Below are 69,628 nucleotides of genomic sequence, written 5' to 3'. Positions count from 1 at the left end.
TTGGGAACGCATGGGAAAAATAAACTGAAATGACCTATGTATGGACTGTGGTTAGCAGTAATAATATAATATTCTTGCATCTATGCCAAAGATGTACTGTGTTGATAATGAGGCAGTATGGAAAATGTGAGCCAAATGTATACTATGGACATGGTAACAAGCAGTTGATCTTATCTCATCTGTAACAAGTGTTCCACCACAGTGTGGTGTGTTGATGGAGGGGTGCTGTTTGGGAATTCTGCACATGTGCATGATTATTTTATAAGTTTACAACTTCTGTCATAAAAAATATATTTTAAAAAATAATAATAGGGTGGGTTGGGGGGAAAATACACCAAAATTAAAATAAGGACTACGATTAGTAGTAAGATTTTGACAATAGTCTTTCATAATTTGTAACAAACGTCTCACAACAATGCAAGATATTGGTGGAGGGTTGATGTATGGGACCCCTGTATGCTTTGTAAGTTCATAACTTTTACTATGCACTTAATTGTTTATGTATGTTTATTTATAAATGATATAAAGATAATAATAGGGAGGGTTGGGGCAAAATACTTTGGGTAGTAGTAATGTTTTGACGCTGCTCTTTAATCATTAGTTAAAAAGGTTTAACAACAATGTAAGGAGTTGGTGGTAGGGTGAGTTATGAGAGTCCTATATGATGTTATATGTTTGTTTTGTAAGTTCACAACTATTACTATACACTTATTGTTTATGTATGTCTGTGTGTGGGTTATATATTTCAATAAATTAATTTTTAAAAAATGTAACATGGACTGTATAGTATAGCAAAACCTCACGTGAAATGTGGGTATGGGTAATATTGCGTATATAAGACAGTTTTTCTTAGAAACTGAACAAATGTATGTTAATGTTATAAAATGTTAATATCAGGCAAAAAATACAACCTAAGCAAAATATGGACAGTGGTGTATAGTAATATATTAATAAACTTCCATTAAAGGTAAAAAAAAAAAAAGGAAATAGATTAAATAAAAGAAACTAGACAAAAGGTACTACATACTGTTTGACTCCATCTATACAAAATATAAATATAAATAAATTAGAAGGACAGTAACAGAATAGCCGCCCTATATGGCAAGGGAAGCATGGAGAGAGTTAGGTCATTATTAAGGGTTAGAGCTTTTTTCGTTTGTCTGTTTATTTCAGTAGATACCAGGGATTGAACACATGACCTCATACATGCAAAGCAGGTGCTCAACCACTGAGCTATACCCTTCTGCACGTTTTTAAGCTTTTTATTATTAATATTATTGGAATAATGAAAATGCTCTAATAATGATTGAAGTGATGAACGCACAACTATGAGATTATACCAAATACCACTGATTGTACACTTTGGATGAATTGCATGCTTTATTAACATGTATCAATAAAATTGATTTTAAAATGTGAACCTAAATACCTTGTATAGGTATTTATTATATTTATTTTTTTATTTATTATTTTTTTATTTATTTCTCTTCCTTCCCCTTTCCCCCCCAGTTGTCTGCTCTCTGTGTCCATTTGCTGTGTGTTTTTCTTCTGTGACTGCTTCTATCCTTAGCAGCAGCACTGGGAATCTGTGTTTCTTTTTGTTGCCTCATCTTGCTGTGTCAGCTCTCCGTGTGTGTGGCGCCACTCCTGGGCAGGCTGCACTTTTTTCGTGCTGGGCAGCTCTCCTTGAGGGGCACACTCCTTGCGCATGGGGCTCCCCTACACAGGGGACACCCCTGCGTCGCATGGAACTCCTTGCGTGCATCAGCACTGCGCGTGGGCCAGCTCCACACAGGTCAAGGAGGCCCGGGGTTTGAACCCTGGCCCTCCCATGTGGTAGGCGGACGCTCTATCCGTTGAGCCAAATCGACTTCCCTGTGTTTAACTTTTGAGGACCCGCCAAACTGTTTTCCACAGCTGCTGCACCATTTTACATTTCCACCGACAATGGACGAGTGTTCCAATTTCTCCACATCCTTGCCAACACTTGTTATTTTCTGGGTTTTATTTTTGTTCTTGTCTCGTATTATTAAGGCCATCCTAGTTGGTGGAAGGGGAGTCTCGTGGTTTTGCTCTCCCACTGCCTGATGACGTGGAGCCTCTTTGCAGGCATCTATTTGCATGTCTTCTTGGGAGGAGTGTCTTTTCAGGTCTCCGGCCCGTGTTTACGTGGGTTGTTTGTCTCTTGGTTGTTGAGCTGTAGGAGCTTGGCCATCTATCTCTGAAGACTCAGGGCAGGCGTCACCTCCACCCAGCAGCCTTCCCTGGCTCTGCTGGCTGGGTCAGCTGCCACCGCAGCCTCCCCGGGGTGGGGCTCGTCTTTCTCCTCGGCCTCAGCTGGCGGAGGGCAGGGGTGCGGCCCTGTTCTGTCGGCATCACCGAGGTGTCTGAAACAGGTCCCCAGAGGGAGGGCCCCCGTGGCAGGCGTGCGCTCGGGGCGCCGCCCTCCTGCCCTCGCTTCACCCCACCTCAGACCAGGGCTCGGGGTTCAGGGAGGGCAACTGGCCCGCGCAAGTGTGCAGCAGAGCCTGAACGTGCAGCCCGCGCCGGGCTCCGGCCTCGCCGTCCCGTGCTCCGTTCAGGGCTAGTTTATTACTTTTAAAACTTTTGTATTGGGATAGCTACCTGACCCACATGGGAAACCCTTCAGGATGTAGGAAAGTGGGTAAAGCTGACCCCAGCCTTCCAGTGCCCTCCCCGAGGCAGCCAATGTTTGCAGGCCCTTGTGTGTCCAGGGCCCCTCCACACCGGGTTCCCTCACTCCGGGTGTGGGAATGTGTGTGAGTGCATGTGCATCCTTCCAGAACATTCTAAGCATATATATGCACACATGCAAGCCCCGTTCTCTTCCTTCTCTCACATAAACGGCTGCAAGGCCCGCGGGGTCTGCGCCCTGACTTCTTTACCTCGCTGCATGACTCGGGCTTTCTCCATGTTAACATACAGAGCTTCCCCGCTGCTCTTCATTACTGCTTGGCAGGCGAGGTACAGAATCTATTTCCCTACATCCAGTGCTGCAACGAATGGATGCTCATGAACAGACACAGACCTTCACTGAATGAGTGAATGGGTGAATGAGTGAATGAGGAGTGACGCGGCGAGAGGTCGGAGCCTGGGTCATGGTGGGACCCTGGAAATGCTCACCAGGGGCCCCGAGACACTTATAAATCTGTCTTCCACAAGAAATGGGAGTACATGGAAACCTGCTGGGGTCCAGGTGGGTCCTGTGATAGTCCCCCAGGAAGTTCTCCCGGCAGCACCCCTTGCACCTGCTCACTGATGCCATGACCTCGCATTAGTCACCTTCCAGGACGCGTTTGACCAGTGCAGCCAGCCGCCCGCGTCCTAGGGGAGGACACAGCCCGGTGGGGGTGGCCGGGACCTCACTCTGCAGATGCCTCAGCCAAGGTCACGGGGCAGGAGGTGACCAGCAGGACGCAGGCCTGGACGCAGACTCCTTCCCCTGCACCGATATGGGAGGTGGGGACGCAAGAGGTCACCAGCCAGATTGCACCAGGGCCTCGAGGAGATGCATGGGGGCCCCAACAGGGTCCAGGGGTGCCTGGAGCTGGAGACAATCTGGCCTGGGTGGGGAGACGGAGTGCCAGGCAGGGGGGACACGTGCAAGAGCTTGTGGGAGCAAAAAGTGCACGTGGTGAGGCTGGAGCTGAGGGGTGGTGAGGGGGCAAGGCCAGCCAATGACACAGGTACCCCTGGAGCTACCCGCTGCCCTGCCTAGGGGCCTCTGGCCTTCCCAGCCTCTTTGGGAAGAAGCTCTTACTCTGCTAGGGAAACTGAGGCAGGAGGGTGGAGGTGGTTCATCCATGTCAGCCAGGCCTGGGCTCCAGGCGGTCCTCAGGAAGGAGGCCCTTAGCAGGCCCAAGAGCCACCTGCGTCCCCAGCCCAGGAGACCCGGCTCCAGCTCTCTGGGTGACTCACGGCTCCGTGGCCGGGACCCTCACCTGTGCAGCGGGATAATTGGGCCACCTCCCCATGGGGCCTCCTGAGGATTAAAGGAGAGAAGGAACGTGAAATGCGTATCACGGGCCTGGCACCCAGAAAGCGCTCGACGAGAGGCAGAGGGCGTGACCGCCGGGGCGTGGCCTGAGCACGGAGACACTGGGACGTGAGTCACTGAATTAGTGAGCTTGGGCGAGTCATGCCCTCCCTCTGAGCCTCAGTTTCCTCCTCTGTAAAAGGGGACAGTAATAGGCACTTCAAAGGTGGCCGTGAGTCTATGAAGTTCTCTGCTCATCGCAGAAGCACCTTCAAAGTAAGCGCCTCCCTCCGTGGACCTCAGAGCTCCCAGGGAGGACGCTGTCCAGCTGGGACACGGGGACGACAGGGAGGACTCGGTTACCGCCCAGCCCTTTCATGTACTGGAAAGCGCCGTTGGCCCGAGCCCCTTGGGCTGGCCACTGGACCTCCCAGCCAGTTTATAGGAAGGCCGAGTCCCTGGCCCTTGGCGTGGGGCTGGGCAGTGTCTGGCTGCACCTGATCTGGAAGGGTGCCCTAGTTGTCATTCCCTCCCAGTCAGTCAACAAACACAAAAAATACCTGCAACTACGTATGCCCTGTGCTGGGTGCTGGGGACACAGAAATGAATCAGAGCTGGTCCCTGGCCTTGGGGAGCTCATGGTCTAGGGGAACCATGGGGAAACAGCATGTCAAGTGGAAGGGCAGTGGGAGCCCAGGGGATTTGGGGGATCCGGGAGGGCTTCCTGGAGGCAGCAGATGATACCTGATCTGGGTCCTGAAGGATCACGGGTCTCTAAGGGAGAGGGGAGAGGGGATGGGTGCAGCTTAGAGGACAGCAATGGGGACAGCTGAGTGGGAACCTGAGTCCGGGGAGGTGGGGGGGTGGTACAAGGAGAGAAGAGGCTGGGGAGGGCTGCTGGTGTGTGGAGGGTGGTGGGAGGGGACAACCAGAGGCCGGGGCCCGGGAGGAGGCGGCAGCCGGCCACGGTCCTGGGGCAAGGACAACAGCTGGATCCAAGAGGGGAGGGGCGGCTGGCGGGGTAGGAGGAGCCGGCAGGGATCAGGGGCCAGGCCGGCCTCCTCCCCGACTGCAGGTGCACCCCTGCCTGCAGGGTGGGGCTCCCCCGCGCCCCCCTGGCAATGCCTTTCTTCTCCAAGCACCCCTCGCTCTGGCTGCTCTCAACCCCGTCTTCGGGTTCCCCCTTCCTCTCCGCCTACAGCTCTGGGTTGCTCCGTGGCCTTCTGCTCTCACTCGGGGCTCTGACCTCGCTTCTCTCCCCTTCTACACGCCACCCGTGGGCCAACTCGGGGCCTTCAATCACCTCCTGGGGCTGAGGATGCCCCAGTACCTCTCTTCACCAGAACTCTGTCCTGAGCCAGGGTGCTGCCCCCCAAAAATTCCCCACGGCTCCCCCCTGGGCTGGAACGGAGCTGGAGCCTGGACACATGGCCCCACTGTCCTCGCAGGGTCAGATACCAGCTGCCCCCCCCCCACGAGCCTGGCCTCCTCTCAGAGCCTTCGCCCCACTCCAAGCTGGTCAAACCCAGCTGCTCCAAGTCCCTGAATGGGCCTTACCTTCCCATCGTAGGGCCTTGGAACATGATGGGATTCTCTCTCTCCATGCTCCTAACCCAGCAGCTCTGGCACCCCCTCCTCCAAGAAGCCTCCCCAGACTTCCCAAGCTGGCCCGGCTGCATCCTCTGTTCTGAGAGTGGTTTCCTGGTAATCCCGATTCCAATTTCACCTCCCTGCAGACCGAGACAACCTGAGGACAAGAATGGTACTTGGCTCCATGTTGTGTCCCCAGAGGCCAGCTCACGGGTGACCGCGCATGAAGGAGGAGCAGGTTGGAGGGAAGAGGCCCTGACTGTGGCCTTGAGTCTGGAGGTGCCCCTGGGATAGCCAGGAGGCAGTTGGCTCCTGTCCAGTTCTGGGGACAGATGTGGGTGGACAGCAGAGATGGTCACAGAAGCCGAGGACAAGGGGTCAAGTTCATGGAAGGACAACATGTAGAGCGAGAAGACGGGAGAACTGAGGACAGACTCTGGGGAACCCCGACATTGGAGGGCTGTGCAGCAGAAGAAGATTCCCCAAGGGAGACTGAGAAGGAGCCGCTGGAGAGGTTGCTGGAGAAGCAGAGTCCCGGTAGCCAGAGAAGAAAGTGGTCCTCCACGAGCCACACCTGCTGTCCTCGTGCCCTGGCGTCGTCCCCTCCCCTGGTGTCTGGGCTGGCTCTGTGACCTGCTTTTGGCTAATGTGGCCAGAGCACTGGTAGCTTCCATCAGGGCCTCCCGAAACTCGTTCTGAGGGAAGCCGGCCTCCATGCAGGAAGCCAGCCCGCAGCCCACCCTGAGCCCACCACGCCGCGAGGAAGTCCAAGCTAGCCACGCGAAGGGCCGTGGAGAAAGAGCGAGAGCGTCCAGCAGCCCCCAGCTGTTCTGGTCGTCGCGCTGAGGACCAGACAGATGAGGAGAGAAGCCTGCCTGGGCGGCCAGCCCCGGGCAGCCCTGGCTGCCATCTGACTGCAACTGCCACAGAAGACACCACAGGAGAACTGCCCACGTAGCCAGTCAACCCATGGGACCGCGAACGATAACCAAAAGCTGTCGTTCTAAGCCATTAAGACTGTGGCGGTGAGCCCCACTGCAACAGCCCATCACAACAGCTGGTAATTTAATACCTAAAAGGAACGGATGAGGAAACAGAGTCCAGAGAGCAGATGCGGTTCGGCCAGGTTCCCGGGGGCAGCTGGAGGCAACGGCTGGCGCTTGAAACTGGACAGCTTGTCCGATGCCCTAGTCTTCCGCGGCACACACCTGGCCTCCTGAGGCTGTCGGCCAGACCTTGTCGGCCAAACCACGTGGCTTTGGCCACATTCCCTGTGTGACTGAGGAGCCGGGGTTTTCCCCAGTCGGGCACCTGCTGGAACCCCGGCTTTTTTTTTTCAAAGCAGATTTTCTTATATTGAGCTAGAGCTTGCACACAGTAAAAAGTACAAATCATTAAGTATATTTTCACAGTGTGAATACTGTGTGACCTGATGTACAGTTCAATGTATTTTTTTAAAGATTTTCTTTCTTTCTTCCCCTCCCCGCTTCGTTGTTTACACTCACTGTCTGCTCTCCATTTGTTTTCTTTTTAGTAGGCACTGGGAACCCAACCTGGGACCTCCTACGTGGGAGGAAGGCGACCAATCACTCGAGCCACCTCCGCTCCCTTGATGTATTTCTACAGTATGAATACTGTGTGACCACCATCCAGATCAAAATCTAGAACATTCCTGCCATCTCAGAAAATTCCCTCATGCCCATATCCCTCCCCACCACAGAGGTACCCACCATTTTGACAACTGTCACCATAGGCCAGTTTTGCCTGTTTTGTTTTTTTTTTTAAAGATTTATTTTTATTTATTTAATTCCCCTCCCCCGGTTGTCTGTTTTCTGTGTCTTTTTGCTGCGTCTTGTTTCTTTGTCTGCTTCTGTTGTCGTCAGCGGCACGGGAAGTGTGGGCGGCGCCATTCCTCGGCAGGCTGCTCCCTCCTTCGCGCTGGGCGGCTCTCCTTATGGGTGCACTCCTTGCGCGTGGGGCTCCCCTACGCGGGGGACACCCCTGCGTGGCAGGGCACTCTTTGCGCGCATCAGCACGGCGCATGGGCCAGCTCCACACGGGTCAAGGAGGCCCGGGGCTTGAACCGCGGACCTCCCATGTGGTAGACGGACGCCCTAACCACTGGGCCAAAGTCTGTTTCCCCAGTTTTGCCTGTTTTGAACTTCATATAAATGGAATTATATAGCAGGTGCTCTTATTTTTTTTCAAGTTGTAAGTCGTTCATGACTGCTCATAGAAGCTTTATTTGTAACAGCCAAAAACTAGAAAACAACCACACATCCCTCAACAGATGAGTGACTAAACAAATGGTGGCATCTTCAGACCACGGAATACTACCCTGCAAGAAGAAGGAACAAAACGAAGACAAATAATCATCATCATCATATGTTTAAAAAGAAGGAACAAATTATTGATATACACAACAACCTGGATGAACTGCAGAGAATTATGCTGAGTGAAAAAAGCCAGTCCTCAAAGCTTAGATACTCTGTGATTCCACTTACAGAACATTCTTGAAATAGCAGACTTTTAAAGATGGAGGAATAACCCATGGTTGCTAGGGGTTAGGGGAGAGAGGTGAATGTGGCTATAAAATGGCAACACAAAGGCTCTCATGGCAATGAAAATCTTCTGTATCTTTTTTATTTTATCGTGATAACATATATACAACATAACATTTCCCATTTTAACCACTTTCAAGTACATAAATCAGTGGAATTAATTTACACCCACACTGTTGTGCTACCATCCATTACCATAACTTTTCCATCAATCCCCTCGTCACAGTAGGTGCTGTCCTGTGGCTGACTCCTTTCACTTAGCATGATATCCGAGAGATTCAGCTGTGTTTTCACAAGTGGCGTAATTGTTTTAGTGCCATATGGTATTCTATTGTGTGGATAGCATACCATCTATTCATTCTACTGTCTATGGACATCTGAATTATTTCCTGCTCTGAGTAGGGCTGATATGAATATTAGTGTCCTCATCTTTTTGTGGGCTTACACACATTTCTTTTGGGTGTACACTCAGGAGGGGCAATGGTAGGTCACAGGGAGATGTGTGTCTAACTTTCTAAGGAACTGACAGTTCCCTGCAGTGGTTGTACAACTTACACTCCTACTAGCAGGAATGAGGGTTGCAGGCCCCCGTGCTGGCCCATACCTGCTAGTGTCAGTCTTTTCCATTGGAGCTATTCTGTGGTGGTGGGGAGTGGTGTCTCATGGACTGTTGTCTCTCCATTGCAAAAATAACATAACATTTCCTATTTTAACCACTTTCAAGTACCAATTCAGTGGAGTTCATTACATTCACAATGTTGTGCTACCATCACCACTATCCATTACCAAACTTTTCCCTCTCCCAGAACAGAAATTCTGTTCCCATTAAGCAACAACTCCCCACTCCTCGCTCCCCTGCCCCCCACCCCCTGGCCCCTCTCCATCTCTATGGATTTGCTTGTTCTAGGTATTTCGAGCTCGTGGAATCAGACAGCATTTGTGCTTTTGGGTCTGGCTTATTTCACATAACACGATGTTTTGTAGGTCCATCCGTATTGCTGTATGTATCAGAATTTCATTCCCTTTTATGCCTGAATAATATGCCATTTTATGGATTATTGTTTTGTGTTCCCTGCTGATGCATGAGATTGAGTTCCATGTCATATGTTGGCTTCATTTTTTGGCTCATCCTGACAGCCCTGAGGAGGGGTGTGGGGGGAGCCCCAAGGTGGGCTGAGGCAGCAATAGAAGCAGAGAATAGACTCAGGCGTGCGCACAGGGTCCCGTGGGAGGCAACAGTGCACGGTGGCTAAGGGCTCTGGCCTCACTGCCTGGGCATGTGGTGACAGGTGCGGACATTTCAACTCCAAGTGGCTCAAGGATGCATGCTAACTCATTAGACAAGAAGCACCAAGGCTGTGCCTCGGGGGTCCTAGTTCCTTCTTCCTTTAGCTCTGCCATTTTGAGCACGTTGGGGCATCTCCCTTCAGGTTTGCAATATGGTGGCAGTATGGGGCTGTCACCCAACACTGATCAAAGGCCAAGAGAGGCCTCCCCTTCCTCGTACCGCCTTTTTAAAATGAAGGAAGGCCTTTCCAGATAAGCACCCCCTCCACCCATCCAAGACTTCCCTTTGCATCTCATTGGCTGGAATTGCATCTCATGCCCATTTGTAAACCAATCACTGGCAAGGAACACCCAATCCCCCCCTCAAAAAAAAGGCCTTTCCCTGAGTACACTGGGGGTGGTCGCAGGGCATTCGCTCGTGCTGCTCCCTCTGCCCTTCCTGATTTTTCCATCTGGAAAAAAATTTCAAAGCTGCCTGCAGAAACCCTCTGACCTGCAGACTGGGCTGGGTTCTTTATGCAAAGGCTTGAAATGGGGCCTCTTCCTAGCCCCACGTGTGGCTATCATCAGCACAGCCAGCTGTGACCAGGCCTCCCAGCCTGGGGCACCCAGGGTGGCCACGTCCACGCCCCCATTCCCAAGCCCATCCAAGGCTGGACACGAGCTCTGGGACACAGCCTCAAAACAGGTCTGAGCAGAAGATGCCCGTCTGATGAAGGAGCAAATCGAGGCACAGAGTGGAAGGGGCTTGCCCAGGTCACAGTCAGGGACAAAGACTTGACTCCAATCCTTTTTCCAAGGCCTGGGCCCAGGGCCCCACCCCAGGGCTCCTCAGAGGACTCTGAGGTACACATGGACGGGGCGGGCATGTTAAGATGCATCTTCTGATTTGGTAGGTCAGGGTGGGGCCTGGACCCGGCTTTCTGACCAGCACCCCAGGGGTGCTGCTGCTGGCCTACAAACCACACTCAGGCCGCGAGGCCCTCAGCCACGGAGGAACGGACACGCAGCTCCTCCCACCCGCCGCCCTTCAGGAAGTGCAGGGAGCCATTTTAAAGCGCCCTGGTCTCCGTATCCCGCCCTGCCCAGCCATCCAAGACATCAGAACTATTGGAATATTTTATTAAGTTAGGAAGGTTTACGGAGCAGGAGAGAAACGCCTTCGTGGGATGCTCCAGCAGTTCCACGCCCAGCACCCCTCAGAAGAGAAGGTGGGGCCATGGGGACAGCTGCTAGACCCCTCAATCCATCCGTCCCTCCATCTCGAGCCCCAGGACATGGGTCCACCCAGGGCAAGAAGCAGTTAGTAGGAGGTGGGGGAGAGGGAGCTGGCTCCCTGCCTCTTCCCCCGAGGCAGCCCCGCGTGGCCTTGGCTAGACCCTCGGTGCAGGGCCACGGGCCCGAGCGGGGAGTGAGTGGAGACAGAAGAGGGGCCCGTGCCATAGGCGCATGCCGCCAGGAACTGCCTTTTTAAAAAGTATCAAGTGTTTGGGGGGGGAAAGGGTGAAAAATTCTATATAAAAATCTCTTCACATATAAAATCCTGAAGAAGGTGCAAGGTAGACCCAGTGCAAGGGGCGCGCTCAGATATGCAGAGTGTGTGTGCGTGCGTGTGTGTGTGAGGGGTGGGTGTGAGTACACATGCGGCCCACAGAGGGTGGGCTGAAAGCTTGGCTTCTGGCTTCCATCAGCGTGGGAGGAGGCGACTGGTCCCCTGGGGCTGCAGGGTGTCCAGCCGGACTGGACCTCGAGGACCTGGAAGACAAGGGCGGGGCGGGGGGTTGTGAGCTGAGTGTGGGGAAAGCTCCCAGGCTTGGCCCTGGGTCCAGGAGGGCCTTCCACTGCCTCCTGGGGGCCTCTTCCCCCGGCTTCTCCCAGAACTGCCCGGCCTACACATGCCTTAGGAAGTCCACAAGGACTTGTCAGAAAGAGGAAGCTCCAGGTAGACATGCCATTGGGACAGGCATAATACAAATGTTTCAAACCCTGCTAAAGCAAGGGGGGATGTGAGACGGAATGAACAGTAATGGTGATTAGTGATGTCTGAGGCGGGAGGGCTGGAACTGATGAGCTAGGGCTGAGGCGGGAGGCTAGAGGTGGTGGGAGGGGCTGGGATCCATTAGCGATGCCTGCGGCCGAAGCTCGGGGATTGATTAGCGGTGCCTGCCAGGCAGCAGGGCCGGAGCTGGGGCAGACCCTGGAACTGCCAGCCCACGTGACAAAGCAGCAACCTGACCAGATGGCCACGCCCTCAGGAGTGACGCTCCAGCCCCAGGCTGGCTGGATCCCCCCCACCAGCCCGGGGCACCCCGAGGCACCCACCGCTACTCCGCCAGGCTGTTGCGCAGGGCCTCCTTCTCCTGCAGGGCAGCCATGGCCAGGCGGAGGTGCTCCTTCAGCTGCTCGATCTCCCGCTCCGACCGCGTCTTGAGGTGGTTCAGCTCCACAGACACGTCCTGGTATTTGCCCGGGGCGAAGGGCTTGTCCTGGGGGCGGGAGGGAGCCGTGAGGGCGCACCGCCCTCCCTCCCTGGCAGGCAGGCCCCTGCGCAGCCCGCCTGGCCTCTGGTCCTCCCCCGCCTCGCCCTGGGCCTCCCCCTTGGGCACCCCTTTGAGCTGAGGCTCAGAGAGGTGACGTGCTTGCCGGAGGCCACGCCAGCCTGGCCTCCTCGTCCCCAGTGCGCTGCCTGTTCTCAACGTGCAGTGAACACAGCTCCCGCTCAGGGCCCACCTCCCACCCACACTGGCCTAGGGCCTCAGAGGCACACGGTGGTGGTAAACGCCCGGCGGCGGCGGCCCCGAGCTGCAGGATCCTTGACCTGGGCTGGAATGCCAGCCCTCCCACCAGCAGCAATGCAGTTCATCCTTCACTGGAGGATGCTCCACACAGGCAGGCTTATCCCCACCCAGCACGGTGCCTGGCATACAATGGGTGCTCAATAATTACTTGCTGAATAAATAAAGCAAGTGTGACCTTGGCAAGCACTTAACTCTCTCAGCCTCAGTGTCTTTGTCAGTGGGGTTAAGGACACCCACTTGGAAGGGCCACCCGATGACATGAGGCGAGGAGGAAGGCCTGACCCAGAGCAGGTGCTCACAGGTGGCTGGAGCCCTGAGGTGCCTGCCCCAATGCACCTGGTTGGGACCTACCTTTTGCATCACTTGGAGCTCATCCCGGAGACACTGCACCTCTTTCTTCAGGTACTGAAGTTCGTTCTCCTTCACTCGCAGCAGCACCTGGGGTCACAGGCACCAGGCTGACCTAGGGCCAGGGTCCCCCCGCCCCACAGGGCTCTGCTGCCTGGTTTCTTCCCACCTTGGGCCCCCAGAATATAGCCTCCAGTATGCACCTAGACCTATTACCTTCAGGGGCAGACTCCTCCAGGAAGCCCTCCCTGGTTTCCCCATGCTTTCTCAACCTTGCTCTACCTCTCTCATCCCTGTCCATATCATATGAGTGGGTATCCCTCTGTCACATGTGCCGTGGTCCCAACACAGGGTCAGGACCTCAACCGCACAGCAAAGGGGACACAAGGAAGCCATACTGTGGCCCTACCGTGCCTCCCAGTGCACTCTCACTCAGCGCTCCCCAAACCGAGGGGGAAAGGAGAGTGAGGTGCAGCCAGGAGTGGGGAGGCTTTAGAGCCTGGCTCTGGGGCCAAACTGGCTGCTTCAAATCCCAGCTCTGGCCATGACCAGCTGGGCAGCCTTGGGCAGGTTGCTGACCTCCTTGTGACATGGTTCCGTCATATGTAACATGGGAAGGGGGAGGAATAGCATCTTCCTGATGGGACTGTCCTGAGGACTAGATGAGCTCACAGGTATAAAGGCTCAGGAGTTCCAGGCTAGAGGAATCCTGGGTCACACAGACGCTTCCTCACTCCAACACGCTCCAGAAAGGGAGGTGCTGGCTCCACTTAACATTTGAGCTGCCGGGGCTCAGAGAGGTGAGGTGACTTGCTACAGTCACATAGAAGGGGGTGGGTGGTGCTCTGTCCTAGCTGGGCCCACCTCTCCTGGCTGGGGCCTGGCTGGGGCCTGGCTGCAGGTCATCCCAGCCTGACAGGGAGCTCTCCGGCACGCCCCAGGCCCGGACAGCCAGGTGGGCTGCTGCCCCAGGGGTGGCCGCTCACCTCCAGCTCGCAGGAGCTCCGTTCGTTGCTGCGCCCACAGCCATTGCCTGTGCCCTGTGAGGAAATGAAGCTGCGCAGCCGGTCAATCTCCTCCGACAAGCGGGTGTGCAGCTCCTGGCAGGGGCAGGCTGGTCAGCGCTGGGTGCTGGGGACCCCTGCCACCCACCCTGACCCGGGCCAGGCCCACCTGGTTGTGGCGCAGCAGCTCCTGGCCCTCCTGCTGGCAGCGCCGCAGGGTGTGTTCCCGCTCCGCAGCCTGCCGCGTCAGGGCCCCGATCTCCAGGCACTTCTGCGAGTACTGCTCTGACAGCACCTGCAGCTCTCGCTTCAGCGCCTCCACGTCTGACCTGCCCCAGAGGAGGAGGGGAAGGATGGCACGGGCTTGCCCGTCCTCTGCCAGGCTGGGAGCTAGTCACGGAGACTCCAAGTGGCTCAGAACTCCTGGGCTCCCTTCCCAGTGTTGCCTTCAGCCCACTCGGGGGCTATGAACGGGTGACTGGAGAGGGTGCGCTGGAAGATCCTATCTCTGAAACCCCAGGAGCAAGGGTTCTTAACCTTTTTTGTTCCACAGCCCCCCTTTCCAGGCAGGTGAAATGAATACTACTGTAATTTATTTATTGCGTATAGTCATAAGTGAAGGAGATGCTAGATTTCAGAGGCCAGAGAAAATAAAGATAATAAGTAGACTTTCTTCAATACAAGCTTACAGACTCCCTGAAATCTTTCCACGGACCCCTGGTTAAAAATCCCTGCCTGAGAGCCTGTGTCAGGGAGAGACACGTACTGGCTGAGGGCAATACCGCAGCTGGGTGGAAAGAAGAGGGCAGAGTCTAAGACTGGCCAAGACAAGAAGAGGCCTGAAGAAAGAACTGTCTATGTGGACCGCATGGAGGCCAGCGGGAGCCCCGCTGTTTCTCTTACCGGTGTCCCCGTGACTGCAGCTGGGGACAAGCTGACGTGTTCTCGGCCTAGAGCCTCTGCAAAGTTCCCTGACTTAACCACCCAGTCAGGCACCTGAGCCCCTGGCTCGGGAGGGAGGCCCAGCTGACAGACCCCAGGGCCCAGACAGCGTCTTACTGGTGCTGCTTCCGAAGACCGTCGGGGCCCTGCTGGAGACTCCGTGTCTTGCTCAACTCCCGGGTCAGCTCCTCTTGGTAGGCCTTCTTCATGGCTTCAATGGCTGGAAGCAGGGAAGAGAGGTGGAGGGGAGATTGGAGAGGAATGGGGAAAAGTGTGCAGCGAGCACTGGACCAGGAGTCCAGAGCAGTGTGGGCTGCCTCACAAACTGAGGAGCCGTGGGCAAGATGTTCACCCTCTTTGAGCCTGTCTGTCAAGGGAGGATAATAATCCCTGCTGGGGAGACAGCTCAGTGTCTGGAGGGCGAGCTTCAGGTAAGAGCCCACAGCCTGCTGGCCCTGCACAGCCTGGAGGGCTCTTGCACAAGGCCCCACGGCCTTGTCGAGGAGTCAAGAGCTCAAGCCCTGCGGTCAGCATGAGTCAAAGCTCCCTCACTCACACCTGTGAGTTGACCCCTTTTGCTGATAACGCTAGCACCATCCCTTCATGGGGTCATTAGAAGATGCGTCTGAAGCATTTAGAACCGTGCAGAGCACAGAGCAAGTGCCCAGATGTTCGCTCCTGCTGTTGTATTTTTCAGACTAAGCCGTTTTTCACGTCCACACAGGGTCTCTGTCAGGCTAAAGCAAATCCTCAGCCTCCCGTAATTCCCAAATGCCTGAAGCGCTGAACACTGAACGTTTTTCATCACTCTTCTGGTGGTAGCGATTCCCGACCTGAACAGATGCAAGGCTGTTTAGGGTCCTGCTGTTGCACTTGAGTGGGACGTGGAATGTTGGGTTACAGGATGAAGGCAGGACCCATACCTAACATGGACTATCACTGAAAATGCACAACCCACCTGGCCCAAGGGCTCAAGATGAGGATGGTGGGCTGTGGGAGAGAAACCCTTGGCCGCTTTTTATCATTCCTTTCATTCTGCAAACCCCACGGAGGTGCCCAGGAGGTGCCAGGCACATGGGCTGGCATGCAGAGGACAGAGAGGACAGGGTATCTCCTGTGTCTGAGCTGGGACTGTTCATCTCCCTAGGGAGGGCAGAGGGGGGGTTCAGAGTATGGTTTTGCAGTTGGGAGTTCCCTGGGCACCAACCCTGGTTCTGCCACTACCACCCTCTCTGAGCCTCAGCTTCCTCATCTGTGAAATGGGGTCTATCCCTGAGCCCTATGAAGATGCAGGGGATTGACAGGGGTAATGCATGGGGCACAGAGGCTGACCTGCAGCAGGGCTTGGGAAATGCTCGCACCTTCCTTGCTTTTCCCTGCCCAGACGCCCAGTGAGATCACACTCCCGTGAGAGCAGGGGCTGTGGCTGATCGGTCTCACCCGCAGCACAGGGCACAGGCCTGGGCGTGGAGAAGGGCCCCTCGATGGCAGGCCCCTAAGGCAAAGGACTTACAACCCATGGGGTCTTTACTGCCTCAGTTTCCCCTTTCCCAAGTTAGGTCAGAGGCTGGTTCTAGGGCCTTCTGACCCTCCAGACCCCCTGCCCCTGTTATTTAAAGGTCTCCCTGATTAAGCTTGGAGGTTCATGGGGCCTGACCTGCTGTGCTGGCCCCAGTCAGGCCCTTACCGGAGGCAGTAGCTGCCGTCTCCTCAGCCAGGAGCCACTCCTTCTCCTGCTGCAGCCGCTGCAGCTCCCGCTCGTGGTGCCGCTGCAACTGCTCCATCACCTGCTGGTGGGAAGACTCCATCTCCGCCAGGCTGCGCTCGCATGCCTCCTGTGGGCAGGAGAATGGATCAGAAGGGCAAGAGGGTCGTGGAGCTGCCCCTCTACCCAGGACAGTGCTCCTTCCCCACGTTAAAGCAGGGGGCCTCAGGGGCGGCCCTGTCGTGGTCCCAGCTTCACTTCTCCTCCCTGGACCCCAACGCCACCAGCCTGGCACCTGGCACCATTCCCACGCCTCCATTCCACCCCCTCATCCATACACCTCCGCTGTCCCTCCCCGCTTCGAGCCCTTCCAAGGCTCTCCACTCTGCGGGATCAACCCCCCTGCTCCTGCGTCCGATCCGAGGCTTCATCCCCTGCTCTTTCCCCGCCAAGCTGCCTCACAGCCATGAAGGGCAGCTCACAGCTTGTTCATACCTCTGTTTAGCTCAGGCTGCTCCTGCTGCCTGGAACACTCTTCCACAACTTCTCCCCCTGAGTAATTCCCTCCCAGGAGCCGCTCCAGCGTGCCCCCGCCCCCTTGTCCCCACCTCTGGGCAGCCCCTGCCCCGGCTCCACAAGCTCCCTGAGGACAGGGAGTGTCTGGCCCATCTGGGTGCCCCTGTTGTCCAGCCCAGGGCCTGCTCGTGGCAGGTGCTCACTACCTGGGCTGAAAATTGAAGCCTGAATGCAAAATGGGGCTTTGCAGACGAGTCCGACAAATATTTAAGGCTGATAATCCTCGCTGGTGGCAAGGATGTGGCAAAACAGGAACTGCTGATGGAGTACTAAGCGCGGCGAGGTTGTGGAGGGCGGTTTGGCGGTAGCACATTTTTAACGACCCCATAGAAAGTCACGCGCACAGACTCTTAGACAAGGTACTCCCTACGGCCAGGCGGTAACAGAGCCTGGGAACGCCCTACAGGCCTAACGGGAGAGCCTTAATAAATCATGAGGCAAGCTGCACAAAGGACCCCAGGTGGCTGTTAAAAGGCACAGCCAGAGCTGCCTGTGTGGGCTGCCAGTCACGGGTCTGGAAAGTTAGGTCTGGTTTCTGACGGTACGTGTGGTGCAATCCCCTTCTTGGAAACAAAACACAGGCTCTCTCTGGGTACATGTATGTAGAAACCTAGAAAAAGGTATGGAGGGACGCTGTGGGAGGCAGACGAACGGCGCCCCAAGGAGGCCCACGGCCTAATCCCTGGAATCCAGGAATATGGCAAAGGGGAAATCATGATGCAGACAGAATTGGGGTTGTGAGATGGCTGGTCTTAAACAGGGAGACGACCCTGGCATAACCAGCAGCTTAAAAATGCAAGAGGGAGGCAGAAGAGGCAGAGGGCGACGGGAGTGTGAAGGAAGTGTGAAAGAATGGCCGAGTGTGTGGGCCAGCGCTCCGTTCTCCCTCGAAGACTCCGCTCTCCTTCGGGAGCTCTGAAGACGGAGGAGGGGCCCCGAGCCCAGGCTGCGGCCGCTCCAAGCCGGCAGACAAGGGAACGGACCCTACAGCACCGACAGTTCCTGATTTTAACCCAGTGAGACCATGTCAGATTTCTGTCCTACAGAACGTAAGACAATAAATTTGTGCTATTTAAGCTGCTCTGTCTGGGGAAATTTGATAGAGCAGCCACGGGAAACCAAGTGGATCATGCTGAAAGGACAACCAAGGTGGCTCCTGGGGTGCAAGCCAGTAGGAGAGAGAGCGGCACCTGTTAATTTCTATCCTTTTGATTGGTTTGAATTTTTGAAAATGCAAACATGTTTCTTATGTAATAAGAACTATTTAAGGTAATTGAAAAGGGAGGGGAGAGCCAGGGAAGAAACTGAGGCACAGAAGGCCCATCGGAAGAGGCTGTATTTTCCCTCTATGCCACAGGCACACGCCTACCCCTGCACCTAAATGGGGTAGGGGCTGACTCCTCTCTTCCACTTTCTCAGCAGCCCCACCTTCCAGGAGAGACCCCCTGTGGGCTGCAGCAGGCCAGTGCAGGGGAGGGGAAGAGGCCAGGCCTCCCGGGGCCAGGTGTTCTGGGTGTGCCCTGGCATGTCGGCCCACTTCTGGGTCCTAACCTTGACTCCACTGCAAAGTGAGCATGAATAAGCCCCTTGCCTCTCTGAGCCTCAGACTTCTCATCTGGAAAACAGGGCTAAGTCCAGCCCGCAAGGGTCTCCATGGAAGGGGAAGGAAAGCCAGGGCCACCTGGCCAACACAGCCCTTATCACGGACACCTGAAGTGTCCTGACACTGGCTGCCACTATGAGCTACAGCAAAGAGACAGCCGTGGCCCCCACTGCGAAAAGTGGCCAGCCTCAGGGGGTGACCCCCCCAGGTCCCCAAATGCTGCTCTGTGGTGACAAGCCCCGGCCCAGAGACAGGGACACCCACACAGCCTAAGGCAGGCAGGCTTGGGGCCTGTTGCCAGGGAAGGGAATCCCCTCCCAGCTGTCACCTCTCCAGTGCCCGGGAATTTCCAGCCGCCTCCTCTTGTGCCCGAGGCAGGCACAGATGACTCAGCTCCTCTTCTGGCACCGTTCACATCTCGGGCCACTCCTTCACCCCCAGCTTCTGCTATCTGCTTCCTGATTCCCTTCTCACCTCCACCTCCCCAATCCCACCTGCTCCCTCTGCCCATCCCAGCCTAACAGGATGAAATGCCAGCAGCCCACAGAGTAGCCATGGGGGCCCCTGGCAAGCAGGGAGCCTGGATCCCAGACATGGGTTTGCCTCCAGCTCAAAGGCCACATCCCTTTCTCTAGGCCTCAGTTTCCCCACATGTAAGCTAAGAGACCAGAGCAGTGCTTTTCAAACTTCATTTTTCCAAATGAAATTGAATAGTAGCAAAATGGACAGACAAAGCTGCTCTGATTACAGATGAGTGTGATGGACGCCCCCAGCCCCAGCCCCCAGAAAGGCAGATCCCATTTGGCTTCTAAGGGTTCCAAAGAGCAGTCTGAAGCCCTTGGTGGGGGGGGGGGGAGGGGGAGGGGGAGGGAGGGAGGTCCTCTGAGGTCTCCCCAGTTGTCTCGAGTTTGTCTTGATTTAACTGGGAGGTGCCTGCCCAATCCTTCCCTGCCCAGGAAGCCATGGACAATTCTGGCCCCTCCCTCTCCTCCCCTCGCTGATGTCCTGTGACCCCCAGGCCTGCCCTCCACGCCAAGACCCTGCCCTGCCCCTGGTCTGCCTTCAGCTGAACGTTCTGCAGCAGGGCCCAGCTCATGGACAGCTCAGGGCCTCTGCGGGCTCAGCCACCAAGCCCCCAACTCTCCGTGCTCCAGGTACCCTCCTACATCTCTCCTGCCCTCAGCCATTGCCCCAGCTCCTCCCACCTGGCCTTTCCCCTTCCCAAGCCCCCCTCCACTCCAACGCCACTTTCCCAGCCCCAAACCTCTTCAGGTGTGCAGAATGAGTTTCTCACTCCTTAGCTTGGTGATGGAGGCCCAGGGGTGAGCACCTATCAAGCGTCCAGCCATGTCCCACCCGACCCCCCCCAGAGCTCAGCACAGCACGCGCCCTCAGGAAGCTTCCCGAAGGTCCCCTGGTGGCAACCGGCCCCTGGAAACCTCTGGAAGGTTCCTCCTGTCCGGGGCCTGGGGTCCCAGCATTCTTTTCTCCTGCAGGCACCAGCATGCTGGAACCAGCTTGTCCTGACTGGAGACAGCTTGTTATGAAATTTTTAGGAATTCCATAAGCCAGCTATTCATCAGAGCCATTATTGAAAGTTAAATGACATAAACTTACAATTAACTGTCTTAAAAACAAAGGCCATACTCAAAACTCATGATGTCCTAATAATCTCACTCTATTTTATGATACTCTGCTCCTGGCGGCCTGGTGGAAACAATGCGTGGAGGAGGAGTCCTTTCCCTCTCTGCATTTGGGGATTTCACCCCAGTGGCCCGACGTCAGCCGAGTGGGGACATTTACACCTCAGACATGGGCAAACGTTACAATCAGGGCTCGGTTTCTTGTTTTGCTGATTATCTAGACTTAAGTGATGAGAAAATGCCAATAATGCCCATTAAACTTAAAAGTGTATCAGGTATAGGTGTTACATGGTAAACAGAACCAAAAACTACGGGAACATTCTCAATAGAAAATATCCGATTCAGCAAAGAAGTTGCTCATTGCATGGGCCAAATAGAGTTTTGACAAATCTTCTCATTTTACTCATTAACAAAAAGAAAAACTCAACTAACATTCATATTAAAACTATACTTGTTTGTAAATTAGATGCAAGTATAGAGTTCAGCAAAAATCAATGAAAACATTCTACAAAAAATCAGTTTTCTATATGGGATTTGCAGTGGAAAGTATTGCATACTTTTTATTTATAAATTTGTACTGAACATCCTTTATATCAGTAAAATGCAGAATAAGCCTACATATCAGGGTGTATGTGTACACACCCATTATTCTTCTGGAGGGCCAGTTAAGCGTTTGCCAGCACACCAAGGGCCTCAGGCCTAGCCCCCAGGCCACGGCTTCTCAGCCTCGGCACTTGAAGCCAGGTGATTCTTTGCTGGGGCTTGTGCTGTGCACTGCACGCTGTTCAGCAGCAGCACTGGACTCTACGCACTAGAACCAGGAGAACCTGCCCATGCCTCCCCAAGTTGTGACAACAAAAATGTCTCAAAATATATTTGGCAATCACATATTCAATAAGGGTTTAATATCTGTGATATATGAAGAGATCATCCAACTCAAAAATAAAAAGACAAATGCCCAATTAAAAAGTGGGTAAAAATCTTGAAAAGCCTATTGTCCAAAGAAGAAACACAAATGGCAAAGAAAAAACACATGAAAAAATTGTCAACATCACTAGTGATTAGGGAAATGCAAATCAAAACTACAATGAAATATCATTGCATACCTATTAGACTGGCTGCTATTAAAAAGACAGAAAACTGTAAACGTTGGAGACGATGTGGAGATAGGAATGCTTATTCACTGTTGGTAGGAACGTAGATGGTACAGCCACTGTGGAGGACTGTTTGGCAGTTCCTAAAGAAGCTGAATATAGATTTGCCATGTGACTTGGCAATAACATTACTAGGTATATACCCAGAAAAGCTGAGAGCAGAGACACAAACAGACATCTGTACGCCTAGGTTCATAATGGTGTTATTAACAACTGCCAAAAGTTGGAAACAACCCAGAAGTCCAACAACTGATGAATGGATAAACAAATTACAATGTATATACACAATGGAATATTATGCAGCTGTAAGAAGAAATGAAGTCATGAGCATATGACAACATGGATGAACCTGGAGGACATTATTTTGAGTGAAGCAAGCCAGACACAAAGGACAAATACTGTATGACTGCAATATTGTAAACTAAATATATTGTATAAATTCATGGAGTTAATAACTAGAATATAGTTCACAAGAAAACAGAAAGAGGGTAGAGGTTAATCTGTGCAGAACTGGTAAAAAGGTCTTCAGAAATGAATAGAAATGGTGAAAGCATATCATGTTGTTTGTAACTAGCAGTGCTATTGTTTGGGTATGACAGTGGTTGAAAGGGAAAGTCTAAGGTCATGTATATTACTAGAAGGAAAGCTAAAAACTATAACATGGGACCGTGTAAGACAGTAAAACCTCATGTAAAACGCGAATATGGGTGCTATTGCCTATGTAAGACTGTTTTTACAAAATATAAATACGAATACACTAGAGAGAAGAAAACAGAATAGCACCTATGTACGACAGGACGCATAGAGATTGAGAGGTGATGCTTTGTTTATTTTTTGTTTATTATTATTATCACTGGAATAATGAAAGTGCTCTAAGAATGACTGAAGTAATGAGTACACAAATATGTGATTACACCAAATGCCACTGCTTTTACACTTTGGATGGATTTATGCTTTATTAAAGGCATCAATAAAATTGATTTGTTTAAAAAAAAATACGTCTCCTGACATGATCAAATGTTCCCAGGGGGCAAAATCGCCCTTGTTGAGAACCACCATCCCAGGCAGCCCACGCACTCCGCAAGGGTCCCTGCAGGACCCCCAGACCACCTCACACAGGGTGTCAGCTGGCAGGTATGGGCAGGATTTCCATATGTCAACAAAGTGACCCCCACGGGCCCGCCTCTTGGGGCTCCCACCCTCCACTGGCCCCCCACTGGCCCAGGTGGTCAGGAGAAGGGGAGGGATTCACCAAGTGCAGAGTGCCAGGCAGGGGTCACACAGGCGCTGCCGTCAGCCGGACCCGCGCTGAGATCCCACTTCCGACACCTGCAGGCTGGGCGACCTCAGGTAGGCCACAGAACCTCTGGGCTCAGTGGCCTGGTCTGTAAAATGGACTCAGTGATCATTCCCACCCTCTGTGGGGAGATTAAATGAGACGATGCATGTCAAATGCCTCACTGAGGCCCCATACACAGGAAGTACTCCAGAAATATTAGCTGTTTTCTGATAACATGGCACCCAGAAGCGTGCCTTCTCTGTCCCCAAAGAGCCCTCAAGACTCACCTGTGAAATGTAGCCTGGGGGGGTATGACCATCCTCCTGGGATCCCGGTGTGTCCCGGGGAGCCTCCCCTCGCAGCCGCCATGCCTCCAGCTGGGCGCGGAGAGACTGGACCTGTGAAAGGAGGAGGTGGGGTTGGCTGGGGCCCAGAGGCAGGGAGGGAGCTGGCGGGAGGCAGTGGTGAGCCTGCAGGCTTCCAGCTCCACAAGGACACAAGCCTGGCTTCCCTGGGATGCTTAAAAACAGCTTTGAGGGAAGCGGACTTGGCCCAATGGATAGGGCATCCCGCCTACCACACGGGAGGTCCGCGGTTCAAACCTGGGCCTCCTGACCCGTGTGGAGCTGGCCCATGCGCAGTGCTGATGCACGCAAGGAGTGCTGTGCCACACAGGGGTGACCCCACGTGGGGGAGTCCCACACACAAAGAGTACACCCCATAAGGAGAGCCACCCAGCATGAAAGAAAGTGCAGCCTGCCCAGGAATAACGCTGCACACACAGAGAGCTGACACAACAAGATGATGCAACAAAAAGAAATACAGATTCCTGGTGCTGCTGATAAGGATAGAAGTGGTCACAGAAGAACACACAGCGAATGCACACAGAGAGCAGACAACTTGGCAGCGGGGGGAAGGGGAGAGAAATAAATAAAAAATAAATCTTATTTAAAAAAAAAAACAAACCAGCTTTGATTTTGAGAAAAGGAAGCTGCCCTGGAGTGGAGCTGTAGGCAAGGGGGACATTCTGGCTCTTCCCTGATGGCCAGATCAATGACTTGGGAAAACGTTGGCCCAAAGACCCCAGGGTTGTGAGCAGGACACTGTTTACTGGGGTATGGGGGAAACATCCTCGAGCCTCAGTTTCCCCGTCAGTAAACAGTAATAAGCCTTACTGTGTAAGATCAAGAGACTGTTGTGAGGATTATGTGAACGAATGTAGAGAGGCCTAGGGCAAGCTTGGTAGGAAGGAAAGACTCGACAAGTGGCCTCTCTCTTCCCCATCATTCTGTTATTGCTGAGGGCAGAATAAGGATAAAAAAATTCAAGGTGCAGGGAAGAAGATTCCAATTCACAAGGAGTCTGCACCAGCTATGGATCAGGGGTGAGGTCCCCGTCATGTAGTTATGTGATACCAATGTCATCATGTGAATGCAAGGATTGGAGGGGGCAGGTGGGGTGAGGGGCTCCCAAAGGGGCTGGTCGTGATGCCTACCTCCTTTTCCAGGGCCTCCTGACTGTCACTCATGGGCCCCCGGCGCTCCCTGTGGCTTTGGTTGAGCAGGGCAGCGAGTGGCACCCGCTTGTTCTCCCGCAGCGGGAGCTTCTCCAGCTCCTGCCACTTCTTCTCGATCTCCTCGCTAAGTCTGCTCTGCTGGTCTTCAGTCAGGGGGGCACCCAGGCCCCGGCGCGGCCCCTCACCAGCCGCCGTCTCTGTGGCCCTGCCGTCCGTGGCCTCGAACCACTTCCTTCGCTCCTCAGAGCGCTGGGCCAGGTCCCGCTCCAGCTCCTCCTGCTTGGCCAGGCGGTCAGGGGCCCGGGCAGGGGTGCGGGCCCGCTGCTGGGAGCCCTGAGTCAGCGGGGAGAGCTCCACGTAATCCAGGGACTGCCGCTGCCCGTCCACCTTCCGCGGGCCGCCCCGGCTGATGACCTCCGAGCCCGCCCGCTGCTCGCCCGCCTTCAGGGAGCCCTTTGGGTGGCTGTGCAGAGTGTTCTCCTTGTTGCGGTCCAAGAGCCTAGAGCACCAGCACAGCCTCGTCAGGAGGGACCTGGCCCGCCTGGTCCCTCAACAGCACTTCTGGGATGGCACCTGTGTGCCCGGGGCTGAGGACAGACACCAGTGGGGGAAGTAACCTAACCGAGAGTGGAGACCTCAAGCTTTGCTGCTCACAGGCCCTGGGAACCATCCTGGCCCCATCACCTACCAGCAGCGGGCCTGGGTCAGCGGGCTTCCGCTCTTCGAGCCTCAGTCACCTCATCTCTAGGATGGCACAAGGCCTCTCTCAGAAAGGGTGTGGGCACCAGATGGGCGAGTGAGGGTAAAGCAACCAGGAGCCCCTTTGCAAACGGTGATCAATGTGTTACTATTACAAGTGTGGAATAAACAAAATAAAGCCACGACATCAGGGTCTGGGTTTAGTCACTGCTGAGGAGGTGAAAATAGAGACCTTTGAGTGCACAGAGCACCCAGTTGAGACTTTTAACAACTGCAGGTGGCTCTCTCCTGCTTCCATGATAATAGCATGCACATGGCCACCCAGCCAAAGACTACACTGCCCAGCATCCCTTGAGGCTGTGTATGGCCATATGGTGAACGTTAGGTGGGGTGTGAGAGGTGGCACCCTTTAAAGGGCTGGATATTGGGGAGTAGCCCAGTGGTTGAGCACCTGCTTCCCATGTTCAAGGTCCTGGGTTCAATCCCTGGTACCTCCTAAAAAAAAAGAAGGCCCTGGCTGGGACTCCTGCTGCAGAGGCAGGAGCCCTGAGGAAAGGGCCTCAGAGCTGCCCCACTGTGCCTGGACGGCACAACCCTGGACTGTGGAGAAAGAAAGATTATCTTATTTAAGCTGCTGTAGTTGGGCCTCTCTACAGCAGCTGAGCCTGTTCCCACTGCACAGCACTGGTCAGTTTACAAAGAGTCTCAGGGCACTTCCTCACATGGCACAGACCCGACACCCCAGCAGGACCGATGAGGAATTGGACACTTAGTCAGGAGAGCCGCTGCCCTAGGGTCAAACTGCCAGGGTATGGCCAGGCGGAGCCCTTGTGCCCAGCCCCCTGCAATCCCAGGCTCTGCTCCTGCAGCCCGGCAGCCCCAAGCCCAGCCCCCAGTCTGGGGTTTGCACTGTGAGGCGGCTCAGCCCCCAGGTAACTAGGCTCCTGCCCCTCTATGCAAAACAGCCTCTGGAGGGAGTGAGCTCCCCGCCCCCGGTGGGGTGTGCAGAGGCAACAGGCTTAGACATAGCTCCCATGGCCCAGGGACGGGCAATCAGCCAGTTAGTGGGCACCTTTGGCTCACTGGCATCTTCCTCCAGGGGCTGAGGCCCCTTCCCACTCTTTGGGATCGGGGGTGGAGAGTGAAAAGGGATGGAAGCTCACACCTTGTATCCTTATGTCCAGAAATACACTGCTGGACAGGTGACTGCCAAGCATGCCCATCGCCCTCTACCGGCTCTTTCGACAGTACAATTGAGACCAGGAAGGCACAGCCACACCCTGGGTGCAGGTAAGTGCTCGGGGGGTAGGAGTAAGGGGTAAGTGCCTCCCCCGCCACCCAGCTCAGCCCAGCACGTACTTGGTAACATCTGGAGCTGATGGCCGCACAGTCTTCCTCAGAGCCTCGATCCAGTTCCGCCGGATGCCTGATGTCATGGCCGACAAGGTGTGGACGGTGTCCTTGGTCTGCAAGACCAGCCAGGGGGGAGCTGATGCGTGGCTAGCCCAATCGCGTCCTCCCCGCTGGGCACCCCGGGGAGGGCCGCCTCCCCTCCCAGGAGGACAACTAGGGGTGGTCAGCGTGGAGGCAAGCAGAGGGTGCTAAACTTCCCCTCTACACCCAGAGGGCAGGGCTAGCCAGGGAGGAGCCCCAATGTCTCCCCAACCTTCTAAGCCCTAGGCCGATGATACCCAACGTCTCCCCACAAGTGCTAAGTTTTGGCTCAGAGCTTCCAACTGGCTGAGGACGGGGTGTCTGGGTGAGTGTATGACAGGCACGGCTACCAGCCCCACCTCCACAGGGGGGCAGGCCCATGCTCCCCACCCCCGCCCAGTGCCCGCAACCTCACATGGATCTGGAAGCCATAGTTGCGCTGCACCGCATACTCCGTGACGTCCGTGCAGGAGCGCAGGTCGATCTCGCCGTCCAGCTCATCTGCCTGGAGGAGGAAGGGCCACAATGGTAGGCGTGCGGGAACCCTAGGCAGCCCACTCTCTGCTGACCCCACCTGGGCCCCCCAAGCCCCTGCCAGGGGTCCATCAGCTCTGGATGGGGAGAGGGAGCCCCCCACTGTGCTGTCTCACCTCCTCAGCGGTAGAGTCCCTGTAATACTTGAGGCTCGAGTCCGTCAGCACAAACCAGTGTTTCTTCCACTATGGAGAGACGGTGGTGAGCAAGGGCGCAGGGAGGCTGAGGGGAGGGTGGAAGGGACTAGGAAGAGTGTGCGTGCAGGTGTGAGATTCTGCAGGTGGTGGGGGCTGGGGCCCCAGGCCAGCCCCTCTGCTCACAGTAGGGGCTGCAGCATCCCCCATCCCGCTGAGGGGTGGGGAGCAGGCAGCTCAGTGTGAAAAACCCAGACTTGACGGCCGGCCCTCTGTCTCCTCACTCCCGACAGGCCACCTCTCTGGGCCTCAGAACCAGCATCTGTGGCACGAGTGGGCATCTCCTCGGGAGACCCCTCCTCCCTTTCCCTCCTGGGAGCCGTTCTCTGACCTGTTGAGCCTCCCATTCTCCCGAGCCTTTCCACAGTGACCCGAGGCTCTGACAAGCAAATCCCCTGCAGTACAGCCCTGGGAGGGTGTGACCTGTGTAAGGGCACTCGTCCAGCAAGCCAGGGGCAAGTGGGCCCAGAACTGTGCAAGTCTTTTCCAATATGTCCCCATGCATCGCTTCAGTGGCCAAGGACAGAAGTCTCCCAGCGAGTTGGCCTGGAAGGAGACGGGCGTGGCTGGCCCCGTCTCATGACTGGGGAACCAGACCGGTTACGTGTGCGTTCAGCTTGTCAGAACGCATGATCTGCTCTTTTTGGCCTGACACCTCTCTGTGCGCATATCACACTTCCATCAAGTGTAAACGCGCACACACGAAAAGTCTTCAGAGGGCCACGGGCTCCCATCCCAGGCCAGGGCAGCTGGGGGGCACTCCTGGGACACGCCGCGGTGCATGAAAGGCATGAGGGGAATTAAAGCTAAGGGGCCGAGCTTCTCTGGGCTGATTTCAGAGGACCCCTCAAAGGGCCCCTCTGCTCCAGGGCAGGTTGGCAGGAGGACACTCCGGAGAGGGGTGGAGCAGAGAGCAACCCACGCTAAACACGGTGAGCTCCACCCCCCTCTCGGCCTGCCAGTCTAGGTCCACCCCGGGCAGATGCTGCACAGGTCACCCAGTCTCCAGCCCTTAGGCCTCCTGGGGCCCACATCACCAAGCCTACCCACAGTTAGCTGTTGTGAGAAGATGGAAAGTTTCAAGGATGTGCAAATGTGACATTTTCTACTTCTCTCCACACTGCCTTCCCTAAGAACCAGGATTTTGGCATCTGAGAGACTAGGCTTCTTTTTATCTTTTGCTAGCTGTGTGCCTCTGAACGAGTGCCTCGACCCCTCTGAGCCTCAGTCTCCTGACCTGGAAAGTGGGGCTAAGAAGTCCCCATGCCATCCTGTGAGGTTAGCAGTCTCTAACCCTCCCTTGCATGTCTCCCGGGGCACAAGGCTACTGGGGATTGTTCTAGGAGGCCAGCCCTAGTGCTGCTCTCACTGAGCAGCCTGAGTGGACCTCTGAGAAGCAGACAGGGGACCCGGACCCAGTCTCCTTGGCCCTTCCAGGCCTGGCCTATGACTGCCTGAGACAGGAGCTGGAGGTGCTCCAGAGCAACTCAGGAGTCCCAAGTTCTAGACCTGGGTCAGCCCAGGTGCTGCTAGGCTTGGGACAGATCAACAAGCCGCCAGGGGCCTGTCCCCTGTCGGTGAACAAGGGGTTGGGCTGGTGGAACTCCCAGGGCCCTTCCAGATTGGACATTCCAAAACTCGGCGAAAGAGGATGAGTAGCAACCAGTTCTGGGTGGGGCCCAGACTCCCTCTGCCCTCCGGGGACCCTGGGTGGGGAGGCTGGGAGGAGGTCACTGGTGGGGCGCCAGGCCTTCTGTGAGCCTGGCGGGCAGCCAGCAGGGGACGGGCGGGCAGGCGGCAGGGACGGGAGGCTGTGGGCTGGAGGGAAGAAAGCACGTGGGCAGGAAGCACAATGAGGTTCCCTTTGGCTCCAAGCCCTCCCCGGCATGCGGGCTGCACGCAGACCCAGAGCCGTGGGCACACGCTGGGCAGGGGTGGGAGACACCTCCCCCCCTGGCTGGGTGGCAGGAAGCCAGCTCCAGCTCCCAGGCTCCAGCCTGGCAGCTGACGGGGCAGAGCTGGCGAAATGGCCACTGTCCTTCAAGTTCAAGGAAGGCCGGGTCATTAACTGAGCCCCTAAAATGCACCAGGGGCCCTGCCTAGCCCTTCATAAGCTTTGTCTTTTGTGACAGGCTCATCCGCCCAGGAAAGAATCGCCCTTTCCCACTATGCCCATTTCACAGACACAACGGCGGCAGCCCAGAGGGGGCTTCAGACTAACAGGGAAAAGGAGGGCAAGCTGGGGAGGCCTTGGCCGCAGGAGGCTGAGGCTGCCAGACGGCAAGTCCACCTCCCTGCCTGTTTCAGCCAGGAGAGAAGCAATCTTCAGCAGAGGTCAGATCAGGGAGGGGCTGCAGCCTGGGAGGGGGAGCCTGGGTCCTCCCAGCCCTGCTTGGGGGCCTCAGCTTCCTCCACTTTAAACTCGGGAGGGGGTCAGACCCGATCACCTCCTTGAGCCCTTCTGTCCTGGAACCTTGATTCCCAACCCATCAGGAGGAGGGAGGGCCAAGGGGCTCTTGGTGTAACGAGCAGATGGGACCCAGTGGGGAGTGGGGCAGGAGGCCTCCAGCCAGGAAGCAGAGGGAGGGGCAGCCTCTGGCCCTCCTGCCCCCACAGCCCAGGCTCTCATCCCCAGGGGAAAAGTAATTCCCTGTCCAGACCCTGGAGTCCTGGGCTGCCCTTTCAGGGCCCTGCGGCAGCAGAAGCCAACTCCTGCCCTCCCGCCTCTGCCCTCCTACCTCTCCAGGCTCGTCCAGGATTGACATCCATCCCTTCTTGAAGTTGAGGAGATCGGGCTGCAGGGAGATGAGGCAGATGTGTCAGGCCTGGGGAGACCTGTCCCCCAAAGCCTGCGAGACTGAGGTCCTGGAAAGCCAGCAGAGAGGCCAGCGGAGAGGGGTTCAGGTAACCCCCGAATCCAGGTAGGACCCCCAGCCACTGAGGCAGCCTCTGCGCCTTCCCCAGCACCCAGCATTCTCCAAGAGGGTGGGCCGGTGGCTGGCACATACGCAATGGGTGTCCAAGCTCCCTCCCACCAGCCTACGTCCTTACCCAGGAAGGGGAGGGGGCCAGGAGAAGCACCTGTCCCCGGGGAGCTCAGAGAACAGCCTGACGAGCAGGGCTGAGCAAGCTGTCCGAGAGCCAGGCAGCCCGCCAAGGAAGTGCCCTAATCGTCCTGCCGCCCCCACACTGGCCCTCCTGTCTTGCCCTGCCCTCCCCACCTGGAGCCCCTCAACAGTGGAGCCAGGCTCAGGTTGGGGTGTCAGAGCCCTTCTGGTGCCCCCCCAGGATCTCTTTGTGGGGCCACAGTGATGGCACCTTGTTCCTGGCAAAGCCCTACCTTCGAGGTGCTGCCCAGGGGTACACAGCCCGAGGTCTGGGGACTCCCAGCTGCAGCAGGTGCCACGGGTACCCATGAGCTCAACACCCCTCCCCAGGAGAGAGGTGGGCAGGGCTCCTCAGTGAGGGAGCTGCTCATTCTGGCCTCTCTCTGACCATGCCCATCTGGGTGAGTGCCAGGCACCAGACCCCTCAGCCTGCTGGGGAAACCTTTCTCGTCCAGGTCCGGGTTGCTCTGCAGAGTCTCACCTAGTGCCCATGGGTAAGGAGAGGGCAGGGCGGGCCAGGCTGGCGGGCAGGGAGGAGGTGGCCACCTGTTGCCATGGCTTTGAGCCCACCTATCAGCACCGCATCGCAGCCTCACCAGGCCAAGGTGTCTGGTTGCGTGGAGGGAGCCGAGGCACAGCTTGGTGAGGTGGGCGGCAGCTGGAAACCAGAGCCACCTGACCTGGCCGCCTCCCCCAGCCTGCCCTCCTCCCGGGAAGCCCCACTCTCCTCCTTGGGTGGAGGAAGTGGCCTGAGAGGGCTCGGACTAGCAGCCTGGGCATCCAGAGCCATCCACAGCCATGGGAGGACGAGGGCCTCTGGACCTCAGCCCACCCCTGCAGCCTATGTCCCAGCCACTCCACTCCCTGCATACCTGTCTCAGGGAGGGCACAGGGGCTCTGCTCAGAGCTAGGGAACGCTGGGGCAGGGTCTGCCCTGCCTGCTCTCTTCCCACCCCCACCTATGAAGAAAGCTGCCCTAGGGGTCCCAAACTAAGACTGCAGGATGGCAGCAGCCACACTCAGGGCCACCGCCCAACTCCAGAGCCTGCTCACTGGGTCACCTGGTCCCCTCCCTGGCCATGGCAGGCCTCAGAAAAAAACTGGCTAAATAGACATCCACCCTTCTCTACCTCTCTGGTCTAAATTCCTGCCCTTTCCCAGCAGCCCCCAGGCCCCAGGAACCAGGCTTCCTGGGATGGGCCCATGGAACTGGCATCACCAGGCTGACCCAGGAGAGCTTCTGGCAAGTCTAAGCAGATAGCCCAGACAACGGACTGGGCCAGGGCTGGGAGAAAGGCTGAGGAAGGGACCCCCCGCCACCACGGTGGGTGGGGACCCCAACAGTAGCCTTCCTATGGCGTCACCTCCCCGAGTCCCAGGTGCCTAATGTGGCAAATGAAGGGGGGCCCAGCTCTGCGAAAGGGCTGAATGGGCTGCACGTGGAGAAGCCCCTCATCCGCATGACAGCCACAGGATGGCCCCACAGTCTTGGGGAAAGGGGGTACCAAGAAGCGCTTTGAAACCCACCAGCAGGAGAGAGCCTGCCGTCCCGGCACCACCACCGCGAGGTCTGCTACCTAAACCTCCTGCGCCGCCGCTCTCGCTCCGCAGGCCCGGGCACCCTCCTGCTCCTCCACCTGCAGGAAGCTCCCTGTCTCTCCTTTTTCCTTCCAGGAGCACACAGCCCGCCCTCCTCCCCTGGGCCAGGGTCACAGGTCAGCACCACCTCCCACTGGACCACAGCCACAGCTTCCTCTGCTCCCACTCTGGCCTGGGGACCTTCCTCGAAAAGGCCAGGTGTCCCAAGCCTGCCGAACACCTCCAGAGCTTCCAAGCGATGTCCAGCTGCCTCAGGACAGAACAGAAGCCGCCCACCCTTCCAGCTTGGCCTCCCCTTGCTTAGGGCCCCAAGTTTATATCACAACCTCCTCTGAGCCCCCGACACATCAAGACTCTGGGTCCTTCACACACGCCTGTGCCCTCTGCCTGAACTACTAGGCTCTCTCCTCCTCGTTGGCCAGGCAAACTCCTACACATGCCTAAGACCCAGCTTAACTGCCACCTCTAAGGACATACCACACACCACATGGCCAGCTGTGCCCCACCTCCACCCCCTGGAGAGGCCGCTACTGTATCCCTGATTTTGTTGAGGCCATTTACTTATCCCTCACAGGCTAGACTGGAAGCAACTCACCGCCAGGGATAAGCTGTTCACATCCCACCCTAGCCCCAGGACCCAGCCCAGAGAAGGGGCTCAGGGACTGGACTTGTAAGCACCAGGCACTGTTCTAGGCCAGGAACTCAGCAGTGAACAAGAGACATGGCCCCTGCCCTGGTGGAACTTAGAAGGGGAGACAGACAGTAAACAAGTGAACAAGTATATAATTTAAGGCAGTGTCTGGGCTAAGAAGCTTCAGGGCAAAAGTGTACCAAGGCAAAGGGTCAAGGGAATAGAAAATGACCCTGACCCCCCAAGCCTAGCCCCAGAATCACCAGCTCCCCAAGACTTCTAACCATCTCCCCAAACACAACCCTTTTACCACAGGCTCCATACAGGATGGGGCCAAGTAGTTTGAGGCCTGGGGAGAGGAAGAGGGTATGAGGAAGGTACAGAAAGGACACTTACTTGGAGCAGGCCAGGCAGGCCTGAATGGCCACCAGGATGAACCCAACAAAAATAGCTGATCATGAACCTCCCACCTGCTCCAAAACCTTCTTCGGCTCCCCACTGCCTTGGTCCAAGGTCCAAACTGCTTTTCCCAGCCTTTGAGACCCTCCTTCCCAGGCCCCTTCCCCACGCCCTTGCCATTTCCCCAATATGATCACTGGCTTCTGTCCACTGTTCCCTCCCCCCATGCTCTGCCTTTCTCCCCTCCCCACTTCCACCTGGCCAAGACCTACAGGTGCAGTGGGACATGGCCCTCAGGAAGCACTCCTCCCTCGAGCAGGGATGTGTGGCCCCTCCTCTGAGCACCCTATACACCCACTTCTAGGAGCTAAACCCCTGCTCAGCATGTGCTGCCCCAGGAAATACAACTGTGTACATTTCTTATCTCTCCCGGGAGAGACAACTGGGACAGGCCCGGATACAAATTCAGGCCCAGCCAGGAACTAGCTGCAAGACCTGGGGCATAAGACTTCACCTCGCTGTGCCTCAAGCTCCTCTACTGTGAGATGCAGCTGGATGCCACCGACTTGAAAGGATCAAATCTGGTCAAGTGAAATGACCAGTTCAGGGCCTGGCCGGCACCCAGTGATCAAGGCAACCACCCTCCCAGCAACCCCGGCCTCGAGGGCCACTGGGCACCCCAGGGCACTGGAGTCAGCTCCTCTCCCATGTCTGCCTTACAGGGACGGGGAGGCTGCTGACAACAGGAAAGGCCGGCAGGGAGGTGGCAGGATGTACAGAGGCCGAGGAAGTTCAGGCAGCAGCCGGGTCATCACACTCACAAGGGCAGGGGCCCCACAGCACACTCGCCAGTCTCCTCACCTGAGGAAGGGGCACACCCCTCGCTCCTCTCCTGCCACCAGGCTGTCAGGGCCTCCCTAGGACACTGGCCTGCAACCAAAAATGCCCCGCCCCTTCCTTCGAGAACATCATGGTCAGGGCCCCACGGACTTGGAAAGGGGTTACACCTTCCCCCCACTCAAGCCTCAGTTTATCCAACTGTGAAATGGGAAAATGAGTTGGCTGGGCTGTAAGGCAATAGGATGACTGAGGAACAGGTAATGATGGGGCTTGGGTAAGGCCGACTGCAAAAGAAAGACTGCAAAAGAAAGACAAATCGCTCCACTTCTTCCCTTATGCCTTCGCCCTCCTCCCCCCTCCCGGGCCGGCTTGCCCCACCCAAGGCCCCAAGGCCCCAGCGCCTCTGCGAAGTGGCCAAGTGGCAAGTCCGGAGAACGCGGTATCCGCCCCTTCAGAAGGCCCAGGATGGGCGACAGGACAGAGTGGGGCGGGGTGGCCTCTCTCAGCCACCCACCCACCCCCGGGCCAGCGCCCACACGGGTGGGCAGCCTTCCCAGGCCCGGCTCAGGGCGACCCGTGGGGGCGGGAAGCGCCTCCACCCACCCCTGGGCGGCCTCCACCGCAGACCCCCACACCGAGGCAGCCCCATCTGCGCTCCTCCCCGGCCCGGAGCACCTCAGGCAGCCCGGGGAGATCCGGCCCTCGCCAAGGGGGCTGCAGGGGAAGCGGAGAAGGATCACCCCGAATCCGTCCGTGACTGGCCCTCACAAAACTGAGCAGGGGGCTGTCCGGGGCCGGGGGGAGCCCTCTCCTCGGGGTCGCCTGGGCTCCTGGCGCCCGGGAAGGCGAGGCGGGTCTCGGCGGCCCGTGCCTCCGGGGTCGCCCCGGGGCGGTGAGGAGGGCGCCGCCCGGGGGAGCGCTGGGCTGTGCGCGCCGGCCGCCCCCGAGGGCACTCACCGTCATGGCGGCGCCCGGCGGCGGGGCGGGAGGCACAGGGCTGCAAGGCCTCTCGGGCCGGGCTCAGCGGCGCGGGCAGCCCGCCGCCGCCGCTGCTCCTCCGGCCCTTCCCTTCCCCGGCGCTGCCTCGGCCCCTTCCATCCGCCCATAAAACTTTTTTTTTTTTTTTCAAACTTCCTGGGAGGACCCGGGCCGGCCAATGGGCGGCGGGGAAGCCGGGACAAACAGCGGCGGGGCCGGCGGCCGGGCCAATGGGAGCGCGGGCCGGGCCGGGGGCGGGGCCGGCCGCGACGGGACGGGCGCGCGGGGGCGGGCCGGCGGGCGGATGGGGGCGGGGCCGCGAGGGCGGCGGCGGCCGGAGACGGCCCGCGGGCGCGCGGGGAGGAAGGAAGGGCCCGGTGGCAGGTGACTCCGTCCTGGGCCCGCGCGGGGGTGGGGACGAGGCGGGGACGCGGCGGGGGCGGCCGGGCGCGGCCCCCTCGGCGTCCCCGGAGCCGGTGTCCAGCCGCGCCCGGGTTAGATGGGGACGCCCCGGGTGCTAACAACTCGGCGTGTCCCCTTCGCTGAGAGTGATCGAATTTCATCCTTACGACCGCCCTGAGAGGGAGGTGTCCCGGTCCTCATTTTACTAACGAGAAAACGCAAGCCCAGAGAGGTGAACCTACTGGCCCGAAGTCACACAGTCAGCAGTGAGTTCCCCCTGAACCGTAGGGCCTTCCCCGACGGCCGGTTTGTCTCGCGCTTCAGAGCCTCCTTTTGGGCTCTTGGGTGTGGGCTCCCACCCGCACCTGCACAGAGCAGTTAGCAGTGTGTGAGAGGCCTCCTGGGGCACTGGAGCCCATCCGAGTCCCGCACAGAGGACATTTGTTGCCAAATGCACTAGCAGGCTGAGTGACAATGATTCAACTTCTATCTCTCCTACTGTGCTGCCTTAAGCCAGGTACCTAAGCTCTCTGGGCCTTAATTCCCCCCTCTGTAAAAGAGGGTAAATGTTACCATCTCGTTGAGACTGCTCTAAGGATAAAATGTTAATAAAAATGACGCACCTAGGACAACCTCTCTTTGTCCTTAGTTACCTATCCTTGGGGGAGGGAGAAAGCAGGGGAGCTTGGAATAATTGCCATTTCAAGTATTTTGCCATCTCGGTTTGGGGGGTTCAAGAATTATTGCTATCATAATTTATCCCCATTTATCATATGATATCATAATATTATCCCCATTTCAGAGATATAGAAAGAGGGGCCCAGGTTGAAGTTCTTTCCCTGCGTTTCCCACTGGGTGTCTCTCCTCCAACATAAGGAACAAACCCAAGGGTGAGTCCATCTTCCTCAGAAGCTGGCCTTGCCAAGTTTTCCCTCCCTCTCCTTGCACCTCACTCAGGCTTTGGGTCCTTGGGAAAGTGAGTGAGCCACGGACGACCTCGCCCACCACCCCTGCCCCTGGCCCGGTGGCCTGGGTGCCTGGGAGCACCAACCTCCTCTCGGGTTTCCTGCCTACGGGACTCCCCACTAGCACCCTCAGCCGAGCGGCCAGAGCAGCGGCCTCTCCCAGGTCCTCGGCAGGCCCCCGGTGCTGAGAGGCGGGCTCTACATTCTAGCTGCAGGCAGACTGCCTGTCCTCCATCACTGCGCACGCACTTTCCACACGCTGGGGATGCACAGGCTGCTGGAAATTCCCAGAAAAAGCCAGGCCTCCTTGTATCTCCCCAGCTGCACATGTTGTTCTCTGCTGCGCCTGGAACACATCCCCTCCTGTCCTTCAACACACACTCTGCCTCTCTCTCTCTTTCTCTCTCTACTCCTCCTTTCTTCCTCTTGCCCCTCCCCTCCCTCCAGATGTTTGTTTTCCTGGAAAACTCCCCCTCACACTTCTGGTCTCAGGCCAAATGAAGTTGAGGTACCCGCAGCAGACTTAGAAGTTTCTTGCCCAGTGCTCCTGCATTTGACTCCTTGCCCAGTGCTCTCTTCATCTGTACGTTCCCCACTAAAGTGAGGACCACACCGGGTTCTAACCAGTTACCTGCCGATGTCCTGCCTGAAGTGTGAGCTTCTTATCGGCGGGGATGAAGAGTTTTTGTCTGTATCTCAAAAGCCCAGGGCCTCAGTGCGCAGTGGGTCCTCAATAAACATTGGTCAAATGAATGCATACGCAAATGAAGGGATGATACCCTTATCACTACTCACGCTGGCAGGACAGAGGAGCCACAGCCTCAGGGATCCAGGAGTGAGTTATTAAACTGGGAAATACCAGGGACGCCAACTTTGAGGTTTATCCAGTCTCAATCCACCAGTTTTATGGAGGAGAACTGGGTGAGGCTCAGAGAGTGGAGGCAGTGGTTCAAGGCCACACAGCAAGTTGGTGGCAGAGGCAGAACTCAGAGAAGGCCCCCCAGCTCTTGGCCGCGGGCTCACTTCACTACTTCAGCCTGAGAGATGCTGAAGCTGCTCTAAGTGACTGGGGCACCCCACCCGCAGCTCCGTCCTCACTTTCCTCATTCCCAGATGTGAGAAGCTGCAGCCAAACTCAGGGAGCCTCAGTTGCCATATCTGCCGAATGGGGGAAACCCATGCAGGTTCTTGGGGCTGCCTGAGGGCTCGATGAGGGCACGGGGGTGCGGGTGGGGGGAGGATTTGTGACCTCCTCCTCTGGGGCCAGCCAGAACAGGGTTGGAATCGCAGCTCTGCCCCTCACCCCCTGTGTGTCCTGGAACAAGTGACTTTTCCTCCTTGGGCTTCAGTTCCTCGTCTGTAAAGGGCAACAGGAGTGGTACCTGGTGATGAGGATTAAAGGCGGCTGGGGACCCCACACCCTGAGCACAGAGCTGGGCACATGGTAGGTGCTCAGTAAACGCTGATTGTCCCAGCGTCCTTTGCTCCACCCCTCTTCCCCCTCCCCCCGCCCTGGGACTTACCTGCCCCGCCCCCTCCTACCAGAACCTAGAGTGTTGGTGACCTTTAGTTAGTCTGATAAGGCAGTTCCCGACCCAGGCTTGCAGGTACCACTCTGCCCACTTGACCACATTTGCCTGATCAACCTCCAGGTCTGCACCCCAAAGAGCAAGAAAGGAAGCTCTGAGGCAGATGGGGAAGTTACTGCTCGGAGGGACTCCTGGCACCACTCGGGGCTGGTTCCTCCACACCCTGGCTGTGTGACCTCAGGCAAGTCAGCTCACCTCCCTGAACTCTGTCCCTTGGTCTGTAAAATGGGTGTATTGTCCCTGGGGCAGGAGACAGAGCCACAGTGTGTAGAGACTCAGCCTGTCACTGAGAGAAGACACCCCACGAGGCAGCCTGAGGGCCCTGGAGATGACCCCGACCTCCTCTCGCATTGGGAAGGGGCGGGAGGCGGCGAGTCACAGCTGCCTGCCCTCGCGGAAACCCCGGCCCAGAGGCCTGAGGTTTGCAGTCCTCTCTGGGCAGGGAACGGCTTACGTAAGGCCAGATGTTTGTGAAACTGGCCCAGGCCCAGGTCCGAGACACACTTTGCAAGCCCAGAGCCCCTCGGCAGTCCTCTCCCCCTCCCCCACCCATCTGGCTTCCCTTGGCTCCGGGTCTGGGAGAAGGAAGTCGCTGGCTGGGAGCTTTCAGCTGTGTGGATTATTCGATCCCCCCTCACCCCGAAAGCCGAAAACAGTCCCCCAGCCCAGCCCTGCGGGGGGAAAAGGCACTCACGCACTTGCAGGAGCTCGGGTCCCCTCCTTTCCCGCGGGGTCCCCAAATCCCTCCGTCTCAGCCCCCTGGGCTCCCCTCTCTGACTGAGGCCAACCTCCTCCCTCCCCTCCCCTCCTCACCCCACCCTCGCCCCTCCCAGCCCCGCTGCAGCCCGCCTACCCTTCGCCACCTGAGGACCCCCAGGGACAGCAGGAACGGATTGAACAGCGTGGGCTGGTCCCCGGGCATCCGCCATGAGGTCACCAGTCGGCCCTTGAGCGGGCTCCCGGCCTTGCCCTCTGCTGGCCTCTTGTCTGCCTGTCAAACAGGGTTCAGCGTTGGCCCCCAAGGCCCTTCAGAGGGATAGGGGGTCCCTGGCCACAGCCTCCCCTGCCCAACCTGCCATGCCCACCACAAAGTCCCCATCTTTCTCCTCTTCCAGATGCAGAGAAAAGAGCTTGTTTACTCGTTCTGACTGCATCGGGCCGATTGGGGGGTTCCCAGGGCGCAGCACCCTTGGGGGCGTGCACTCGCACCACTCTAAAGCTCAGACGCAAAGAGGAGGGCAGTGTAGGCCACAGATGTTGTGTCCAGTCCACATGCAGTTTTCACATTATCTTGCATTAGGTTCCAATGTTAAAGAATCAAGAGAGTCAACACATAATGCCCATTTCCAGTTTCTCCTGAAATATCTAAAGAGGGGGTAACTCTGGGCTCATGTTTCCCATGGCAGCAACACTGGGAGCCAAAGGGTCACACAGGTGCCCCCAGGTCCAGGTCCCCACCTGCCCACTCCTCTCACCTGTGTTATCTGTCTGCCCTTGAGGACACTAGGTTTACATCCTGCTCAAGTGAAAGGAATGAGTCACAGACTCTTGAGCCACCCCTGGCAGAACCCCCAAAGCGCAACCCTGCCTTCCCCGGAATCATCCTCTTTGGGGAAGCTGAGGCGAAGCAGTGGGATTTGCCTAAAGTCACATGGTGGGTTCCTGGCAGAGCTGGGACAGAGCCCAGGTGTCCCCACTCTCTGGACCCTAGAGAGTCTTCGGAGGTGAACTTGAAGCTTGGAAGCACAGGTCTGGGAGGGCTTTGGAGGAGGGGACACCCCCACCCTGCCACCACCTTCCCCGTCACAGCCCTCATCGCACAGCAGGTAACTGTGCCCTGGACTGTGAGCTGCACGCAGCATCCGGCTCCCCTCTGACCCGCCACCAGGCCAGGAGGCGGCCGCCAAGTGATGTGAAGGAAGAAGGAGGCACTGGTCAGTTTTGTGGGCTGCCTGGGGGGGCTGGATTAAGAGTGATTTGGGGGTTGCTGAGACGGGCCTGTTTTTGTGGAGACCAGAGGGGGTCCCCTGTGCGGCTACTTCCTCTTTGTTCACCAAACCCCGGCTGCAGGAAGTGTGAGGAAATAACCCAGAAAGAGGAAGAGCCTAGTCGCGGGAGCCCCTGAGCAGGCTGGGAGCGCGAGCGAGCAGAGTCCAGCCCTTCCCCTTTTTGTAGATGGGAAGCCTGGCCGGCCAGCGAGCTGGCAGGGAAGAGGGTGGGCTAGGAAGCAGCGTGGCGTGGTGTGGGGGCGCCCTGGGCCCTGGAGTCCAGCCACCGACTGGCTGTGTGACCTGGGACACCACCCCTGCCCTCTCTTTCCTCATCTGCACAGTGAGGGGCTGGGCAGTCTCCCCTGCTCGGATTGGAGGCAGGGCTAGACTTGGGGGCTCCAGGTTGCCAGATGAACTCTCTTTCCCTTGTGACACCTGGTGGCACCAGGAACAACAGCAGGACAAGGAAAACACAGCCCAAATGGCTGGTCTGGGTCTGCCCCACCTCCCGCCGCCCCAGGGCCCTCGGCTCTGACCTCACCTCTCTGGAGGCGGAGGGTGATGAGAACAGTGTTGGGCTGGCGGGCTGGGGTGGGGCAGCCCCAGTGCACTCGGGCTGCAGCCAGGCCTGGGAGCAGCCCAGCGGTCCCACCCCCTGCACACATCTCCCCCGGCCCCAGGACCAGAGACCCAGGTCCTGCTGACTGAGGCCTCCGCCCTCTTGGATGCTTCTCTGGTTCTGGCTCCCAGAGACCCTACCCTTTCCCCTGGCCTGGCCCAGCCCTCCAGAACCAGAAGGTTCTTGCCCTCAGAGACCAAACAGGCCACACCACCATTTGGCAGCCAAGATTCGAGGCTCAAGGAAGGGCAGTGACTCTCTCAGGGTAGCTCTGACCAGGTAGCTTCTGACCCCAGGCTCGTCCAGCCACACAGGTCCCCAAGCTAGAAAGTGGCTCTGCTGACGGTTCTTCTCAACGAGCTCAACACACCTTCAACCTGATTTCCCCTGCCCTCCCCGCCTCCACGTGCCCATGCCCCTGACCCAACTACCGAGTCTGCCTGCTCCTGGCCGGTCACTGAGTCTTGACCTTTGCTCTGTTGTGACTTCTCAGGCTCCTCCGGCTGGAACTGGAGATTAAAAAGGAACACAACTGAGCCCAGGTAATTCCCCGAAGCCCATCGTCTGTCAGCCTGTCATCCATCCACTCAACACCCATCCATCTAACCCCCATCTAGCATCCGGCCTCAGTAGATCCTTGTATCCACCCAACATCCTGTATTCACCCACATACCCATCCACTCATGGATCATGCATCTACCCATTCTTCCAACATTCGTTCACCATCCATCGACCCAACATCCATCTGTCCATAGTCCATCCAGCAGCTGCCCTGTTTCACAAGGGGAGACTGAGGTCAAGAGCGGCCGCTGTCCAGAACCACGTGCTGCCTTCCCGGGAGCTGAGGCCGGTGCAGGGCTCTGGTCTGCACGTTCCTCTCCACCCTGCCTCTTCCGAGAACCGCTCCAGCCTTCAAGGCAGCACCAGGGTACCACTGACTCTGTGCACCTGCGCCTGGGGGCTCTTCAGCCCCCGGAGACAGGGAGGACTCGGGAAGCCCCGACCACGCGCAGTCCCTGGGCTTACTTTGCTCACGCGCCCTCACCCAAGCAGCCCGCCTCTGCAGCCAGCTCGGCCCAACGAGCACTTAGGAAGCCCCTTCTCCAGGAGAAGTTGTGGGGGACAGAGAGTAGTTGGAGAGAACCTCCTGGGCCTGAGAGTTTGGAATTCAGCAGGGAGAAATGGACATGACATTGGCTGCGGTCAGGGGCAGGGTAAAAAACGAGGCCCCAGAGACATCATCAGGTGCTGTGAGGCCAGGAAGGGAGAAGGCCCTGGCCAGAGCGTCATGCTTGAGGCCTCACGGTGATCTGCATTGAGCAGACCTGGGTTCCTCTGCTTCAGCCCTTACTAGCTGTGTGGTCTTGGGCAGGTGGCATAATCTCTCTGTGTCTCAGTTTCCTTCTTGGTAAATAAAGATTGCCTTTCATCAGGTTGCTATGGAGATTAAATGGGGAAAATACACATAAGACATTCAGATCAGGGCTTGGCACTTAGTAAACACTCAAAAAGTGTTGGTCATTCTCACTGCTGTCCGGTTTGGTGGTCCGGAAGGGCCTTGGCGGGTGTACAGGTGCTCAGCAGCTTATGTGGAAGGGGAGGCCTTTCTAAGGAGACGTGTCTGGGGTGGGGCTGACTCACCTCCCCTTCTGGCAACCTGGGGCCCTCCGCAGGGCTCCTGCTGCCCAGTTGGCCCGTCTCCTCCAGAACAGCCATCGTCGAGGTCTCTGGTCCACTGGTCACTTTGGTCTTTGGCCACTGGGTGGAGGTGTCGGCAGGGCTGGGCGGCTGGGCTTGGCTCTGGGGCCACTGCCCTGGGCTGTGTCCATTGACTAGGGTGGCCTCGGCCAAGCCTTCAGGCTGGTTGTGTCCCTCCTGCTCCAGGGCACCCTTTGTGCCTGGGGTGCCCTGTTCTGGCCCTGAAGCACCCCAGTGTCCGGCTGGGTCTTTGCAGGGCAGCCGGGCCTGCAGGAGCTCCAGGAGGCCTTCCCAGTCCAGCCTGGGGAGGCAGGACGAGAGGAGCGGCTCCTCCGTGCGGGCCCAGGCCCCCTGGCCAGGCGCCTGGAGAAGGGCCACCAGGCCCCTCCAGTCAAGCTCAGTCTGCCTTTCCGAGGTGCGCAGGGTTGAGCACGTCCCCTCCGCCCCCCAGCCCGAGTTGGCTGTGTCAGGCTGACGGGACTGCGAGGACTCTGCGGGGCCTCCCCAGGGGCTCTCTGGGGGGGTGCTAGGCCGGTGGGGACTGGACAGCTCCTGCAGGCTTCCCCAGGCCCTCTGCGCCGGCCCCTGCAGGGGTTCCCGCAGCCTGTTCCTGGGGAGCTCCTCCCAGGCCTCTGAGCCCCGCCACCCGCTCTCCTCAGACGCCCCGGGAGGGCCCCTCCGTGTTCCCTCAGGAGCCCTGGCGGCCTCTCGGCTGGGTTCCCCGCGGCCTCGCCAGCCCCTGGGCCCCGGGGCCCCGTGCTGGCTGCTCCAGTCCCTCTCCAGGTGTCTGTGAGGGCCCTGGGACCCTGAGGGCTCCTCCGGGCTCAGCCACCCCCCAGGAGGTTGCCTTGGGCCCGGCCGCCCAGGAAGTCTCTCCATGCGCAGCTCCCTCTCAGGGGTCCTGGCGGATGTGCTGAGGGAGGGCGAGGACCCCTGGAGCCGCCGGTGCCCCTTAGGGTGCCTCTCGGGGCTCCTGGGGTGAGGCGGCTCTGCTGGACTCCGCCGGGCTGGTTCTGCCTGCTTCGGAGGGGGCTTGGCCGCCTGAGGATGAGGCGAAGCGGGGGTGAGGCTTTGGGACCTCAGCCAGGCGGCCCCTGTCTGGGGGGGGCTGAGCCACTCCCGGAGAGAGGCAAGGCTGCATCCGCCAGCCTGGACCAGTCTCTGGGTTCCCCTCTCTGAGGAGGGCAGTCAATTCTTCCCTCAGTCCCAGAAAGAAATCTCCAAAGAGTTGCTCACTTTCTCCCTCACCCTTCCCCGCAAAGATATTGATCACCTCCTGGGCTATTGGGTGCCTGAATTGCCCCCCTAACACCCTATCCTATGGGCTGGGCCTTGCCCTCTAGGATTTCTTTAAAACTACAAATCCCCGCCCTGGGAAAGAGAGCCCTTAGAGCTGGACTGATGCATCAGAGTTCCCTGATAACTTCTCAAATGAGCAGCTACCTAATGGAGGAAGGGGCCGGTGCGGAGGGGCTGTTTTCAAAGGGCTAATCGGGGGTCCTTGGCAATTCTGCCAAGAGCATTTGGCCGCAGGGGAGGGGGAGGAGCTGGCACCCCTGGCTGGGGCTGGGAACCTTTCACAAAGGAGCTCCCTTCCCAGGACCCCTGTCTGGTGCCTGGGGGAGGCGAGGAGCAGTGACGAGCCCTGTGGGGGTGCAGGGCAGGCTGGCAGTGCTCACCTCCCTGCTGAGGGCAGGGCTGGACTGTCTTCGGAGAAGTTGGCTCTGCCCTTGGCCGGGCCTCAGCGACCGCCCCTCGTCCCGGGCCTGCAAAGCCCCTGGTGCCTCGGACTTCCTAAGAGCAAACGCAGCCGCCCCTCTGAGGGCCCCTGGCACCCCTCCCACGCCCGGCACCCCAGCTTCTCGGTTCCCACCTCCGCCGGGAAATGTGGGAGATCCAGGGACCCACCGCCAGCTGGTTGGAGGGATGAGCCTCTTGGGACCTCAGTTTCCCCTTCTGAAAAATGGGGATGGCTGACACCACTCCACCCGACCTGGCTCAAGGGGCTGTTGTAAAGATGAGAAGGGGGTGTGCAAAGGGAGGGGGTCAGATCTTGGCCATGGCTTCCTGTTGCTTACACCACCTCACCCGCAGCCCACCCTCCATCTCCAGACAAAGGTCAATCTTGTTCTTGTGGGAATTAAGATTTATTGAGCGCCTACTGTGTACCAGGCACTATGTACACATAATCATAAGAGCAAACGTTTATTGAGCACTTGCTACAGTCCAGGTGCCAAGCACTTTGCACAAGTGAGGTGGGGATGGGAGATACAGAAGAGTACTTGTTCCTATATCCCCTTCTTCTGCCCTTCTCCTGGCCATCGGGTAAGTTTTGGACTTCTCAGGCTTGCCTTCCCCTCCCTTGGTGCTAACTAACGAAATTCCAGCCCTTAGCCTTGAAAACTCCAGGCCATCCTAAGTGTGGGGAAAGAGCTCTTAGCAAGTCCAGAAGGGAGAAATGTCCTCTCTTTCCCCACAGCCTCAGAAAAGGCAACATGAACTGTCCGTGCAGATGTCATTTTTAAGACACCAGACTTCAGGTGTTGTCACTACTTCGGCGGAGGTAACCTCTAAATAATCTGGAACAATTCTCTAGTTGGGGTGAGTTGTCTTGCTTCCTAGTGGTGGCCTGGTCATGAATATTTCATGTTACATTTCTGTCTGCTGAAATGGGCACAGCCCTCCCTTCGCACATGCAAGGGGATGACAACAAAAGCGCAGCCACTCACTGGATGGGATGTTTATCTCCACCTGACTTCATCTCAAGTGACAAATCGAGCCGGTGGCTGAACTGAACTGAGAGGAAAAGGCTGAAAGAGATGACCCGTCTACGCCAAGCCGGCAGGAGCCGGCAAAAAGGCAGGCAGGAAGAGCCTCTCTGCAGTCCTGGGGGGGACGAGGCTGGAACGAGGCTGGAACTCGACAGAGCCTCTGCAGAGTAAGAACGTGACAGGGGTGGAGTTTGTTGTCATCATGTGGGCTTTGCCAATGCCATGAGAATCAGATCCAGAAAGTTCCTTCACTGGAGCTTTTAGCTTTGGGAGGAAACCCAAATTCCCGACCCTGGGATAAGTGTCTCAAAGTCTGAGGGCTGCCTGCTCAGGTACAGTTTTTTTTCTTTTCGTCAGTACTGGGGATTGAACCCAGGGCCTTGTACACACAAAGCGGGTACTCAACCACTGAGCTACACCCGCTCCCCAAGCTTCAATATTTAATCTGACTTGAGACCTTGCTTTGTGAGAGCTGAGGCCTGCAGATGTGCGTCCCTCCCCAAAGTGAAGTAAACTCCAGGAAGCATGGCATCAAACGTGAATGGGTGGCCCCTGTTCCTCCCTCACGGGGAGGAGAGCTGTGGAATATACCTGTGTCAGGCAGCCAGGCAAACCTGGGGCCTCTTTCCAATGGCTGATGCGTCCTCCGGAGACCTTCCCACTTGCCTTCTAATTTAATCACCCCTTCTGGGAGGCTTTCTCCCATGTGGAACTGGGAGCAGAAAATGAAGGACTTGAGGATTCAGAGACCTCAAGGGAGAGCCAGCCTTTCAGAAGCTGAAGGTCCTAGGGCTGGTGTGGCCAGAAAGAGCAAGGAAGACAAAGGAAAGGGGTTTCCTTTGGAAGTTGAGATGGGCTCCAGAGGACTTCGAGAGGATGTAGTAAAGGACAAAGGCATCAAGTCTAGCCACGTCGGTGGAGACACTGTTTTGAATTCAAGAGACTACAAAGTGCTTCTAGGACTCTAAGATGAAATCCCAAAGGCATCTGGGGGGGGGGGGGTGGGTACTAAGATATTAAACCAAAACTCCTAATACTTTAATGCAATAGCCCTTTAAAATTCTCCAGGCTCCACTAGACAAAGCTTGGACACAGTAGGTGCTCAATAAGTATATGTTAAATGAATAAATGGAAAGAAAAAAGCACAGCTCTCCAGCCACCCAACCATAAATCCTAATCTGTCACTTACAGATGCTTAAAAATTAATCTCTTTCTTTTAATTTTTATTCTTTCTGTGTTTCTTAAAAAAATCTTTAGAGAATGAATGGTTTTCTACTTGGAAAAAAATACTGTACAAGGGGGAAATGTTTAATTACTCAAAAGGGTTATAAAACTTTGGTAAAAAGATAAATAAACCAATTCAAAGAGAGTTAAATAAAATGTATACTAATAGCTAAGTAAAAGCAATTCCATGATTAATAAAAGTGTAAACATATTCCTGATTCCTATTCTAAATGCATTATCTCGCTCTAAAAAAAAAAAAAAAAAGGGAATTTAACTTGGTTGAAAGATGTTAGTGTCCCTGCTGCATTATCAGAAAAAGTCAAAGGTATGGCAATTGATATAATAGTAACCATAAAAAAAGTCAAAGAAGTTATTATACTAGTGCTAGAGACCACACCTGATATCAAATGGGTTTAGCTTACTGGAAAAGGAAATTTGAAGAAGAGATAAGGTGTCATATAGATTCAAATGTAAGAGAAAATGTCACCTAAGGGGCAATGAAAAGGGAAATTCTAGTTGCAAAATAGTACCTGTCCCTTAAAGGTGGTGGAAATGTACTAAAATTAGATTGTAGATAGCTGTACACCTCAGTAAATACACTAAAATTCACCGAATTGTACTCTTAAAGTTTGAGACTTCCAGACTCGCTTTTTTTCCCCCTCTCTTGACCCTAACTCACGGGATTCCAGCCCCCATCCTAGAAAACTCCAGGGCTGGAACTGCTGGGGAAGGTATCTCAGCCAGAGCAGGAGAAAATGCTTCCCCTCCAGGGCTGTTGTAAACTGCCCTTTCCAGTAGCCGCAGCGACCCAGGAGGCTTGCCAGACACCAGCCTTCACGCTTCCAGGGAGAGTAAAGGCCGTTTGATCTCTAAGAAGTCTATAATGCTGTGAGTTCTCCTATTTAAAATCTGTGGCTCTGGCAATATATTTTAAAATGAGATCTGTTTTCTGAAAGGCACAGGACCCGTGAGTATGCACCTGCCTCTTCTCCCACATGCAGAGAGGAAGAAACCAAAATGCAGCTGTGAACTGTGGGTCATATAAAGGGTTTGTGAGTTTAACTTGCTTAAAATAAGATATTAACGTTCCCCCACCTCCATTTTACCGATGAGGAAACTGAGGCTCAGGTAGGGCAAATCCTTTTACCTGGTCTTCACTCTTGAGCGTTCTTAAGACTAGGCACAGTATCACTTAATCCTCAGAAAGCCACAACAGAACAAACACACACCTCCAAAACCCAAATATGCAGAAACAGGTGGAGGGCTGCTCAAGGTCCCACAGCTGAGAAACTCGCAGGGCGGGGCCTTGAACCCTTTCCACCTGGCTACCTAAGCCTGTGGCGCTTCCACCTACCCCGCTGCTGCCAGGGCGCCACCTCCCCAGCCTACCTGGCCGACCCCACCCGGGGCTCACCTGCGCTCTTGCCCGAAGAGGCGCTCCACCTCTGCGCGGCCAGGGCTGCGGGTGCGGCCTCCGCTGCTGCGCTGCGCCTGGGGCCCCGGCTCCCTCTGCGCCAGCCTCCTGGGCGGGGGCAGGTCAGCCAGCACGGTGTACTCCTCCCTCTCCAGGTTGTGCCTGGTCTCCCCGGGGGGCACCGAGCCCCGTGAACCCCCCGAACTGCCGGGCGGAGGAGAGGGTGCCAGAAGCGCTAGGTCACTGGGCGGGTGGCGGGGCGGGGACGAGGCTCGAGGGGCGTCCCGGTGCCCGATGCACACTTGGGGAGGCAGCACTGGGGAGCCATGCAGAGAGTCGGTGGAGGGGGCCAGACTCTCCATACTGGTCCCGGGGGGATCCTGGAAGAAGAGGGAGGGCTCCGGGGCCTGGCGTGGTGGGGATGAGAAGGAGGGGGCATCCCGGTGCCCGATGCACACAGGGGTGGGGATGTGGGGGGGCTCGTGCACAGAGTCTGTGGAGGGCACGAGGCTCTCGGTGCTGGCTCTGGGAAGGTCCTGGAACAAGAGGGAGGGCTCCGGGGCCTGGCGCGGCGGGGAGGAGGCCCGGGGGGCATCGCGGTACCCGATGCACACAGGTGGGGGGAGCTGAGGAGGCTCATGCTGAGGGGCCTGGGCCTCAGCATCCGAGGTGTCTGGGAGGAAGGGGAAGGGGTCAAACTGGGAGTGGCGGGGGGGTGAGGAAGCGCGGGGGGCATCCCGGTGTCCAATGCACACGGCAGGTGGTATATAGGGGGGCTCATGGTGGGGCGATTCACTCTCAGATGCTCGGGGTTCTGGGAAGAAGGGAAAAGGGTCGTGCTGCAAATATCGAGGCGGCGAAGAGGCTCGTGGGGCATCCCGGTGCCCAATGCACACAGCACACGGAGGCTGAGGAGGTTCGGAGGAGGTCTGCAGTGCACCCCAAGTAGTGGAGTGCAGAGAGGAGGGCGTGCGGGAGGCACCGTGGTGGCCGGGGTTATGGGAGAAGGTGGTGACCCGGGATGGTGAGTTGTGCTGGGTGGGGCCAGAGGGCTGGGGAGGGTCACGCTGGGCTGGTCTGGTGGGAGATGAGGTCTGAGGCCTGTCACCTTGGGTTGGCCGGAGGGCAATGGATGCCCAGGGAACCTCACTTTGCTTGGAGCGAGATGGGGAAGAGGTTCGGGGTCCATCACTCTGAGTCGGCCAGAGGGGAAAGGAGGCCCAGGGGATGTCTTTGTTAGTACGGTGGGGAGAGGAATTCCTGGGATTGCTCTGTTGAGTGGAGCGATGGGGAGGTGATGATCCAGGATTGTCTTTTTGGGTGCAGCACTGAGGGGAGGAGCTTCCAGGGGGGTCCCGCTGCAAGGGAGAGGAGTGTGGGTTCTCCCGTTGGGAACAAGATGTTCTGAGGTTATCCCGTTGTGCACAAGAGGGTTTAGGGTTGTCTTGTTGGGTAGAAGAGGTTCTGGGCGTGCTCGGTTGGGCACAGAATGTTCTGGGGTTGTCCCATTGGGTGGCTCGGTTGGGAGAGGAGGCTCTGGGATTGTCACGTTGAGCACAGGATGTTCTGGGGTTGTCTGGTTGGATGGCTCGTTTGGGAGAGGAGGTTCTGGGATTGTCCTTTTGGATGCAGGATGTTCTGGGGTTGTCCCATTGGGTGGCTCGGTTGGGAGAGGAGGCTCTGAGATTGTCATGTTGAGCACAGGATGTTCTGGGGTTGTCCCGTTGGGTGGCTCGGTTGGCAGAAGAGGCTCTGGGATTGTCCTTTTGGATGCATGATGTTCTGGGGTTGTCCCATTGGGTGGCTCGGTTGGCAGAAGAGGCTCTGGGATTGTCCTTTTGGATGCATGATGTTCTGGGGTTGTCCCATTGGGTGGCTCGGTTGGCAGAGGAGGCCCTGGGATTGTCCTTTTGGACACAGGACGTCCTGGGGTTGTCCCATTGGGTGGCTCGGTTAGGAGAGGAGGCCCTGGGATTGTCCTTTTGGACACAGGACATCCTGGGGTTGTCCCGTTGGGTGGCTCGGTTGGGAGAGGAGGCTCTGGGGTTGTCCTTTTGGACACAGGGCGTTCTGGGGTTGTCCCGTTGGGTGGCTTGGTTGGGAGAGGAGGCTCTGGGGTTGTCCCGTTGGGTGGCTCGGTTGGGAGAGGAGGCTCTGGGGTTGTCCCGTTGGTTAAGGGGTGTTCTGGGGTTTCCCCGTTGAGGAGTATGAGATGGAGAAGAAGTTCGGGGCTTGTCTTGCTGGGTATTTCTGGGGGGAGAGGAAACTCGAGGACCATTCCGTTGAGTGGTTCTTGAGGGAGAGGAAGCTCTTGGAGTATCCCATTGTGTGGAAGAGGTTCTGGAGTTGTCCTGTCGGGTGGTTCGAGGGGGAGAGGAGGCTCGGGGGTTGTCCCTTTGTGTCGAAGCTGCCTGAGCAACGTCCCGTTGGGCAGAGCGAAGGGGAGAGGGAGCCTGGGGGGTGGCACTTTGAGGTCCACTCTGTGGTGCTGTGGAGGCAGCCTGGGCTGGCACTGGTCGGTGTCGCCCCAAGGAGAAGTACCCGCTTTCTCCCCGGAGCTTTGCCCAGTGCTGCCCAGGGCTCTGGTGCCCAGGGCTGGCATCTGGAAAGAAAGGAGGGAAGTTCAAGGTAAGGGGAGAGTCCGGCAGCTCTCACGCCCTGCCTCTCTTTGCCTGTGGGACCCCAGACAGGCAGAGGTGGCCCACAGCAGTTACCAGTTCTACTTCTGAGAAATTCCCCCGATTTCGTTTAATGAGCCTCTTTCTAGAAAGTTCCAGTTCCTTGTACCCAGAGGCTCCAACATCAGACAGATGCTCCTCCTCGGGCTGCTGCAGGGATCAGAAGGGTTCAGGCAGGGAAGAGCCGTTTGTGAACCATGTAAGACCTCACCACCCAAAACCGTCCATGCACCTGCAGCATCAACCTCACCTGGGAGTCTGCTAAGAATGCAGAATCTCAGGTCCCACTCAGGACTCACTGCATCAGAATTTGCATTTTAACAAGATCCCACGGGATCTGCAGGCACATTACAGTTTAAGAAGCTGCTGCTCTAAGGGGTTCATGTAATTGCCCTAAACAGTGACCCCTTCCACAACTGCCATCCTCCTGATGGGGCTGCCATGACATTGATGTCACCCTCCACCCCACTCATCTCTCGGTCACCAAGCAGGTGTTGGTGACCAGTTGAGTTGTCCCTGGGCTGGTGCTTCTGGAGAGAAGTAAAGGGTATCATGTCTTCATCTTGAAGGAACTGTGACTGCCCAAACTAAAGGAGATGCTTGAGATTCCCTCTCCTCTAATATTGGAAGATAGGGGAAAAAATGGGTATAGACTACAAGGTTCACATCAATGATAAATTGCTTGAACTTGCTAACTGCACTTAAAGTGGTTATGTAAGTGAATATCCTTGTTCTTAGGAAATGTACATGGAGGTATTAAGTGTTCAAGGAGTGTGGTGTATACAATCTACTCTCAAATGTTTAGAAGATAGACAGACAGATAGATAGATGATAGAATGATAATGGCAAATGTTGCAAAATGTTAAAAGTTGGTGGATCTGGGTGGGGTTATGTTAGAGTTCTTCTCTGTGTGGATTTTGTATTATTTTTGTAGCTGTCCCGTAACTTTTTCAAAATTACAAATTAAAAAAAAAAAAGAAAAAAGAAAAGGTTCCTTTTCCTTTCCCTTTTCCTGTCCCCCCAACCACTCTGAGCTGGTATCACTGAGGTCTGGAATTCCAGAGTCTTCCTCCAGAACCAGAACCAGAACCCAGCACAGAGCCACACTCAAAATCTGTGTTGTTGCCTAATGGACTGTCATTTGCCTGCCCCACAGTCACTCTAAAATGCATTCCGAGTCTGCCTCTCCTCTCCACCCCCAGCAGCTCCCCACTAAGCCACCCTCATTGCTCGCCTGGGTGGTGGCAATTGCCCCCGACACGCGCACTCTGGGCCCGATGTTCCATGCAGGGTCTTCTTTGTCCAAAGGCAAATCCCCCTGGCAAAAAGCCCTTCAGGGGAAGGCAAGGAAAGACCGAAAAACTGTCCCTTGTTAGAGGAGACTAAGGAGACATGATGACCAAATGCAGTGTGGGACCCTGGGACAGAAAAAGGACAGAAGCAGAAAAACTGGTGGAATCCGAATAAAGCCTGTGGTTTCATTAATAATTTTGTACCAGTGTTCATTTCTTAATTTTGATAATTCTACTATGGCTATATAAGATGGGAACATTAGGACAATCTGGGTAAGGAGTATTTTGGAACTTTCTGGACTGTCTTTGCAACTCTTTTTTAAATAAAAAATTCTTTCAAAATAAAAAGGTAAAAAAAAAAAAAAAAGAGGGGACAACTTCAGGGATTCCCAATTGCACTTAGGATAAATTCCGAGGATTTCACATGACCGGCATGATTCTGCGGGGTCTGGTCTCTGCCCCCCACCCCACCCTGAGCCTCCCACCATGCTCCAGTCCCTGCTTCCCCTTCTGATCCTCAAACATGCCACACGTACTTTCCTACCACAGGCCCTTTGCGCGGCTGTTCCCGGGGCCTAACGCACTCTTCCCTCCTTCTCATCCTCTGGGTTTCTGCTTAAGTGTCACCTGCTCAGAGAAGCTTCCCTGGTCAGTCCAAAAGGAGCATCCCCCTCTGTGCATTTCCTTCATCTAATCACTTCAACATCTAGCTTGTTTATTTGCTTAGTCACACTCTCCTTGATAAGCTCAATTTGGGGAGGGCCTTGCCTTCTCATTTTCCACTGTACCCCCTGGATTTGAAATAATGCACAGCACACAGTGCATGCTTCATAAATGTTGTGCTGCCACCCCCAGCTCTGAGCTGTGCCTCATCCTGGAATCTTCTGGAACCGCCCTCTGAGCATGAGTGCTGGCTGAGAGAGCATTGGCCACTGTTCCCGGGAACTCGCAGCGGGGTCAGCGCCCCCAGCCCCAGTTTCTTCCCTTTACCTGCCTATCTTTGAGGCTGGCCCTCCCAGGAAGCGACCTCACCTACTGCGGTCTCTTCAGTGGGCACCCGGGGCAGGCTCGGCAGGTGTCCCTGGGCAGGGTGCGTCCTGCCACTCGGCCAGCAGGCTCTGCCCAGCCCACCCCACAGAGCCTGTTTTGCAAACCAGGAGGTCCCCGGGGGGAGTGCCCAGCATCGTGGAAGCTGGCGAACTCCTCCTGGGCCTTGGCTGCCCACTGCAGTTCAGGGACCAGCTGCCAAGTGGACAGAGTGGTGGCCGCCTTTGATTACGCAGGTCCAGAGGGGGCCTCCTCTGAGAGGGGGACCAGCTCCCCTCCTGGCCTGAGAGCAAGAACACAGGCCGTTGGTCCAGAACCCAGCCGGTCCTGTCAGGCCAGTCGCGCCCCCAGGGCGGCATCCGGTTCTGCCCTGTTCCCGCGGCTTTCACACACCTCACCCCGGAACCGATCCAGGCAGGGAGGGCGGAAGGTGGGGGTGCCCAGGTCTGACTCAGGCTCCCACTGCTGGAGGGAGAGTGGGCTGAAGGGGGGCCAGGGCAGAAACGGGGAGGCACATGGGGGCTCGGACAACAATCCTGCGAGGTGTAACGGTGGCTTGGAGGGCGTAGAGGAGGTGGCAAGAAGGGGACAGATGTGGGGTGAGCTGCAGGAGGGGAGCCGACAAGAACTGCTGATGACTTGGATATGAAGAGTGAGGAGCGGAATTGGAGTGATGCAAGATTTGGGGCCCAACCCGCTGGACAGAGGGTGACCCTCTTCACGACAGAGAGCAGACTCCAGGGGAAACAGGCTGGGCACAGGGCCAGGTGGCAGGTTGCCCCCATACCCAGCCTTCCTTCCTCTGCCCCTCTGTCCACAGCCCACTCCCGGCCACGCAGCTCCGTCCCAGCTGCCATGCTGCCGTCCCAAGATACGCCCTCACTGTCCCCTCAGCCTCTCGCCCTCACAGCCCTCGTCACCACTCTCTGGTCTCCCTTCACACTGGTTTCCTGCCTGCCTCCCCTCCCCTGGACCGTCAGCGCCGGGAGGGCAGGCCCTCATCTGTCCTGGCCACTGGCTGTTTCTCCAGCACTAAGACACAGCCTGCCACACAGCAGGTGCTCAATAAATACTTAGCGAATGAATGAAAGAGCTAATTGGGCCGCTTTGGGTTAAACACCCCAGGGGGGAGGTCGAGCCTGCAGGGGATGGATGAGCTAGAGTTCAGGGGAGGGATTAAAGCCAGAGGAGGGGGAGACAGATGTGGCTCAACCGATAGAGCATCCGCCTACCACATAGGAGGTCCAGGGTTCAAACCCAGGGCCTCCTGACCCATGTGATGAGCAGGTCCACGCACAGCACTGCCATGCACAAGGAGTGCCCTGCCACGCAGGGGTGTCCCCCACGTAGGGGATCCCCACGCACAAGGAATGCACCCCTCAAGGAGACCTGCCCCATGTGAAAAGAGCGCAGCCCGCCCAGGAGTGGCACCGCACACATCGAGAGCTGACACAGCAAGATGACACAACCAAAAAGAGACACAGATTCCTGGTGCTGCTGAGAATGTAAGTGGACACAGAACACACAACAGTGGGAGTGGGAGGAAGGGGAGAGAAATAAATCAATAAAATAAATCTTAAAAAAAAAAGTCAGAGGAGGCTCAAGCGCAGAGACAGAAGAGAAGGGGCGCTAGTGCATCCAGTGTTTAGGGGGCGGTAGCATAGGGGAGCGAGCGGGGGCCAGCGAGGCAGGAGGAGAGGAGGAGGGCGCGGGTCAGGAAGCCCGGGGCACATGCCCGGGGCACATCAGCAGGCTTTACTGGGATGGAACACGGGACTCCCTGCCAGGCGTTTGTTTAGCCCAGTGTCCAGCACGTCTGGAAAAGCAGGGCGTGGCTCTTGTCCATGCTAAGCTCATTCCCTCACCTGCCAACCACGACCGACGTGTGAGCCATCCATGTCTGCCAAGTGACTCACTGGCATCACCTCGGGGCCAAAGCCGCCCACATCTCCATCCCCGCCCTGACCTTCTCTGATAGCAGGGAGCGGAGCCCCTTGACCCCTTCCTTGCGGCTCTCCAAGCCAGGACATCCAGCCCTGCTCTCATCCTCGCACCAACCTGCTCCCCCCCACCCTTCCCTCTCAGCGAAAGCTGCCGCCATCCACCCAGGCCAGGAGCTCGGACCCCTGTCCTCCCCTCCCCAAACATCCAGCGAGTCACCAAGTCCCATCGAGTCCACCTCCTAAAACTCTGTCTTCTCTGTCCCCTCCCGGCTCCAGTCTCTCCACCTCTGCCCTGGACGATCACGGCAGGCTGCAGAAGGGCTGTGGGGACTGCCCACTCATCACCCCAATAGCCGTGCTGCACCCCAAGTCACCGCTTGCCTACGCGGTCGCTCCTTGTCTTTCCCCACCTATCTATCTACCTCCCTCCCTATGGTCTTGTTGAACCACCTGACTACTGAAACCCTGACATGTCATCCTCAATCTCGCCATACGCCTCTCCTAACAAGGACATGCTCCTTTAAAACCACACCGCCAGGAGCATGCGCAGGAGGCAGGACATTGGCACAGTGCCATTTCCCATGCCCCGTCCAGATTCAGATCGTCCCCAGGTCTTGCACACAGCTCTCTATCTTTTTCCTCCCCAGAATCCAACCCGGAATCGCACCTGCCACTTAGCTCGTACGTCTCTGCGGCCTCTTTTAACTTACTAGTTTCCCAGCCCTGTTTTGTCTTTCGCAAAGAGCCCAGGCCAGTTATTTTGCAGAGAGACCCTCGGTTGGGGTGTTTCCTCAGATTAGATGCAGGCGCTATGTTCTCAGCAGCATGTCGGGGGGCACATGAGGCCCTTTTCCCCACCCGAGCGGCGGCTTGGCTAGGGTGCTGCCTGCCAGCCCTCCCTCCTGAAGCTGCTTTTCCCTCCATAACCAACCTGTCATCTCCGAGGTGATACCTGGAGAATTTATGACTATCTTGTTCCCTGGCAACCTTTCACCAGGGCGCTTAGCCTCAGCCAGTGATTCGTGCTGAACCAGTTGCCATTACCGTGGCTGCAAGACTCTTCTAATCCTTCAGCTCCACCCTGCTCCACTTCATCCTTTGCACCTTTGCCCTAGTGAACGTCCTAATTACGTCCCTCCCCTCCTCAAATACCTTTCATGGCTCCCTACTATTTAGAGAAGCAAAAACCAGACACCTCAGCCAGAATCTTGAGGCCAGGCTGGTCTGGCTCCGCGGTGCATCCCCACCTCTGCTTCAGCTGTCCTCTCCAGGACACCCCGTCACACCTCCAAGCCTTTGCCCAGGCTGTGTCCTCAGCTAGAATGTCACCTGGTCCAGAGGGCCCTCCTCGGTGAGTCCTTTCCTGGCCAGAACCGTCTCTTTCTCTTCCACTCACGGCCCCCCGCTCCCCGCCCACCAGTCCTTTGTGCACAGCGTGGCACATCTGTTTCTGCTCTCTGACTGGGCAGCCATTCGTCATCCTCCAGCTGTCTGCTTCACTAGATGAATGAGCTCTGGGGGCAGGGACCATGTCTAACTCCTAAACGACCAAGGTGTCTAACAGCAGCCTTTACACACAGTTAGTGCTCGCAGGTTTGATGATGAATGCTAGAGCGGCACAGGAAACCAGGACCGTGGCCAGGTTAGGACGTGGGTTCCCTGGCCCCACATCCCCAAATACTACCGATGCTGAAGACACAGACCAGGAGGCCACACAGCACAGTGGTGATCGAGGTCCCAAACTCTGAGGCCCAGGATATGGGGTTCACAGGCCACTGTCCTGGGCGTCTGTGAGTCTGGCCCGGTCGGCAGCCTTTCCCCACTCTGGGAATATCACCCTGATTTCCTTGGAGCAAACTCCTCCACCCCACACTCAGGTCATGGGGTTGGCCCAGGGGGCTGGCCCCATCCCTGGTCACCAGGCTGACACATGCCTCAGGCTGGCCCGGTGAGAACCCTCCTTGGGACGTCACATCCATCGGGACGTGCGTGCCCTCTTTCTGCAGGATGCAGCCTGGTGCTGCTGGTGATCAGAGATCGTGTCCGTCTCTGGAGGAGGTTCTGGCTGAGGCCAACACAGGAGAAAGAAGGGCCAAGACCAGCTTTCTGATGCCGTTTGAACACCTGGGTCCAGCCACTCCTGAAGTCAGTGGCCCTGGACCTTTTACCTATGTGAGTCATTCCCTCTATGTTCTGTTAGTTTCTATCATTTCAACCCAAAGATCCTAACCCACCAGTTATGAGATTATATATTTACCATATCAGTTAAATAACTAAATATGATTATTTAAATATGTCTAATATAGTAATTAAAGCAGGTAGAGTAGCACATCGGGGCTGTAAGCTATGCACAGGGCCAGAGGGCCAGCGAGAAGTCCCCATGCTTTCACCACACCCGTGTCCCTGGGACTGCCGAGGCTTGACACAGGCCTTACCCTCTTTTCTCTGGCCTGCAGTGTCACCTCCTCCAGGGGATCTGGTGAGGAGAGATGGGGCCCTTCGGGCACTGTCAGCTCTAGGCCCCTCCTGGGGCCTCCGTGGGATCATCACGGGGAGCTCGTCCGAGGTGGGGGCCTCCACCTGCCTCTGGTCAAGGTCCCAGTCCTGCCAGTGGAAGGGAGGAGAAGGCGTGTTTGGGGAGGGAAGGGCTCCAGGATCTGAGCCCCCAGCACGAGATGGAGAGGAGGAAAGGAAAGGAACTGCCCTTCAAAGAGCATCTGCTGTGGGCCCAGCACTTGGCTAAGCTCCCACCAGCCCTGTGGGGCAGGCATGTCCCATGAAAGAAAGAACTTGGCCAAAGTACACAGCTGGGCAGAGGCACATTTGGGGTGGGGGCACTGGAACCAGGTCAGTGGTAGGCAGGCTTTGTCATAGCAGGCCCAGGGACAGCCCGGGTCTTAGGGGTAAGTGGGTTCAAATCCTAGCCCTGGGAAGCGGATTTGGCCCAACGGATAGGGCATCCACCTACCATATAGGAGGTCCAGGTTTCAAACCCCCGGCCTCCTGACCCATGTGGAGCTGGCCCATGCACAGTGCTGATGCACGCAAAGAGTGCCGTCCCACGCAGGGGTGTCCCCCGCGTAGGGGAGCTCCACGCACAAGGAGTGCGCCCTGCAAGGAGAGCCACCCTGCACAAAAAAAAAGCACAGCCTGCCCAGGAGTGGCACCGCACACACGGAGAGCTGATGCAGCAAGATGACGCAACAAAAAGAGACACAGATTCCAGGTGCCACTGACAAGAATCCAAGTGGACATAGGAGAACATACAGTGAATGGACACAGAGTGCAGACAATTGGGGGGGAGGGGGCGGGGAAGGGGAAAGAAATGTTTAAAAAAATAAATCTTTAAAAAATAGAAAAAAAGTCCTAGCCCCACCACTTCCCTGACGTGTGGCCTTGTGTGAGTTGCTTGCTTTCTCTGAGTCAGTTTTCTGAGCCCACGGTGAACTGGAACCGGCAACCTCAGGGTGGGGGTGCTCCCAGGAGCCAAGCCCGCTGAGCACTCAGCCCTGAGCCCGTCCCACAGTGGGAGCACAGGAGATGCCCTTCACTTGCACATCACTTCCCCTTGAGGGCTCATGGAACGGGCTTGCCCCTTCTGCCCCACGACAGAGCCGTGTGTCCCCCGACTCCCTGGCTTCTCTTCTCCCAGCTGGGTGGCACCCCCAGCCTTGCCAGCGCCCGCTGTCCCGAGCCGGCGCCCTGTCCTCTGTCCCTTGTGATCTATGTCAAGACTGGTCATGGGGATCGGCAGCGACGTCCCGGCCCCCAGGGACCAAGAGTTTGTGGCCACCTGAGCCCACTGGTGATTCCAAATTCTTTTCCAAGCCAGAGCCCACCCCTGTGCAGAGCCCCTGTCCACCCCAGGAGCAGGCAGTCCGGTGGTTAGTCGGGTGGCCCGAGGTGCCGGCTAAGTCTCTGGAGTCCTCAGTCCAGTTCCCTGGGGTGAGAGGCCCAGCCCTTGTTTGGCGGTTTGGGTGGGAGCCAGGGCTGGGGACCCAGGGGTGACCTGCTCCTGTCCCTGGCCTCCCGCCCCCAGCTCACCACAGAGGACGAGCTGCTGGTCTCATCGGGGGTGTCACAGTCAAGCCGGGAGCTGGTGGCCAAGTCGGGACCCTCGCTGCGGCTGCCACAGGGGGAGATGGGCAGGCCCTCCAGGCAGGGCGCTGCCTCTAGTTCCCGGCTCCTGCCCCTGGGGACAGCTGCGGGGCCTTCTTCAGGGCGTCCTGCCGAGGGGCCCCTGGGAGAGGAGACACAGACCCATGACCTTTTCCCAAGAAGTGATGGGGAACTAAGGGGTACCCCCTCAGGTACACACATTCACACAGGGGGTCAGGAATCTGTGCACAACAAGCCACAAAACCTCCCTTTGCAGTGAGTATCATGATTCCCCTTTCGCAGACGAACAAACTGAGGCTCAGAAAGGTCAAGGGACTGACCAAGGTCACAGGTCCAGAAGGTAGGAGCAGAGCTGCCTTGTGATTCAGGGCTGCTGCCCCAGACCCAGGCCTCTGTCATAAGAGCTGGAGTGGGGGCCCCAAGACAGGGATGGGTGGGGGCGTGGGGGGCTCTAACAGGCAGCAGGCTCCAGGTGCAGTGACAGGGTGCCCAGCCTGGATGCCGAGACACGGAGCTGCAGAGAGAGCCTGGCTCTCAAGAAACCTGCCTGGGTGGCCTCATATCCACGCAGGCTCCGAGATGCAGGTGCAGGCAGGGACAGGCCCAGGGGATGTCCCCACGGCCCGCCTGTGCCCAGCCAGTGTGGATGGACCGCATGGCCCGCTCCAGCAGCCGTCACGCACAGACGCTGCCGTCGTGAAGAGGTGTGGAGCTGGGTGGAGGGGGCATCCTACCCCGAGTCCAGGGGCTGTACCCACCTGTCGGACCCCAGCCCGAGGTCCGGGCCCACCACAGACTGGCAGCAGGAGGTCAAGGCGCCAAACAGGTCCTCGGGTGCAGAGGGGCGGCGGGGCAGGTCGCAGTAGGGTGCCTCGGCCCTCGGAGGGCTCCTAGGCTCCTGAGACAGAGGTGAGGCGAGGAGGCAGCTCAGCGCCCACGTGGGGGGCCTCCCTCCCCCTGGGCGGGCCCTCCCCCCAGGCGGTGAAGGAGCATCTGCAGGCATCTCCACCCAGGAGCTCACACTCCTCCAGGAGGCTGCCCATCAGGCTGGTAGCGCCCTTTGGGACACAGGCGGGGGGTCGGTGGGGGTACGCGGGTGTGTGCATGCCTAGGCAGGATGTGTCCACCAGCCTGTGGGTGTGTGTTTGTGGCACACGTGTGCACCGGGTGCTGTGTGCATGCGTTTATACAAGCACACGTGTCTGCGGGTCCAGTGCCTGCCTTAACGCGCAGGTTTGGAAGCGTGTCTGTTGATGCGTGTACGTTGGTACGGGAGTGCGTGCCTGAGTAAGTGAAGGGTCTTTCGAGGGGGAGGGGGGAGGATTAAGCTGGCCTGGAGAGTGAGGGGGACGGTCTGAGGGAGGAAGGGCTAGTCCGAGGGAGGAGGAGATGAGAGAACTAGACCCTGGAGGGAAGGAAAGGTGTGGGCACTAAAGGAGGGCCAGGGGGCTCCAGGGCTGAGGGTCAAGGCCTGCGGGGTGGGGGCGGGGCCCGGAGCCACCAGTCCTCTCCTCCCGCCCAGGGCAGGGCCACACCTGCGAAGGCTGGTGCTGGGCTCACCCGGGGGGGAACAGCTGCTCACCCCGGGAGGGGCCCCCCAATCCCTCCCCACCTCCCGGGGTGGCAGGGCCCTCCCCCACGGTGGTGGGAGACGGCGGCCAGGCACCCCGCGGCCCGCCTCCTCTCGGGTTACCTGGGCGGCGGGCTCCGCTGGTGGCTGCTGTCAGCACCCTCGTCCCCGGGGGGCTCCGGCGCTGGCCCCCGCGCTGCCGCCCTCCCAGGCCCCGACTCTGGGCCACGGTGGCGGCAGCCGAGGCAGTGGAAACCCTAGAGGGGCCGGCCGCGGGAGCAGGGGCCCCTCATTACTGTTTCATAAGCCGGGGCCCCGCCAAGAACAATGCAGGACATGAAACCGCAGGAACCTGATCCGCGCCGCTCACCTGAGAGCCCGGCGGGCAGGGGCCTGGGCGCAGGCTCCCTGGGGACCTTGGAGCCCAGGGCCAAGGCCATCCTGCCCGCAGGCCTGGGTGGGCACAGGCCCTCTGAGTCCCGAGAAGGCTGTCCCCCGCGGGGCCCGGGCCAGGCCCAGGAGTGGGGGCCGGGGTGTCTGCTGTGCCATCCAGGCCAGGGGAGGCGGGCCTGGGTCCCATTTCACCGCGGGCCCCAGGGCCAGATTCTGATCAGAGCTCGGCAGCGGGAGGTGTCAGATCCGCAGCCGAGCCTGGCGCCATGGCCACCCTGGGGACCGCCTGGCGTGATGCTGCGGAGGGAGCGGCTAGTGGGGCAGTGCCAAGGGGTCCCGGCCCCGCCGGGCCCAGCAGGCCCCCCAGCCAGGCATAGCACCTCGGCCCTGCTTGCACCCCGGGCCCCACCATCACCCACCACGCTCCCAAGCAGGCAGGTCCAGCTCTGATTTCCTGCCGACCGTCAGCACCGGCTCTGGCTTCAGACAGACCAAGGCCAATCCTGGCTCCTCCGCCTCCCTACTGGGTGACCTTGTCTGTGACCTCCTCTCCCCAATCCTTGTTCTCTCATCTCTGAATTGGAGGTGACCTGTGTGCCTCAGCACTGCAGGGAGAAGATAGCAGGACCCACCTCCCAGGGATGGTAGGAGAATTAAATGAGTTCGTGTTGGTAGCAGGCTTAGAACAGGGCCTGGCCTGTGTATCTTAAATATAATAAATGATGTGAAAATGTTAAGCAGAATTTTACAACTAAATGGATGGAATGGTGTTAAGGTATGTGCAGTGCCTGGCAGACAGAAAGGCCTTCCCACCTAGGCCCCCTACCCCTGAACCTGGCCCTGACCTGGCCGAGGCTGCCTGTTTTCCAGAGTTAATTCCCTCCCCTTCCCACTTCCCAGCCTTTGGGAGACTCAGCTATGAGAACAACAAGGTCAGGTACCAGGAGCCCAGGATCTCAGAGAAGCTGGGACTCCCCAGGGCCTTTGCATGACCAGTTGGTCAAGCTTCAAGACATTGCAGCATAAGAGAAAATGTCAGAACTCACCCAACCCTGTTTCTTTGCTGAGCTCCAGGGAATCCCTTTATCAGGCCCCACGTGGATAAGTTTGCTCCCAGATTTAATTAGGGACCCAGCTCAGGAACTACACAGCTCCATCAAGGCTGGAGGATTCTTTCTTAATACACAGATTCTGTGACTCCTTGTGTTTGAAATCTCTTGAAGTAAAAGTCAGAGGGTCATGGTAACCACAAAGAAAGTGTCTGAGACTATCCAAACTCATAGAGACAGAAAGTAGAGTACAGGTTACCAGAGGTGGGGCTGGGGCAATGGAGAGTTCATACAATGAGCGTGGGGTTTCTGTAGGGGCAAAAAGACAGTTCTAGTAGAGGATGGTGGGGAGGGCACTGCCACATTGTGAACGTGACTAATCTCACTGACTGGTATGCTTGGGAGGTGTTGGGATGGAAAGATCTCTGTTCTAAGTATGTTTCCACAAATTGAAAAAGAAAGTAAAACTGAAGAGCTAATGACAATTAAATACAACACATGACACTGGATGGGATCTAAGCATGAAGAAGAAAAGGCTAAAAAACATTACTGGGACACATGAAAAAATTGGAATATAAAATGTAAACTTTGTATCAATGTTAAATTTCTTGAACTTGATAACTGCACTTAAGGTGATTATATAAGTTAATATCCTTATTTGTAGGAAATGTACACAGCAATATTACATGTTCAAGGAGCATGCGACCTGCTCTCAAATGTTCAGAAAATAGATAGATGGTAGATAGACCGATACAGCAAAGGAGGCAAAATGTCAAAAATGGTGGATCTGAGTATCTGAAAGAGTAGGGGTATGTTGGAGTTCTCTGTATGGGGCTTGTGTATTTTTACAACTGTTCTGTAAGTTTGACATTATTTCAAAATAATGTTTAAAAAATTGACAGACAGTTCACACACACACGGAGGACAATAATAAAAGCCAGGTGCAAATAGGGCCAAGGTTCAGAATCAAACCTCCTTAGAGGAAAAATTGGCTAAACCTGGTTGCCTGGAGACCTGCTATGACAGAGAGATGGGGCGAAAGTGGATGATGTAGGGTGAGCCTGGGGAGACCCAGCAGGCACCCAAGGGCAGGGCACCCTGTCTCCCCTTGGAAAGCAGCAGGAAGAAATCTACCCATTCCTTTAATCCCGAGCGACGGAGCACCTACTATATGCCAGCTCTAGAGTGGAGTCCAGGGTGGCGGCAGGGGTGGACAGGGAAGTGGACGGAAAAGCCAAGCAGGGGTGATCGCCAACTTCTGGGACCAGGGTCAGTACTCTACAGTCCCGTCCTGGACACAAGGAATTGGCTCCCACAACTAGGATCTGGTTGCCGGGCCTGGCTCAGGGACATGCAGTCACTTCTCATGAGTTTGTAAAACTCAGGGGAGTTTCACATCAGGATGGGGGGAAGGGGGTCATCAGAGCAATTGGAAACTCAAGGAAGTGAAGGGTTTAACACAGGTGCCCCTCCCACCTTTGGCTTGGCTTGGGGTCAGGGGTAGGGACACTGGTGTCTGCCTCCAGCCTCTCTCCATCTGTCTTCTTGGCTATCTGTGTCTACTGGTCTACCTGCGTTTAGCTAGACACCCTAAATCCAGCCCGGGCCCTTCCTCTTCTCTCTCTGCACACCCCTCCCAGACAACGTCCACGAGCACACGTGGCTGGAGTGAGCCCCAGATCCTGGCGACTCACTAGCTTCAGCTCCCCAAGGCCTGGCTCTGAGCTCCAGCCCTGGATATTCAGTAACTTCCCCCTCCTCTCCACTCGAGGGTCCCACAGGCACCTCAAATTCACCACGCCCCGAACAACTCCTGAGGCCCCTGCCTCAGGAAATAGTCTGTGAGTCAGCCAGGGGCCTCCCGCCTCCCCCGTGTTATTCAGTAACCAAATTCTGTAGATTCTCCTATTCGATTGGTTCTGAAATGTGTCCATTTGTCTCCATCTCTAAACTCCCATCATCTCTTGCACAAGTAATCGCACCTTTTCCTCCCTGCTCACCCTGATTCACTCTCACCTCCTTGAACTCCATTCTCTGCCCAGCAGTCAGAGGGACTTTGAAAAAGCAAATCCGGTCATTTGATTCCCGTTTAAAATCTTCCAATGCAGGGAAGCAGATTTGGCTCGATGGATAGGGCATCCGCCTACCACATGGACGGTCCAGGGTTCAAACCCAGGGCCTCCTGGCCCGTGTGGAGCTGGCCTATGCACAGTGCTGATGTGCTCAAGGAGTGCCGTGCCACATAGTGGTGTCCCCGCGTAGGGGAGCCCCACGTGCAAGGAGTGCACCCCGTAAGGAGAGACACCCAGCGAGAAAGAAAGTGCAGCCTGCCCAGGAGTGGCGCTGCACACACGGAGAGCTGACAAAGCCAGACGACGCAACAAAAAGAGACACAGTTTCCCAGTGCTGCTGACAAGAATACAAGCGGACATAGAAGAACACACAGCAAATGGACACAGAGAGCAGACAATGGGGTAGAAGAAGGGGAGAGAAATAAATAAAAAATAAATCTTTAAAAAAAAATTCTTCCTATGCATCTCTGACAGCCCTGGAGAAGCTAATGTCTGCTGCTAAGGTTTCCACTACAGGTGCAAGAAGGTCCTCGCGCTTTCTGTCTGTCTGTCGTGGTAACCAGGACTGAGTAGGGGAATACAGGAAATTCTAAAGACGTGGGGAAGGGGAAATAATCTTTGAAACACAGAAATAAGCTTAAAAACAGCTAATAAAATCTTCCTTGGCTCCCCATGACTCTCAGGATGAAATCCAAAGTCCTAGTCCTATCCTTAAGGTTTTAAAAGGCCCCATGAGAAGGGCAGATGTAGCTCAGTGTTTAGCACAGGCTTCCATGTACTAGGTCCCGGGTTCGATCCCAGTACCTCCTAAAAAAACAAATGAAAAAACCAACTCTCATTGGGGAGTGGATGTAGCAGTGGTTGAGCACCTGTGTCCTGTGTATGAAGTCCTGGGTTCAAGCCCCCGTACCTCCTTAAAAAAAAAGGCCTCATGAGATCCAGCCCCCTTCCCATTTGCCAGCCCGCCACTCCTAGGCCCCTCCCTCTCATGGCCTCTCTCCTGCTGGCCTATGGGCCTCCTCTTTTTTTTTTTTAGCAAATTTTTTTAATCTTTTTTTTTTTAAAGATACGTAGATCACACAAAATGTTACATTAAAAAATAGAAGAGGTTCCCATATACCCCACTCCCCACCTCATGTCCACTCCTCCCACATCAACAGCCTCTTTCATCAGTGTGGCACATTCATTGCAATTGGTGAAAACATTTTGGAGCACTGCTACACTGCATGGATTATAGTCCACATTGTAGTTGACACTCTCCCCCCCGTCCACTCAGTGGGTTATGGCAGGATATATAATGTCCTGCAACATCATTCAGGACAGGAGCGTCTGCACGTATACTTCCCTTCCTCTCACTTTCCCCAGCTTTATTGGCCATTACCCTGACAGCCTTCATGAAGCACTGAAGTGTCGTTTCCTTGAGAAACTTTCCCGATGCCTCATCATTTACCCTCCTGCCTCCTGCCATTCCTTTCCAGCATGTATCACAACCGTGACTTAATAACCATTTGCATGATCACTCTCTTACTCTCTCCTTGCCTTGCTAGACTACAAGCCCCAGGGAACCAGGACTGTGACTGCCTGATACGTCACCATTTCCCTGACATCTAGCACAATGCCTGGCAGATTCAAAGCACTCATTCAATATGTATTGAACATGTGAACTCGTCCAAGTTCTCGCAGTTGGGAGGTGGCAGGATTGAGATCAGAACCCAGAGCTGCCTGGATCTGGGGTTTCCTGCCTGTGCTTGCTGTCTCCCCACCCTTTGGGAGAAGGTCATTTGCGTGGGAAATGGACCACCAGGCCCTTCAGGCATGTTTCCTGAACTGTGGGTAGGAAAGCTGTTATTAGAGGTATCAAGACACAGGTTGCCAGGAGGAGGAGGGAAAAATAGGTGTAATATGGGGGCGTTTTTGGGACATTGGAATTGTCCTGAATGATGTTGCAATGACAGATACGGGTCATTATATATCTTGTCATAATTTACAGAATTGTGGGGAAGAGATTAAACTATAATGTAAACTATAATCCCCACTTAGTGGCAATGCTTCAATATGTGTTCCTCAATTGTAACAAATGTACCATACTAATGAAAGATGTTATTAATGGGGGAAAGTGTGGGAGAGGTAAGGAGTGGGGTCATTGGGAACCCCCTAGATTTTTTATGTAATCTAAGTAGCTTTTAAAAAAAAATAAAATAAAACGTATTAAAAAAAAAGTCACAGGTAGGGGAGCAGATGTAGCTCAAGTGGCTGAGCGCCTGCTTCCCATGTACAAGGTCCTGGGTTCAATCCCTGGTATCTCCTTTATAAAAAAAAAAAGACACAGGTAGAAAGGAATCTCCAAGGTTTCCTTTCCGGGGCAGAAAGAGAAGAGACTAGTGTGTCCTGAGCTGGTCGCGGGTGACTTTGGCTGAGCACTACCGGATGCTCTGAGAAGACGTGCCGCCTCCACTTTACCCAGGAGAGCAAACCCAGAAAGGTTAAATGATACAGGGTCACACAGCAGGCAAGTGCCAGCCTAGGAATGGAACCCTGGCCTGCCTGGCTCCCAAGCTGGATGGCGATCCCCTTCCAAGGGCCACCGCTCAGAGCCGAAACCCTGCGTGAAGCGGGGCTCAGGAGGAGCCTCAGGAGCTGATGGGAATGAGGGAGCCGGAGGAGGTCAAAACTGGAGGAGCTGTTTGTACTCTAGGGTCCAGCACAGCATTACTCACAGTAGCCAGAAGGTGGAAGCAACCCAAGTGTCCACCAGCAGTCGACTGGATAAACAAATGTGGTCTAGCCATATAATGGACTGTGATTTAGCCTTAAAAAGGAATGAAGTGCTGATGCATGCTACAACGTGCATGAACCCTGGAGACGCCATGCACGAAGTCAGTCAGATACAAAGGGACCAATGTCGTATGTATAAGTCACTTATACGAAATAGCTAGAGCATGCGAACTCACAGATACAGAAAGTACAGGCAGGGGCAGAGGGCAGAGGGAATGGGGAGGTAATGCTTGATGGGTATAGGGCTTTGTTTAGGGTGATGGGAAAGTTCTAGTAATGGATGGTGGTAAGGGTAGCACAATATTGTGAATGTGATTAATCCCACAGACTGATATGCTTGGGAGTTGTTGAGATGGAAAGTTTATTTTATATATATGTTTCTATAATTAAAAAAGAAAAGAGCCACTAAATAGACAGTGACAATTAAATGTAATACATGATCCTGGACAGGATCTAATAATGGAAGAGAAAAGGCCCAAAAGGACATATGAAAAAATTGGAATATAGATTGTTAATATTCCTCAAATTGATAACTGCATATGAAGTGGTTACATAAGCAAATAAATATCTTTGTTCTTAAGAAATGTACATGGATATGTTATATGTTTGAGGAGCATGATATATACAACCTTCTCTCAGATGTTTAGAAAATTCATAGCTAAACAGATGGACAGATAGCTAGATGGATGGATAGATAGAATAATAAAGCTAATGTGGCAAAATGTTAAAATTAGTAGAGCTGGGTATCAGGGTGGGAGGGGTACATGAGAGCTCTCTGAGTTCTGTATTATTTTTGGAATTGTAAGTTTGAAATTCTTCCAAAATAAAAAGTTTAAGAGAAAAAAAAAAAAACAGAAGAGCCCTTGGAGACTCGGGGGTCCCACTGCTTCTCACAGCCCGTGTACCAACAGGGCAGGTGCCCTCAGTTTGCAGTACTAGGGCTTGAAGTCAGACCACATGGATTACAAAGTGACTTTTTCCACCCATTCACTCTTTCAGTAACATCAAGGAAAGTCTCTACTGGGTGCTGGTGTGTCTTTAAAGTCTCCCAGCACCTGTTGATCTTCCTTTTTAGCAGAGATAGCAAGCTTCAGCAGACAACACGGACTAGCTAGAATTTAATAGCATTGCTGTTTTCCTTTCTTTTCTTTTCTTTGTTTTTATATTTATACTCTTACCTTCTATATTCAGGACATGATCCTGGTTTTCCATTTGTGGTGATGATCTAAAAGTTTGTGTCAGAATAAGTGGAAAAAAAAGGGTGTCAATTGAAAGAAAAGTAAAGCAAGTAAGATGTTAGATGAGGGTGTGGCAGAAAATCATAAAAGCAGGAGGAGAATGACTCGTTTGGAGAACGTTACTGGGAAACAACAGCATGTACAGTCCGACTGCCTCCCCGTATGGATGGGAAAACCAAGGCTCTGCCGGGAGGAAGGCCGCGTCTGGGTTCCATGGCAAGATAATGGCCGAGCCAGGCCCCCCGGCCCATCACCAACTCTCCCGTGCCAAACCACCCCTGCTGCCAAGGAAAGCCAGCCGACCTGGTGCCTAGCTCCGGGGACCTCCTCAGGGTGGCAGCAGTTTGGACAGCAGCTCTGGGCAGGCATGTCGGCCTCAAAGTGTGCACAGGGAGCATGCCCAGCCCCCTGCTCCATGCCGGGTGAGTCAGACTGGGGCAGCTCCTTCTAGCTGATGGCTGATCCTCTGAGCAGGGTCTGAGAAGAATGGAGGAAGCAAGGACCAGATGAGTGGCTGACCCCCTGGCTTGTTCCAGGACCGAGGAAATCAGGCTCTCCATCCATTCATCCCTCCTTTCTTTCATCTGTTCATTTATTCACCCAACAAACACTCACTAAGCACCTACTAAGCACTCTGACAAGTATTAGAGTCTGAGTTCAAGTCCTGACTGCAGCATTGCTCAAAGTATGCTCGAAGATCCTATCTTGGGGCTACTGGGCTGCTATAAAAATGCCGATTTCCCAGTTCCCTCCCCAGACTCAGCCAGTCAGCATCTCGGAGGGAGGGGAGGAGAGTGAGGCCTGGGAGTGTGCATTTTAAACAAGTCCTCCAGGTGATCCCAATTTACCCCAAGTTTTGCAAATGCTCTTGCCTTATAGCTATCCTGCCTTGCAGCATACGAACACCAGTTTCAGAGGAGGCGGCTAAGGCTGGGAGAGGGTCCATCACTTGCTCAAGTCACAGTGGCTGAGCAAGATTCCAATCCACGTCGTGAGCCGCCCCACCCTCAGAGGAGGAAGCGAGGGGCCTGGACCACACAGCCCCTCACAGGTGCCTTGGGGACCACGGGGTGTGCACAGAGTACAGAGTCTCAGAGAAAAGTGACCAGCCTAAGGTCACACAGCAAGTTTGTGGCAGAGCTTAAGCACTGAGAACCCTGATGTCCTGACTCGAGCCCTTGGTTCTCCCTTCTGGGTGGCCCCTGGGGGCTTCACCATCGAGCCCTGGAAGAGAGCCACGTCACAAGAGGGATTTGAGGATGTCCTCTCTCCCTCCCCACCCAAGCAGAGTCCCCACAAGGAGAGGAGATGTGGGAGGAGGGCAGTGGAATACAACATCCCAGGCACACACACAGAGGACAGGTCCGTGGAGACCGTCTGGCGCCCGGGGTCACCTGCCTCTAGCTGTCCTCACCTGGCCAGTTCCTCCAAAGCCTCCCAGGGGACTGGCCTTTGTTGCCACTCCAAGAGCTGGGTAAATTCTGCCTTGTCCCTTGAGCAAGGATCCTCCACAATGAGACCTGGAGAGAGGAACAGGGCAGGGGCAGAGCTGGGGTGGGGCGGCCGCACCCACTGGCTCCTTCGCAGCTCCAGGATCCTGGACCCCCGGGGCGGCCATCTCCCAGCGTGGTTTGATGGAGGGGACGCAGGCGTCGGGGCCAGGCTGGGCGGTTCTCCCTCCCCATCCGGTCACCAGCAGGAGCATGGCCTCGGACGGAGATCGTGGGTCACTTTCACAGGAAGGGGGGAAGCTCTGCTCCACGTGCCCCTCGCTGCTCCTGCTCTCCCCCCACCCTCCAGTGTGCATTCTCATTTTCTAAATTGCACGTCAGATGCAGATACATGAATGAAAAACCTGAAGCCCAGACGCACGCCCCACCCCGATAATGGACCCTGGACCTTTCTCCGTCCAGGCAGTCGGCCCGTGCCTCCGGGTATCCCTCCCAGCCCTCCCCTTGCCGCCGCCGGGTACGAACCTCGGCTCGGGTTTCCACCCTCCAGGGGTGTGGGGAGCGGGGCGCGGGGGTCACGGCCTCTTTTTTAACAATGAATCACCACGTTGCCAGGGAGGCTGACGGAAGACCACGCCCCTGCCGCGCTCGCATAGGCGCTCTCTAGGTGCCTCATTTGCATGACTACGGTGGGATTGGACAACCCGAGGGCAGGGGCGGGGCCGAGGTGGGGCGGCGCCCAGATGTCTCCCGAGCGCGGGACTCGCGCACCTTTAGCCTGGGCAGTCCGGACCCTCGGCCTGTCGGGGACCCCAGGGAGCCCTTGAGAGAGCTGGCACTGGCAGACCTTCCCTCAGGTGGTGACACATTCTCCTTCTGATGTCTTTCTCCCCCTGGCTCAGCGCTTCCT

The 69,628-nt window shown here is 56.3% G+C and overlaps 1 protein-coding gene and 1 long non-coding RNA gene across 2 annotated transcripts; one reads left to right on the top strand and one right to left on the bottom strand.

Annotated features, from left to right (window-relative positions):
* Positions 1-10,540: 10,540 nt before the first annotated feature.
* On the bottom strand, positions 10,541-60,180 carry TRIOBP (TRIO and F-actin binding protein). Its single transcript, XM_058309131.1, has 25 exons — positions 60,111-60,180; positions 59,864-59,960; positions 58,929-59,060; positions 58,096-58,291; positions 52,502-52,573; positions 52,216-52,303; positions 47,092-49,693; positions 43,362-43,476; positions 42,284-42,723; positions 41,626-42,241; positions 40,416-40,493; positions 38,228-38,365; positions 29,603-29,659; positions 26,787-26,855; positions 26,552-26,641; positions 26,062-26,168; positions 23,983-24,502; positions 22,775-22,885; positions 16,215-16,362; positions 14,645-14,747; positions 13,755-13,914; positions 13,568-13,681; positions 12,585-12,671; positions 11,758-11,921; positions 10,541-11,190 (listed from the first exon to the last, which is right to left on the bottom strand). Exons 1-24 carry the CDS (start codon positions 60,178-60,180, stop codon positions 11,760-11,762), a joined length of 6,372 nt encoding a protein of 2,123 aa, XP_058165114.1. The 3' UTR covers positions 10,541-11,190; positions 11,758-11,759.
* On the top strand, positions 34,739-38,075 carry LOC139440180 (uncharacterized). Its single transcript, XR_011650317.1, has 3 exons — positions 34,739-34,802; positions 35,623-35,710; positions 37,438-38,075. It is a non-coding gene; the product is annotated as an uncharacterized lncRNA (long non-coding RNA).
* Positions 60,181-69,628: the final 9,448 nt, after the last annotated feature.

This window comes from Dasypus novemcinctus, chromosome 12 (genome assembly GCF_030445035.2).
Source record: "Dasypus novemcinctus isolate mDasNov1 chromosome 12, mDasNov1.1.hap2, whole genome shotgun sequence".
NCBI classification, from domain to species: Eukaryota; Metazoa; Chordata; class Mammalia; order Cingulata; family Dasypodidae; genus Dasypus; species Dasypus novemcinctus.
This window is presented reverse-complemented; position numbering and strand designations above follow the sequence as displayed.

Coding starts and splice junctions, on each gene's coding strand:
- TRIOBP (XM_058309131.1), bottom strand. CDS start 60,180: ATGGCCTTGGCCCTGGGCTCCAAGGTCCCCAGGGAGCCTGCGCCCAGG. Junction 38,366..40,415: donor GCCAGGAGCAGGCAGACTCG/GTAGTTGGGTCA, acceptor CCTGTTTGACAG/GCAGACAAGAGGCCAGCAGA. Junction 11,922..12,584: donor AGCTCCAAGTGATGCAAAAG/GTAGGTCCCAAC, acceptor TCCCGCCCCCAG/GACAAGCCCTTCGCCCCGGG.